This window comes from Camellia sinensis, chromosome 3 (assembly GCF_055761805.1).
Source record: "Camellia sinensis isolate YWXY chromosome 3, ASM5576180v1, whole genome shotgun sequence".
Classification (NCBI taxonomy): Eukaryota; Viridiplantae; Streptophyta; class Magnoliopsida; order Ericales; family Theaceae; genus Camellia; species Camellia sinensis.
The window spans coordinates 145,655,590-145,727,678 of NC_138963.1; the positions used below are offsets into that span (position 1 = coordinate 145,655,590).

The 72,089-nt window shown below is 37.2% G+C and overlaps 1 protein-coding gene and 1 pseudogene across 1 annotated transcript; both read right to left on the minus strand.

The window, feature by feature from the left end:
* Positions 1-23,068: 23,068 nt before the first annotated feature.
* LOC145821896 (wall-associated receptor kinase 4-like) lies at positions 23,069-50,706 on the minus strand (annotated as a pseudogene).
* On the minus strand, positions 49,908-52,562 carry LOC145789278 (wall-associated receptor kinase 2-like). Its single transcript, XM_082921099.1, has 3 exons — positions 51,640-52,562; positions 51,356-51,529; positions 49,908-50,763 (listed from the first exon to the last, which is right to left on the minus strand). The coding sequence occupies exons 1-3, from the start codon at positions 52,523-52,525 to the stop codon at positions 50,702-50,704; spliced, it is 1,122 nt and encodes a 373-aa protein (XP_082777225.1). The 5' UTR covers positions 52,526-52,562; the 3' UTR covers positions 49,908-50,701.
* Positions 52,563-72,089: the final 19,527 nt, after the last annotated feature.

The following is a 72,089-nucleotide window of genomic DNA, read 5'->3' on the forward strand; positions in this document are numbered from 1 at the left end:
AGGCTTGATGTACATGGAGGTAAGCCTCAACAGAAAGTGTACTCGTGCAATGGTGGACACTGAAGCTACCCATAACTTTGTCTCTGTGGAAAAGGAAAGAATGTTGGAATTAAAGACTGGCAAAGAGTCTGAATGGCTGAAGGCCGTCAACTCAGAGGCAAAACCATTGCATGGAGTAGCATATAGGATAGACATCAGCCTTGGTACATAGAAGGGCACGATCAACCTCACAATGGCACCTATGGATGACTTCCAAGTTGTCATAGGCATGGACTTCCTGGGCAAAGTCAAGGCGATACCAATACCATTCCTACGCTCCATGGCAATCTTGGAAGAAAACACACCTTGTGTGGTACAATCAGTGCCAGGAAAAGGGTTCAAGACCCCGCTTCTCTCAGCTATGCAAGTAAAGAAAGGCTTGAAGAAATGAGGGGTGACTTACCTTGCAACCATGGTAAAGGAAAAAGAGGATGTGCCCAAGGGGTCAATACCCAAGGAGATTGAGAAGGTACTTCATAAGTACAAAGAAGTGATGTCGTTCGAGCTACCAAAGAAACTACCACCTAGGAGAGAGGTAGATCACAAGATTGAGTTGAAGCCAGGCACAATACCACCCGCCAAAGTGCCTTATAGGATGGCACCACCCGAGTTGGAGGAATTAAGGAGGCAACTAAAGGACTTGTTGGATGCTGGCTACATTTAATTGTCTAAAGCTCCCTATGGTGCTCCCGTGCTATTCCAAAAGAAAAAGGACGGTTCTCTTTGCCTGTGCATTGACTATTGGGTGCTTAACAAGGTAACCGTCAAGAACAAGTATCTTATCCTTTTGATTGTTGATTTGTTTGATCAGCTTGGTAGAGCTCGATATTTCTCTAAACTAGACGTAAGATCTGGCTGCTAACAAGTAAGGATAGTAGCTGGGGATGAGCCAAAGACTACTTGCACTACTCGATATGGCTCATTTGAGTTCTTAGTGATGCCATTTGGCCTCACCAATACCCTAGCCACATTTTCCACTCTCATGAACAAGATCTTCCATCCTTACTTGGACTGATTCGTAGTGGTCTACTTGGATGACATCGTGGTCTACAACAACACTTTGGAAGACCATGTAGATCATCTATGAACGATGTTTAAAGTGCTAAAAGATAATGAGCTCAATGTGAAAAAGGAGAAGTGCTCTTTTGCAACGAATGAAGTATCATTCTTGGGGCACAAGATCAAGGACAGGATGCTTATGATAGAGGAAGACAAGGTGCGGGCAAGACAAGAATATGAGGCTCCTGCCAAAGTGACAGAGCTAAGGTCATTCCCTGGCCTTGTCAATTATTATTAGCGATTCATAAAGAGATATTCAGCAAGGGCAGCACCACGCACGAACCTTCTAAAGAAAAACAAGGCATGAGAATGGTCAAAGAAATTGCCAAGATGCATTTGAAGACTTGAAGAAAGCAGTGACAGAGGAGCCAGTATTGGGGCTACCGGACCACACCAAGCCTTATGAGGTGCACACAGATGCTTTTGACTTTGCCATTAGAGATGTGCTCATGCAGGATAGACATCCTATTGCCTATGAAAGTCGCAAGCTTAATGACACCAAGCGGAGGTACACAGTGCAAGAGAAGGAAATGACAACTATCATCCATTGCTTGCACACTTGGAGACATTACCTATTGGGCTCCAAGTTTGTAGTCAAGACAGATAATGTTGCCACTAGCTACTTCCAGTCCCAAAAGAAGTTAAGCCAAAACAAGCTAGATGGTAAGACTTCTTGGCAGAATTCGACTACATCCTGGAGTACAAGCCGGGGAAGGCGAACCTTATGGCAGACGCGTTAAGTCGAAAGGTAGAATTATCTGCTATGAGTAGCAGGCCTCAAGGTGAATTAATTGAACTCATCAAATTAGGGTTGTAGTATGATCCTCTTGCCAAGAACCTGAGTGGGTTAGCAAAAGATGGAAAGACTAAACGCTTTTGGGTAGAGGAAGGCCTACTTTACACTAAGGGGAAATGGCTCTATGCTCCAAAGTGGGGAAACTTGCGTAGGAACCTAATCATGGAATGTCATGACACTAAGTGGGCTGGCCACCTGGGACAAAAGCGTACAAGAGTTTTGCTAGAATCAGCTTACTATTGGCCAAGGATGCAGGATGATGTGGAGGCATACGTGAAGACTTGTCTTTTGTGTCAACAAGACAAAGTAGAGCAGCAAGCACCTGGAGGTTTGCTAGAGCCATTGCCTATAGCTGAGAAGCCTTATGAGAGTGTCACCATGGACTTCATTTTAGCCTTGCCCAAGTTGGAAAGGTGCGGCTCTATTATGGTGGTGGTTGACAAGTTTTCGAAGTATGCCACATTCATAACAGCCTCAATAGATTGCACAGCAGAGGAGGCGGCTCGGTTATTCACAAAACATGTGGTAAAGTATTGGGGTGTGCCTAGGTCCAGCATTAATGACCGGGACCCTCGCTTTACAAGACGATTTTGGACCGAGCTATTCAAGATGCTGGGGTCAGACTTACAGTTCTCTACAAGTTTTCACCCGCAAACTGACGGCCAAACTGAACGGGTGAATGCTTTGCTAGAGATCTACTTAAGGCACTTTGTCAGTGCCAATCAACAAGATTGTGCTAAATTACTGGATGTAGCCCAATTCTCTTACAACCTACAGCAAATTGAGTCCACCAATTATAGCCCATTTGAGCTAGCTATTGGGCAGCAGCCACTAACGCCATACACGGTGATATCTGGCTATACGAGAAAGTGTCCTACAGCATTCACGTTTGCTAAAGGATGGCAAGAGTAAGCTAATGTGGCACGGGCCTACTTAGACAAGGTGTCTAAGAAAATGAAGAAATGGGCTGACAAAAAAAGACGAACGGTGGAATTCCAAGTGGGGGACTTGGTGCTCATCAAGCTATTGCCTCAATAGTTCAAGTCTGTAAAAAAAGTGCATAAAGAATTAGTGCGAAAATATGAAGGACCTTTTCTCATCACAAAGAGGGTTGGGAAAGTTTCCTATCAAGTGCAATTACCTCCAAGGCTTAAGATTCATCCAGTCTTCCATGTAAGTAATTTGAAACCTTATCATGCTGATTTGGAAGACCCAAGACGAGGAGAGTCATTGAGAGCGTCAACAGTAGTAACAACCTCTTATGACAAAGAGGTAGAATACAATGTGGCTGACCGAGTCATCCGAAGGCGTGGAGTTCCTTCTAGCACAAAATACTTGGTAAAGTGGAAGGGGCTACCAGAAAGCGAGGCTAGCTGGGAGCCAGCAGAAGCTTTATGGCAGTTCCAAGAGCAAATACAAAAGTTCCGTAGGGAGGATGCGACGAGGTCGTCGCCAACATAGGTGTGGGAGCATGTCACAAGCTGCTAAATTTCCTATGGCAAAAACCTCCTACATGGGAGCCTGGGAGCATAGAGATTAATGGAAGAATCTAGAACTTCTTAGCTCATTCCAACACTTGAAGAGAACATGGAGGATTCTAGAACATCCTTGAATATTCAAGACACTTAACTTGTAAATATCTTGTATAGATATTTCTAAAGTATTCTAGAACATTCTTGTAAGTTGTAAAGAAGGCTTCCATGGGAAGTTTCCACATAACAATTTCTTGAGAAATCTAGAATGCTCCTAGGGAGCCTATAAATAGGAGAGGAGCTCATTTACTCCAATCCATCCAAGAGTTGTAAAACTTTCTTATAATGAATACAAGGCATTCTCTCAAACTCTTTTGTGTTCCTCTTACTTGTCTATCTTCTAAGTTAGTGAGATAGGCTGACTTAGTATCATCAAGTGAAGCTTGAGATTATCTAAGTGCCACACGGATAGCTTGAAAATAACCAAGGTTGTGACACCGACCTGAGATCAATTTTAGAAAAGACCCGTGCTCCCTGTAATTGATCAAACAAATCATCAATCCTCTACAATGGATACTTATTCTTAATGGTTACCTTATTCAGTTCTCGATAATCAATACAAAAATGAAGTGTGCCATCCTTTTTCTTAGCAAATAGAACGGGTACTCCCCAAGGTGAAATGCTTGACCTAATAAAACCCTTATCGAACAACTCCTGTAATTAAACTTTCAACTCTTCAAGCTCGACTAGGGCCATCCTATAGGGTGTTTTGGAGATAGGCTATGCTCCCAGTATAACATCAACAGTAAATTTTATCTCCCTATCCACTAAATGGCCAGGCAAATCATTTGGAAAAATATCAAGAAATTCATTAACAACTGGGATATCATGCAATTCAATATTTCCATTCAGATTACTTAGTACGCTACACAAATAACCTTGACATCCTTTTTGGATCAACTTATAAGCTTTCATGGATGAAATCAGGTAAGGTGGGGATACTACTCCTTTACCCTGAAATGTAACCTCAGCTTGGTACAGGGGTTTTAAAGTGAAACTTTTAGATACACAATTACTGGATGCATGATTCGCTACTAACCAATCCATTCCCAATATAATATCGAAATGAGTTATGTTCAACGGCATCAAATCAACTAATAATTTGTTACGCTCTGAAATAATTACAATATACCCATCTCATAACAACTAATAAATTAAAAAAAATTAAATTGATAAGCTTTCATTAATTAGAGTTTGATATACAAAAGGTGACACATGCGATATAAATTCATAAATAGTATATCATGAATCTACATCATGTGTTACAAGATAGTGAAAACAAATGAAAGCTAAATAGATAATTATATGCCTTAAAGGCTTATATCTTTCCAAGTCAATGCTTGGATACATCAAAAGTGAGTCTTAAGATCAATACAAGTAAAGCCCTAGGCTTTTACAAAATTATATACAAAACAACAACAATGAGCCTTTAGTTTCACAGTCCTCACAAGCTAAGTCCTTGGTAGAGGCATATCATCAGCACTTGAAAATGGTTTTCCCACATAGGGTGAGCCAAAACTCAGTAGAAACACTACAACACAATGTATAAATCTTAACAAAGCCATAAGGTTTTATGCATATACAATGCTCAAGTCAAAACATTTTACGTTTCTTTCCAAAAACAATGTCATGCCCAGTTTATATCACAATTCACAAATTCACGTCCTTTACAATGGAAAACAATGGGGAAATCTCAAACCAGTACAACCTTTCACGGATATTTCATCCGCGGGAAACCGTCAAACGGCACCTATGTAAACGTAGCCTACACAAGTGCTACTATTGTTATTTTATAGATATTTTGTCCGCTGGAATCGGCACCCATGTGTACGTGCGTTTTTCGGGACTTTCACCCTGAACAAACAGGCTAACTTGATTTGGTGATACACACTTCTTTCCCGCATTCACCCCTTTTGCTCAAAATCAAATACATTTTCAATTTATTAAATGAGCAACAAAGTTCAATGCACATGGATGAGAAGTTAGTTTTAGTTCACCTAATTCTCATGCAATTTCTACAACATTCATAGCTATCCTCCACTAATAGTCCAAAACAGATATCTCTAACACAGATAAATAAATTTCGTTAAAGATGCACTTTTCCAAAATCTCAAGACAGGAGTGATAATACATATCTAACTCCGCTATCATCATTAAAATTACTTCAATTTCATAATTCTCAACGTCAATTCCATTTCCTCTTTACAATCTCAAACGTTCAAATTTTAGGGAAAAATCCCTTTCTCTTTGAAAATGAATTTCAATGTAGGAAATACCTCATTTCATCATATAGCAACTCCAATTTCACACCCACAAGTTTTTCCAAAAAACCATTTGAAAATCCCTCTTTTTCATTGTGATTTCAAACCCTAGGTTTTACCAAAAACCCCCAAACCACAATACTCTTTTGAAATAGCAAATAACTAAGGTAAAACTCATACAAGAGTGTAAAGAATCCCTACCTTAAGCTTAGAAGACGAGAGAGAGAGTGTGTGAAGAAACTTCAACAATGCCGAAACCTAACTTTATTCAGATGAAAATAAAGCTCCAAGTGAGCTCTACCTTTTTCTCAAAGGGAGTAGGGTAGAGAAACCAACAGATCTAGGTGTTTTAGAAGAGAGAATGTGAGTTTTAGAGAGAGAGTGAAGATCTAGGGTCTTTAGAAAGTTTAGAGAGAGAGTGAAATGAAAAAGTGATATAAAAAGTGACTTTTACGGACTAATATACGCACAGTCTGCTCGAGCACAAGAAGTGATGCTTGAGCGTAAGACACAAAAGATGTGACCGCTTGAGAACAAGAAGTTATTGCTCGAGTATGAAATACAAACTCTCAGTAGTTTTATAGACACAAGACCAACGCTCGAGCGTAATAAGGGCCGCTCGAGTCAAGCCCACTCGAGCGCAAGACGGTTTGCTCAAGCAGAGAATACCAACTCCCTATAGTTTTGTAGACCTGCAAAAGTACTGAGAGTTCACAAAGACTGCTCGAGCGTAAGAAGTGACGCTTAAGCATAGAAGCAAAATTCTGGGCAACAAGATTTTTGAAAAACAAGGTACCGACCTATTCCAAATGCAACCAACCCAACCCAAAAGCCAAACTCAAAGAGGTATAAGGGAAATAAGACATAAAGGACTATACAAGGCAATGAAACTTGGATCCAAAACATCAAATGGTCAAGTCCAAACCAGAATCGCTATAATCTCCCCCCTTAAGGAATTTCGTCTCCGAAATTAAAACCAAACATTTAAAGCCAAGTTTAAACCAATTACAACAATGATAATCAACTAATCTTATTACCAAGACCTATCCATCAACCATTCAATCATATCAACATGATAAACAAGTTCTCAATTTTGAATATACAATTCACATTTCCAAAACATATACAATGTTTACATTACATTAATACAACAAAACTCTCAAAACATGCTCAAGTACCAACAAATAGGTCTGGATACTTCTCACGGACTTCCAACTCATGTTCCCAAGTTGCCTCCTTAATCTCGTGATGTTTCCATAACACTTTCACCAAGGGAATTGTCTTGCCTTGCAAGACTTGGTCTCGAGTATCCAAGACTCTCACCAGTCTCTCCTTAAATGAAGAATCCTCGTCTACCTATAACTTGGTCCAATCCAACTTGTGCGATGGATCCGGCTCATATTTCTGGAGCATATAGATATGAAACACATCATGAACTCTTGGCAGCTGTGGCGGCAAGGCCAAGCGATAAGTTACCTCTCCAATCTGCTCTAGGATCTCTAAAGTCTAGATAAATCTAGGAGATAACTTCTCACTCTTCCCAAACCTCGTCAAACCCCGTCTAGGTGATATCTTCTAGAAGACATGATCTCCTACCTCAAAGGATAATGGTCTTCTCCTACGGTCGGCATAGCTTTTTTGATGACTCTGAGCTGTGACCAACCTCTTACGGATAAGTGCAACTTTCTCCATCGTTTCTTGGACTAACTCTAGACCCAACATAGGTGCATCACCACCTCGGCCCAACATACAGGAGATCTACATGGTCGGGCATACAAGGCCTCAAATGGTGCCATACCAATACTCGACTAGAAGCTATTGTTATAGGCAAACTCCACTAAGGACAAGTGCCTTTCCCATGACCCCTTAAAGTCAAGAACACAACCCCAAACCACATCCTCTAGAATATGAATGGTGCGCTCTAACTGCCCATCAGTCTGAGGGTGACACACGGTGCTAAAAGTCAATCTCATGCGTAAGGCATTCTGTAGGTTCTGCCACAACCGAGCCGTAAAACACGGATCTCTATCTGAAACAATCGTTATAAGGACCCCGTGCAATCTCACTCTATTCCTAATGTAAAGTTCGACTAAATAATCTATCGAGTCACTCATGCGCATAGGTACAAAGTGCGCTAACTTTGTTAATCGGTCAACTACCACCCCAATGGCATCACTACCTTGTTGAGTCCTTGGAAGACCTATAACTAAATCCATTGTGACATGCTCTCACTTCCACTTGGCTATAGGTAAGGGTTGTAACAAACCCGTTGGCCTTTGATGCTTGGCCTTCACTTGTTGACAAGTAAGGCACCTCGATACAAATATGGCTGCATCTCTCTTTATACCTCTCCACCAAAATTAGCGACTAAGGTCACGATACATCTTTGTGCCTCCCGGGTGCACCGCAAGGCGTGAGTAGTGAAACTCTCGGTGTACTTCTTCTCGGCAAGACTCCGACACAAAAAGACGATCAAGGTATCTAACACTCAAGTCAGAATATATGTTCAAGCATTTTTCTACCTTTCCACTAGAGATCTTCCCCAGGAGGGTTTCTACCTCAAGGTCACCCCTCTATGCTTCTACAACTCGACTCATAAGTGTAGGTTGAGCAACCATGGTAAACAAAGCTGTCAACTCAACGGGCTCGCCAAGATGTAAGTCTAACTTCCCAATAGCGCCCAATATCTCCCATTTCCAAATGGCAATACTAGCTATACTGCCAAAGGATTTCCTACTCTCAAGGTATTAATCACAACATTGGCCTTCCCCTGATGATAATGCAACTGAAAGTCATAATCTTCTATAAACTCCATCCACCTCATCTTCTTTAGATTCAAGTATTTCTGTATAAACAGATATTTTAGACTCTTGTGATCGAAAAATACTTCAAACTTCTTACCATACAAATAATGCTCCAAATTTTCAAGGCAAAGATTACCACTGCTAATTCTAGGTCATGAGTAAGGTAGTTCCTCTTATGTGTTTTCAACTGCCGTAAGCCATAAGCTACTACTTTCCCCTCTTGCATCAATACACAACACAAACCTTCCCGTGAAGCATCACAATACACCGAATAGCCCAAACCCCTCTCCAAAATAATCAATACTGGAGCAGTGGTAAGTCTAACCTTAAGCTCTTGAAATGACTTCACGAACTTAATTCCTTTCCTCATCAGTCTAGTCAATGGTGAAACTAATTTAGAAAAATCTTTCACAACCTGACGATAATACCCGACCAACCCCAAGAAACTACTGATCTCAAAGGCATTCTTGGGTTCTTCCCAATCTTGTACGGCTTTTATCTTGGATGAATCTACGGTCACTCCTTCCCCGGATACCACATGACCTAAGAACTTAACTTCTTTCAACCAGAATTCGCATTTTCCAAACTTAGCATCTAGTTTGTGGGCTCTAAGCAGCTTGAGTACAACTCATAGGTGTTCCTCATGTTCCTCCTTGGAAGGTAAGTAGATCAAGATGTTTTCTACAAAGACAACCATAAAACGGTCTAAGAACTCACAAAAGATTCGATTCATTAAATCCATAAACACAGCTGGTGCATTAGTTAGCCCAAAAGGCATCACTAGGAACTCATAATGGCCATACCACGTACAAAATGTCATCTTCTAGATATCCTCCTCTCTTACCTTTAATTGGTGGTAACCCGACTTTCAAGTCTATCTTAGAGAAGCAGCAAGACCCCTTTAATTGGTCAAACAAGTCATCTATGTGCAGCATTAGGTACTTGTTCTTAATAGTTGCCCGATTCAACTTCCGGTAATCAATACAAAGCTGTAAGGCACCATTATTTTTCTTACCAAAGAGAGTCGGTGTTCCCCAAGGCAATGTACTAAGGCGGATGAAACCCTTGTCTAACAATTCCTACAGTTGAATCTTTAACTCACTCAACTCGGCAGGTGAAAATCTATACGGTGCCATAGAAATCGATATCGTGATAGGCACTAACTCAATAGAGAATTTGATCTCACGATGATATGGAAAACTAGTGAGATCCTTAGAAAAAACATATGGGTATTCACAAACTACCCTCGGCAACTCAACTCGGACTTTGTCACATTCACTAACCCAAGAAGTTTACAAGAAGACAACTAAGCTCACTCCTTTTACGCAGATCATATACCGGTGATAAAACTCTATCGACTCTGTCTCCCATGAAATAAAAACAATCACCGCTCAAGGTACATACAGTAACCCTCTGACGGTAACAATCCATGATGGCCTGATATGATGACAACCAATCCATACCCAAAATAGCATCAAAACTCAACATGTCAATCAACACAAATGCAAAAGGAAGTCAGCGACCGGCAACCTCTATGTCACAACCCCGACACCCCTGTTCCAAAACAATCTCACCACCAATAGGTGACTTTACACTAAGTGGAGATGCTAACCGAGCCAATTGTAATCCCAATGCCGATGCAAATGAATTGCAATAGAATTGCATAATAACAAAGCACCTCTCTCAATTGAAGGTGTTGGCACTAAGTCTGGCATGGTAACAGCACACACACACCCTGAAGGTCTCTACTCCACTTGCTCACCACTCGAAGCATAAGCCTGATGCACTGACTGAGCCGAAGAGGCTCCCTGATCAACCCTCGAGGCTCCCTGATCGACCCTCGAGGCTTATGCTGACTGTGCAGGCTGGTGGCTCTATGTCTGCCTCAAACCAAACGCACCACCCAACTGAGGAAAAAACCTCTTTAAGTGCCCTGCTTGCCTACACTAATAACAATTGAGCGGCTGCCCTCTCCCCTAACTCTAGCTCTGAGAACGAGCCGTAGATGAACAAGACTATTGCCTTCCCCCTCTCTATGGGCAAGCTGGAGACTTGTGGCCCAACTGACCATACTTAATGCAAGTGAAATGTCCCTGACAACCTCTCTTAGAACCCGAACTCGGTACTGGAAAAGTGGACCTCGACTGAGCTCCCTGGGACTGCTGTGGGGTAGAACCCCTCTACCTCTTACTATCCCCCTAAAGAACTTGACTTCTCTTAGAGCCTCTCATTCGCTCCTCCTTTTCCATTTGTATCATGGTCTCAAGATAAGATGTCGACTCTACAAGTTGCCCGTAATATTTAATCATCGAACCGGCTACCATAAAAAAAAGTCCGATCCTTAACCTTTTCTCGAACTCCACATAATGGCGCTCCTCTGTCGCCACTAACTCTGGTGCAAACCTTGATAGACTAGTAAATACGGCCTCAAACTTTGCCACAGGCACGTTGAGCTGCTTGAACTTTGAGAACTGCTCCCTCAACTTCTCCCTAACAGTAAGAGGTAAGAACTTGTCCTAGAAGGTGTCGACGAAAGCCTCCCAAGTTACCCCAATGCACCCACACGCATACTTCCACCATTGACCCGCATCTCCCTTCAATTGGAAAGATGCCAAGGTCACTCTCAAACCACCGTCTTCGATGCTGAGCATCTCAAATGTCTTCACCATTTGTTTGAGCCATTCATCCACTTTCAAAGGCTCTTTAGAATCACCCAAAAACTCGTCCGGGTTAGATCGGAAGAACTCTCTCTTCAGGAACGATGGCCTTGCCTCAGCTACTTGGGCTTAGACTTGATTCTCAACCTTGAGAATGTCCATAGATTCCCGCAAAGCTCGGCCATCTCACGGGCTAAAGCGCCCATAGCCTGTTAACCAACTGGTTCAGCCACATTGGCTTGACCAACCCCTTTCTCTTGCGCCGGAATCTCATCCGGTAAAGGCACCTCATGCCTTCGAGGCCTGCCACGCCTACTACCACCACGACCATGTCCTGACATTCTAATAAAGGTAACAAAAGAGATTAGCACATTTACAAATGTGTCGAAGCTAAGTCACTCGCGTCTTAATGCGGTGGACAATAATAATTCATTCGACATAAGTACATAGTCACATAAACATATACGAATTTCCTTCCTGGATAATGACCACACCGCGGCGTTGCCAAAGTTCCAATTAGAAACATCAGTGATCAGGTGCTTTTCTAATAGGACTTTTAGAAACCCATAGACCCAATCAACATCCTAGAAATTAAATCTCATACCCATATACTCACATAAGCATGTTATCACATAGCATACCATACATACAAATGCCTCTATCAAGCGAGACAAACCCATTGTGGTAATAACCATTTCCCACATACCCAAAGTATTCAAACCCGGTACGCTTTGATACCAAGTTGTAACGCTCCGAAAAAATTACAATATACCCATCTCATAACAACTAATAAATAGAAAAATATTCGAATTGATAAGCTTTCATTGATCAGAATTTTATATGAAAAAGGTGACACATGCGATATACATTCATAAACAGCACATCATGAATCTACAACATGTGTTACAAGATAGTGAAAATAAATGAAAGCTAAACAGATAATCATATGCCTTAAAATCTTATATCTTTCTAAGTCAATGCTTGGATACATCAAAAGTGAGTCTTAAGTTCAATACAGGTAAAGCCCTGGTGACCTTTCACTTTAAAACAAATCATCCAAAAATGTGATTTATATTTACAACAATACCACTATCACAACATTTTTATGATTTTTTTTAATAAATTTTTATATATGAATATAATTTTTCATTTTTATTTCCACCATTATACCTAGATAAAATCAATTTAATCTAGATATATTCAAAAAGTATAAAATTTGTACAAAAAACTTTAAAAAAAAATCTAGTGAATACAAAAAAAATAAGATAATGTATTGAATTTTTGTATTTTTTGTATTTTTTTTTATTTGGGGAATTGAAAAAAAAATTAAAAAATATTATACTTGTTAAGTACGTCTAAATTAGGTGTATCTAAACAATAAAAAAAAAAAAAATTTGCTTAAAATATTTAAAAAGTTTAGTAAAAAAAAACACGAAAAATAAAAATACTCAATTTTTTGTCTGAGTTAAACTAAAGAATATGATTGTTATTTTTCTTGAAATGACATGAACAAATTATCTGTATTATTTTATTATTTTATATGTATAAAGGCTAAGGAGTAAGGTCAAGTTTGGCAACTCTTAAAAAATTTAAAAAGTCAAAAAGTCACTATCCTATTTAAATCACATCATCCTATTTAAATCACATCATCTTATTTAAGTCACATCACCTCTCTAACACATCACTTCAAACCCAACCCAAACCCAACCCATATTTCATAAAAAGTCAAAAAGTACACTTATTTAGTCTTTCCAAACTTGGCCTAAATATCTCATTTTAATCTGACAGGGGGTAAGTATAATTTTTCAAATGTGAGGAAGGGATCTGTATTAAACAGAAATCTCAGAAGGTGTCAGTGTAATTTACCCTAAAAAAAATTTCTATTATGCCTTGATTTACACATTTCAAAAGAAAAGTTAATTAATCCATTTATAAAGTTAAATTTAGAAATTTGAAAAGAAAAGTAAATTAATCAGCTTTTTGTTTTAAAAAAAAATAAAATCTCCTAGCTTTTATTGAATCATTTTAAAAAAAAATATAAGGGTAAATTACACTGACACCCCCTGAGGTTTAAGTTTATTGCAGTTCCCCCTCACCTTTTGGAAATTACATCTCCTCCCAGAGGTTTAAAGTTTCATTACAGATTCCCCCTCTTAGCAATTTAATTTTTTTAAATACTAATTTTGCCCTCATTGGGTAAATTACATTGACACATCTCACATTTTAGAAATTACAATTCCCTCCCTAAGGTTTAAAGTAGTATTACCAATTGCCCTCTCGGTTAGTATTAGTTGGAAAAAAAATTCATTAAAAAAAATTAATTGGAAAAAAAATTATTTGAAAAAAAATTTAATTCGTAACCAAATGATAATAACGTAAATTCAACTGATAATAATAATAATTTTCAATTTAAAAAAAATGATAATTATTATTATTATAATCAGTTGAATTTACAATCAGTTTTAAATTTATTATTATCATTTTCATCAGTTTATTATTATCAACGGGAAAATGATAATAATGAAAATTTTAGGTTAAAATTATTACCAACTGATTTTCATTTTTTTTTTTATTATCATTCTCAGTTGAAAATTATTATTATTTTCATTTTTCCTCAACGTAAACTCATTTTTTTTTATTACCATGATAATTATTATTAAACTGAAAATTTACAATCAGTTGAATGTACCAATTATTATTATTATTATTATTATTATTATTATTATTATTATTATGAAAATGATAATTATTGTTTATTTTTTATTTCTTAACCAAATTAATTTTTAATTTTTTAAAAAGATTTCTAAAAATCAAACCATACATAGGCTAAGAATCTTTTCATAAGTCACTTCTTACGTTGGTAACTTATTTAATTATTTGTTAATTTTACGACATTTTTACCATCTGAAGCTTGTTTGGTAACCATTTCGTTTTCAGTTTTCAATTTATATTTACAAAAATTTTAAAAACTGCCATAAAAACTTATTTGATATTTTTTTTGGTTTATAAATGGTTGTCTCAGTTTGTAAATTTGAGGAAAAAACGTAAATTCAAAAAATGAGCTTACGTTGGTTTTTAAACAGAAATTTAAAAATTTTACTAACAAAATCTTTTTTCAATTAATTTCTTTTTTCAAATAATTTTTTTTCCAATTAATTTTTTTTCAATAAATTTTTTTTCTAACTAATACTAACCGAGGGGGCAATTGGTAATACTACTTTAAACCTTATGGAGTGGACTGTAATTTCTAAAATGTGAGGGGTGTCAATGTTATTTACCCAATGAGGGAAAAATTGGTATTTAAAAAAATTAAATTGCTGAAGGAGGAAATCGGTAATGAAACTTTAAACCTCATGGAGGAGATGTAATTTCCAAAAGGTGAGGGGAGGAACTGTAATAAACCTAAATCTCGGGGGGTGTCAGTGTAATTTACCCAAAAAATAATTATTATGCCTTGATTTACACATTTCAAAAAAAAGTTAATTAATCCACTTAAAAGTTAAAATTTAGAAATTTGAAAATAATCAGTTTTAAAATTTAGATTTTTGTACAATTAAAATTTATGAATCAATTCACATCTTCCACAAATTTTTTTCTCATGATATTTAATTTTTTAAATAATTAAAAAAATCTTTTTTGGGCTAGTTTTTATTTCCTTATAATGTGATTAATAACTCATTTTAAGAATTTGCTCCTCCCATCAAATATTATTTAGGCTTTTTTTATATAATATATATCAATATAATAAAAGATCCAAAACTCCTTTCAAACATTGATGATGTGTTTTCTTCACGATTTTGAGTAGAAATTTTGAAAGGAAAAATGTAGAGTATGTGAAATTAGGTAAAATGTAATTATATTTCATTCATATTTCATCTATATTTTTCATTTTTCTTTCTAAATTTCTACCCAAATCTATGAATCAAACAAAACATAAAGTTGGTACATATTTTTCATACTGAAAATTTTGAATTAATATTATTTTTTAAAATTATGTACTACAAACTCTCTCACACATGCCTCTTCATATGATTGAAATTTATTTTAGTTGCTATTTTAAAGATTAGTTATAGAGTCAAAGAAAACGTGAAGGTCTTAAAATTGTAAAGTACAAATTTTATGTTAGAATTTGTTCAAATGTAATTTTCTTAATATTTATAATTTTTTATTGATTGATAAAAAGCACCGTAAATATTAAGATTATTTTTGAATGATATTGAGTTATTAAAATATAATGTGTTATAAGCTTAAACCAAGAATTGTTTGGAAAAAAAAAATCGACCCCAACTAGATTTTTTAGGGTAATTTTTAATATTTTATCCAATATTGGAATCCCCAAACTAGCTCATACCGGTCACAAATCGATAAAAACAACTTTTAATGATTAAGTGAAGGTCACATTGACGTAAATAGTGAGTCGAGTAACTTCTAGGTCACTTCTAATATTTAGCCCAACACCACAAGTTAATTCTAAAATATTTTTTCGTAAAAGTTATGACATATGACAATTTATAATTTTGACTAGATAAATTTTTAGGCGTTACAAAATAAGAAAAAATTATTATATTAACGAATAAATTATGAAATTTATAAAAAAAATTATTATATTTTTTCGTAAATATAATTTTTGTAATTTATTCTTTAATTTTTACCAATTAAATTATGATATGCAATTTTTTTTATTAAGAATTTAGAACATATAATTAATGACATCAGAATAAATTTTTTTTCTTATGTGTAACTCTAATATAAATAAATAAAATTTAATTAATTATAAATTATTTTTAGTACATATTTTAAATAAATTTTATATTATTATTTTAATTTAAAATTTAATTTTTAATTATTTATTTAGCGCGAATAATATGAAAGTTTTAAAACTAAACCAAAACCAGCCTTACTTTTCAAAATTAATGACATCAGAATAAATTTGTTTTCTTACGTGTAACTCTAATAAAAATAAATAAAATTTAATTAATTATAAATTATTTTTATCACTTATTTTAAATAAATTTCATATTATTATTTTAATTTAAAAATTAATTTTAAATTATTTATTTAGCGCGAATAATATGTTAGTTTTAAAACTAAACCAAAACTAGCCTAACTTTTCAAAATTCATCCTCAAAACAAAACCAAAGGCAGCCCTAATCCCTCACTGAACCTGTTGCCTCGTTATCTCAGACACAAAGAGATGTACTGAAGGACGAAGGTGATACCAAGTCTGGCGGACTCTCACACACACTCTCTCTCTTGTTGTGATTGTAGGCGGGTATGGTGTTTTGGACTCTGATAACAGTTTATTCCTCTTAACTAATGTTTTTTAAAATGTTAATTCAGAAATGGTGATGAGAATTGACTTTTTTTCTATCCAATTTCTTGGAATTCTTGTGCAAGTGTATGTTTGGAAAGTAAAAGCTACTCGTAAAGAAACGCTTATATTCCCATGATCTTTTTGATTCTGTTACAATTAACCTTTCACAATAAGTCTAAAGTGTTATGATTTAGAGAAAGAAATTTTGAATTCAGCTTTTGAATTCAGTTTCGACTTAGTTAGAAGTTTGTTAGTTAGTTGGGTTAGTTGGGTTAGTTAGTTAGTTGGGTTAGTTAGTGGTTAGGAGAAGTTTGTTTGTCAGTTAGTATTGGATGTATATAGCTATGATTGAGAGGGGAAACAGGGGGGAGTTTTTTTGTGGACTGTAATCAGGTTGTATGAGAAGAGAGTGAACAAACTGCAGATTCAGTTTTTTATTTCTCTCTTCTTCTTTTTCAATTACTGCTTTCTTCTTTCATAGCCATATCAATTGGTATCAGAGCCAACTATTCTTGGCCTGCGAGAGGAATTCCACAGAAATGGCAGATGGAACTAGGGCACAAGAATCAAAAAAAATAGATGAAGCAATACGAACGCTTAAAGACAGCAGCAATAGGCAAGCACAGGATATCAGAGAGATAAGAAATTCATTGAAAGATGTGAACGAAATCAAGGAATTGATTTTTGCCATGAATGTCAAGTATGATCAAATGGCAAATGGAGTCTTTGGAAATCATCCAGAAACCATGGAAGCCCAGGTTCATTCGGATTCACCTCAATCATCTTCTTTTTTCAATACCAGATATGCAAGAATTGATTTTCCAAGATTTTTTGGGGAAGATGCCACTTGTTGGTTGTATAAATGTGAGAGATTCTTCGATTATAACTCAGTTGAAAGTGCAAACAAGGTGAAATTAGCTACTCTGCATTTAGAGGATAAGGCCCTACAATGGTATCAATGGTTTGAGAAATGCCATCGCCAGATTAATTGGGATCTGTTCAAACAAGGAATTATTTCTAGATTTGGGCCCAATTCTTATGAAGATGCAATGGGTGATCTGACCAAATTAAAGCAAACAACCACTGTGAAGGAATATCAAGAACAATTTGAAATTCTGGCAAATAGAACCTGCGAGTTACCAGAAGTTTTTTTCATTAGTTGTTTCATCAGTGGGTTAAGAGAAGACATTAAGGCAGGGGTGTTAATGTTTAGGCCTACTACGATAGTTCAGGCCATTGGATTGGCTAAAATGCAGGAGAATAGCATTGAAGCCATAACAAGAAAAGCAAGACAAGGGAATAGAGCAGGAGAATCTATTTTTTCCCATCAAGCCAAACAAAATCCAGTTATGAATCCTGTAAGGAAAGAACTACCAATGGACTGGGAAGAAAAAAAGGCCAAAGGATTATGTTTCAAATGCAATGAGAAGTATACAAGGGGCCATATCTGTAAAAGGAAGCAGTTATATGCTCTGGAGGTTGAACAAGAAGATCAAGAACAGGTGGAAGACGAAGGTGCAGATGTGGAGGAAGACCACGTTCCAGAAGAGGAATTACAAATTTCTATTAATGCCCTGTCTGGCTCTGTTTCCTACAGAACTATGAGGGTAAAAGGAAATGTCAAGAAAAAGCTAGTTATGATTCTAATAGACTCGGGAAGTACTCATAATTTCCTAAGTCCATAAGTAATCAAGAGAGTTGGGATAATGGCCTCAGAGACAGACCCATTACCAGTTTTAGTAGCTGATGGCACCAAACTAATGAGCATAGCAATATGTAAAGGATTTCGGTGGGAAATGCAAGGCACTGAATTTCAAGCTGACATGAGGATTTTGCAACTCAAGGGCTGTGACATGGTTTTGGGAATTCAGTGGTTAGCAACATTGGGTCCAGTGAAGTGGGATTTCAAGAATCTGAGCATGGAGTTTCAGTTGAATGACATGAGGTGTGTGCTAAGAGGAGGAAAGAAAGAAGAATTGACAGTCATTGGGGCTAATAAGATGAAAAAGATAGTTCAGAAACAAGCATAGGGAGTTGTAGCTCAGGTGTACTCTTTTCAGGCTGAATGTGATGAAATGGAGGATACATTACAACCAGACTTGGAACCAGACTTGGAAGCATTACTGGTTGATTATGGAGATATTTTTCAAGAACCTAAGACCCTTCCTCCAACCAGATCTCATGACCATTGCATACCATTGAAAACAGGGGCAGAACCTACCAATATCAGGCCTTACAGGTATCCCTATTTTCAAAAAACTGAGATTGAAAAACAGGTCAGCAAGATGTTAATTTCAAGAATTATTAGAACCAGTGTTAGTCCCTATTCTTCACCGGTGATGTTAGTTAAGAAGAATGATGGGAGTTGGAGAATGTGCATTGATTATCGAGCCTTAAATAAATCTACTGTGAAGGATAAATTTCCTATTCCTGCTATAGATGAACTCCTTGATGAATTGTGTGGTGCTAAGTACTTCTCTAAGCTGGATTTGAGATCTGGTTATTACCAGATAAGGGTAACTCCTACAGACATTTACAAAACTGCATTTAGAACCCATGATGGACATTATGAGTTCATGGTAATGCCATTTGGGTTAACAAATGCCCCATCTACTTTTCAAAGCTTGATGAATGAAGTTTTTAGGCCTCACTTAAGGAAATTCATCTTAGTATTTTTTGATGACATTTTAGTATATAGTAGTACATGGACCAATCATCTGCATCATTTACAAACTACTTTGCAGTTGTTGCGAGTTCACTAACTATTTGCCAAAAGGTCCAAGTGTGTGTTTGGTAAAGAGAAGGTAGAATACTTGGGGCATTTGGTTTCAGGAAAAGGGGTCTCTGCTGAACCAACCAAGATTACAGCTATGACTAGTTGGCCAACACCTGCTACCTTAAAGGAACTAAGAGGATTTCTTGGCCTCACAGGATACTATAGACGGTTTGTTCAGGGCTATGGAAAAATTTGTTCTCCACTAAATCAATTACTCAAAAAGGATTCCTTCCAATGGAACTCAAAAGCGGCAGTGGCATTTGCACAGCTTAAGGCAGTAATGACCACAATACCAGTTCTAGCTTTGCCTAATTATACTAAAGAATTTGTGTTGGAATCAGATGCATCGGGAAAATGCTTAGGGGCGGTGCTAATGCAAGAGGGGCATCCGATAGCTTTTTGGAGTAAAGGCTTATCTGCACGAGATCAACTTTTATCTACCTATGAAAATGAGCTAATGGCAGTGGTCTTGGCTGTACTCAAATGGAGGCATTACCTTTTGGGTAGGAAATTCCTTATCAGAACAGATCATCAAAGCTTAAAGTTCTTATTGGAGCAAAGGGTGAGCACCTCTTTTCAACAGAAGTGGATTACTAAATTGTTGGGTTATGATTTTGAGATCATTTACAGATGTGGAAAAGAGAATATGGCAGCGGATGCTTTGTCTAGGAGGAAGGATACTACAAATAACCCTGCTACTTTGCATGCTATTACTTTTGTGTCTACTAGTTGGTTAGCTGAAATCAAGCAAAGCTGGATATCTGATCCAGCGGTACAACAAGTCATTGCTGATTTGATTCTTGATCATACTTCCCATAGGGGTTATCGTTGGAAGCAAGGGATTCTGACCTATAAAGGCAAATTGGTGGTAGGGAACACGCCTCAGCTCAAGATCCAAATTATGGAGGAATTTCATTGCTCTGCAATAGGTGGGCATTCAGGGATTGATAAAACTACTAAGAGAATTCAGAGAATTTTGTATTGGAAAGGGTTAAAGAATGATGTTTCGAAGTTGGTTTCCGAATGTGACATTTGTCAAAGGTTTAAGAGTGAAAATGTGAAATCCCCTAGATTGTTACAGCCTCTAGCTATTCCCAATCGAGTTTGGTCTGATATTTCTATGGATTTTATTGAGGGCCTTCCCAAATCCCACGGCAGATCTGTTATATTTGTGGTTGTCGATAGGTTAACTAAGTATGGCCATTTCATGGCACTTTCACATCCATACACAGCCAAAGATGTTGCTCAAGTATACAAACTACATGGACTGCCCTCATCTATTGTATCCGATCGAGATGCAGTTTTCACTAGCAATTTCTGGCATGAGCTTTTCACTTTGCAAGGTTGCAAATTGTGTTTAAGTTCAGCCTATCACCCACAAACTGATGGTCAGACAGAGATCTTGAACAAGTGCTTGGAGAATTATTTACGATGCATGTCAGGTGACTGTCCTAGGAACTGGGTTAAGTGGCTTTCTTTAGCTGAATGGTGGTACAACACTTCTTATCATTCAGCCATCAAAACCACTCCATATTACGCTGTTTATGGTCAAGATCCTCCAGACCACACTTTCATTTCTTCCAACCCTTCTGCTGTGGCTGAGGTGGATAATTGGATACGAGAAAGAGCTTCAATTCTCAGAATGTTAAAAGATAATTTTCATCAAGCTCAACACAGGATGAAGCATTATGCTGATATGCATAGATCTGACCGTGAAGTTGAACCACATGACTGGGTTTATTTGCGGCTGCAACCTTATAGGCAGACTACCTTGGCTTTACACAGGAATATGAAGCTTGCTCCTAGATTTTATGGTCCATTTCAGGTTGTGGCAAGAGTTGGAAAGGTTGCTTATCAGCTCTAGCGACCTGCGTCTGCTCATATCCATCCCGTGTTTCATGTTTCTTTGTTAAAGAAAACGTTGGGTCAGCACATCGTCGCACAGCCTACATTGCCACCAGTCGCACCTAATGGTACTTTTCAAATGGAACCTGTGGCAGTGCTGGACAGACGTATGGTTAAGAGGAACAACAGGGCAGTGATTCAACTCCTCGTTCAGTGGTCTCACTCATTTCCAGAGGATGCTACTTGGTTGGACTACCAGGGCATCATCACCAAATATCCCCATTTCCAGCCTTGAGGTCAAGGCTGTTTTTATGGGGTGGGAAATGTTATGATTTAGAGAAAGAAATTTTGAATTCAGCTTTTGAATTCAATTTCGACTTAGTTAGAAGTTTGTTAGTTAGTTGGGTTAGTTAGTGGTTAGGAGAAGTTTGTTTGTTAGTTAGTATTGGATGTATATAGCTATGATTGAGAGGGGAAACAGGAGGGGAGTTTTTTTGTGGACTGTAATCAGGTTGTATGAGAAGAGAGTGAATAAACTGCAGATTCAGTTTTCTATTTCTCTCTTCTTCTTTTTCAATTACTGCTTTCTTCTTTCATAGCCATATCATAAAGACACAAAACTAATCACAAAACTAATCTCATAAACCACAAATAGAATAATCTGATAGTGAAATTCTCTCTTTTATATGAGCTCCGCAATATGATATGTATGGTAAAAATTATTTTATATGATTATATATGTGATGACTCTATGTTAGTAGTGTTGTTGATTTTTTTATTTTATTTTATAGTCACTTACATTTTTTGGAACCAACCATCATTACAAATCCCCCATCATCTTTTTGTATCCTTAGATTTCTTTTTTCCCTTCTTGTTTATATGATATTTTTACACTGTTTTTGGTTGGGAGATTTGGGGAGGTATTTAGAAAGGGAAATGGCAAAGGTGTGTGAAACTAGATGAAATGTAAGTATATTTTATTTACATTTCGCATAACTTTTTCATTTCCCTTTTGAAGTCCCTCTTCAAATCCCCTAACCAAATACGGCATTAAGGTTTTTTGTGTGATTTTGGGGAGTGGGTAGGAGGCTGGTGCAGTGGATAGGGGAGGAGGAAATAGTGATGAAATGTCTTCATCATACATAAAAAAAGGGGGCAAAATAAGAAATGATGTAAAATAATTTGATTACTCAGCCAACTCTATTAGTCTATTTAACTGTCAACTAACTGAAGGGGTAAATTGAAATGTAAAAGTGAACCTAAAGGCAGATTATTGTCATTTTAAAAACCTTCAGGTTCTGTGATTTTACCAACCTCAAGAGACGTTTGTGTAATTTATTCTAGAATTTATAGATTCAAAGTGAAGACTATGCTAAAATAAATAAATAAAATTGTGAAAATTGAAGACTAAATTTGTAGTACCTATTCTAAATTGATAGTTTATTCAATTCATTAATCAGTTTGTGGCGAAGAAATGAAATTGTAAAGAGATATGGACGGTACTTCATATTTAGTACGAGTAGATGTGTTCCAATTAAGAAAATTAATTACTATTCCAATAGATTTTACTATTCATATTTGCATCAAGAACTACCTTTCTAGAAAACATATTGATGCTCAATGTCGCAAAACACAACAAATAAAATCTCAACATAAATAATCAAAGGATTCAAAGCAATTTACAAGGACTATTTGATGAAGCTCACATGGAAACATTACAAAATAACATCAAATAAACACAGACCGTGACAAGAAACACCTTATTGTCCACCAACACCGAAGGGTTTCGCTTAGTGGGAGGAGAAAGAAGCCAAAGAGCTTACCACCTAAGAGATCGCAAGTTTGAATCTTACGAAGGCCAAACATCCTAAACCTTGGGGTCACTAGAGGTTTGCTTGGTCGTTAATTTCAGGGTCACAGACATAGTCGAGGTGCGTGTAAGCTGGCCCGAACACGCAGTTATTAAGAAGAAGAAAAAAAACACCTTAACGTCCACCAGCAGTTGGGGAAATGATATGGTTTGCCATGCTATCATAAGCTTCTGAATTGCTTTTACTATCGCCATCACCATAAGCATCTAAAAGTTGATCTCCGAGCAAGTAGTGAGTCTCTTCTAAGTCTGTGTTCTCATTTACCCATGAATGTTTCTCCATCATTCTTAATCTCTCTAACTCCATTGCCACTTCCTTCATGGCTGGCCATTCGTCACCTTTCACTCTTAGGCAGCTCTTTGCTAAAATAGCAACTTCCTTTAGTTGGTCAACATTTGCTACATTCATCACCTGTTCATCAACAATTTCAAACAAGCGATCTTCTTTCATTGATGATACAAAATGCGTTGCTAAATTTCTCTCTAATTGAGGTCTATTGAAAGAAAGTGCGTTCTTGCCAGTTAGTAACTCCACAAGGACAACCCCAAAGCTATAAACATCACTCTTTTCAGTCAATTGGCTTGTGTGGAAGTACTCAAGGTCCAAGTAACCGAGTGTCCCTTGAACCAATGTGGTTAATTGAGTTTGGTCTATGGGGATCAACCTTGAAGCTCCAAAACCAGATACTTTAGCAACATAATTGTCATCCAAGAGTATGTTAGTGGACTTAACATCTCTATGAATAATAGGAGTACTTGCGGCAGAGTGCAAATATGAAAGGGTTGCTGCAGTTTCGGTTGCTATCCTTAAGCGATTCTCCCAAATTATTGAGGACCTGTTGTGGTCGATATTGTGTATGTGCTCGTAGAGAGTGTCATTTGTAACAAATTCATAGACAAGTAAGGGAATTTGTGTCTCCAAGCAACACCCTAGGAGCACTACAAGAAAATCAAGCTATAGTAGCGTTTTTTATAGCAGCGCCTCAAAAAATGCAGCTATAAAGTGGTTATTGTGACGGTCTTTGACCGCAATTAAAACTTAAGTTTATAGTCGCATTTATTTTCTAAACTACTGCTATACATAATTTTTTAGCTACGTTTACAACTCAACCGCTACAATAGGTTAAACAAATAAGGCGCCAAAAAAAATTCTAATTTAGCGCTCAGAATTTCAGTCCCAAAAAAAAGGGTTCAACTCTAAGTCGATCTATCTATACTTCTTGTGCCCTAGTCTATCTATACTTTCACGAAGTAGCACCAAGAAGTCACAGAGGCTTCCTAATTACACAAGCTACAGCCCACCGGTGTATCGGCTAGTGTATCAACGGTTCATCCTCCATCGGTGTATCGACCGATGCATCAACGGTTCTTGATTTCAGGTCAGTTTGCTCTCTCTCTCTCTCTCTCTCTCTCTCCAGACACTCTCATAATGTACCAACATACCAACCAAATCCATAAATTAATAATCTATATATTTTATCCTCCATCGGTGTTTCTCATGTATGCTTCAAAATAAACCCAACCCAGAATTCCTACAACTTCCAATCTTCCAGGGACCATAAAAACCCTAAATTTTCGCTATGATTTCATGTTAAAATCTTGGTTTTTATTTGGTTTTTGTGTTCTTTTTACCATAATCCATGGCTTCTAAACCAGTTCCAAATATTTTAATCATCTTCATGTTGACCTGTACACTAACAAGCACATATTCTCTTCCTTTTGTTGTCTTTCATGGTAATTTTCTCATCATTCTATATGATCTCCTTGATTATTCATGCCCACAATATGCTCTGTTTACTTTAATTAACAATTCATTATTGAGAATTGGAATGTGAAGATCACAGTGTGATGATTAAGTTTTATTGTTACTAAGTGTAACAAGCCCGCGGGGGACCTCGCTACAGCTCGGACTCGACTTTCGTAGTCACGGTTCTAAGTCTGAACCAAAGAGTCCAAATCCGGCAAATCGTTTTTGAGAAAAACAGATTTTTGAAAGAAGTGCCAAACATGGACTGCTTTGCCAGATACAGAGTCGCCACCTAAATATTTTATTTTGGGAAATTTAGGAAACCCTGACTCGGTGCCAAAAGGCCACGTGTCCGTCATCACCAAAGTTGCCTCGGCTCGGGAACTTGGGTACGATTGGGGAAGGTCACTTCGTGAGCACCCCCGCTCGCCCGGTCATAGACCGGCCTCTACTAACCATGATATCAATTTTTGAAAACATTGTGAGTTCTTATTCCGGTTTATTAGCCTAGGTTACTATGTGATGCGCACAGCATATAAGTATAGACCGAGTCGCCCAAATTGGAACAAAACATTTCATGCTTGCTTTTGAAAAGGGTTTGCTACCCGCAGGTAGGCTTGAAACATTTGATGATTTATTCCAATTCAGATAACCCGACCTCCACCCACAGGCATTCAGGCAGGTATATCACATAAGCAAATAGCCTCATGGTAAGCATGCTATCATGGCAGTCACTCACACGCATGCAAGGATGCTAAAGCATAAAACTCACCGAGTACTCCAAGCCAAAACAAAATTTACATTAGAAATCATGCATGAATCCTAAATATACAGAAATGCCTAATGCCACACATGCAAAATGCAACTATAGCAGGCTCGGCTATTCTAAAATGGCATATGGAATGCTACAGCTAACATGTATTCAATTTGGAATTGAAAGTACAATGCAGTTAGTATGATGCGCCGAGCCCGGTGCATGCAATACAGATGAATGAATGCAAACATGCTGTCATACTGTATGCTAATTTAAATATGCCCTAATCTAACCATCGTAAGCGGATAAATAAAAGGGAGAAAGACGTGGGGTTGGAAGACATACATCACACTCACGCACACTTATTACAGTTGTGCCCTCACTCGGAGGGTCCGAATAAATAATACAGTCCAAATATTACAGTCCCCAAAATAAAAGAATATTACAGTCCAAAATATTACAGAATTCTAATTAATTAATGAATTAACTAGAAAGCAAATAAACTGGCGTGCAAGCCAGGGACTGTCTTACTTCTGGTGGATGATGCATGTCCGGGTTGTCTTGCGCGGAAATCCACCGGAATGCCCCAATTAGCCTCTGTTTACACCTGTTCTTGAAATGCGTGCCAAGCCCCAAAAAGTTGCTGATTCCTGGTTTTTCTGCAACAGAGAACAGGAAAGGGGCATAGCAATGTATTTGCACAGATATATGCATGCCTCGATCCTCGTGCCACCAATCACGCATATCGAGACATGATGGCCGAGGAGTCGAAATGCACAACTCAATATAGGATGAATGCACATGAAACTACAGCTAAAACCTAACTCCATCATGGATAATCCGGAGTGTCGGTGACTGGGGAATTGAAACACATTTCGTCACTCGGAGTACGAAATGTACCTCGCTTCCCGTGCCCGGGCTAACTCCTATCCCGGATACGATGCGATATGCATGATATGCATGAAATGTAACTAAGATACAATTCTAACATACACAATGCTATGGAAATGAAATGCCTCGAAATACGTGCACACGGGCACGCAAACCGAGAAAATGACAGAATGCTGTCTAAGATACAACCTAGTATGCACTATGCTATGAAAATGAGATGCCTCGAAATGCGTGCACACGGGCACGCAAACCGAGATGTCTCAAAATGCGTGCACACAGGCACGCAAACCGAGAAAATACAGAATATGATAAAAATGAGATGCCTCGAAATGCGTGCACGCGGGCACGCAAACCGAGGCGATGATATGTGTCTCGAAATACGTGCACGCGGGCACGCAAACCGAGGCGATGATAGGTGTCTCGAAATGCGTACACGCGGGCACGCACACCGAGGCGATGATAGGTGTCTCGAAATACGTGCACGCGGGCACACAAACCGAGGCGATGATAGGTGCAATGAAAACGAGATGCCTCGAAATGCGTGCACACGGGCACGCAAACCGAGGCAATGGTAAATGCAATGAAAATGAGATGCCTCGAAGTGCGTGCACACGGGCACGCAAACCGAGGCAATGGTAAATGCTATGAAAATAAGGTGCCTCAAAATGCGTGCACACGGGCACGCAAACGGAGACAATGGTAAATGTCTCGAAATGCGTGCACGCGGGTCACGCAAATCGAGGCGATGATATGTGCCTCGAAATGCGAGCACGGGGGCACGCAAACCGAGGCGATGATAAAATGTAGTGAAATGACATGGAAACATGATATAGACTTATACCAATGTGAATGAGCCTCAGCCACACTCACATAAGAAGCTGGTTGATGAAAATGAAGTGCCTCGAAATGTGTGCACACGGGCACGCAAACCGAGGCAATGGCATACGTAATGCAAATGACATGGAAATGACAAATGGGCTTATACCAACATGAGTGAGCCTTAGCCACACTCACATAGGATGCCGGTTGATGAAAATGAAGTGCCTCGAAATGCGTGCACACGGGCACGCAAACCGAGGCAATGGCATACGCAATGCAAATGACATGGAAACATGATATGGGCTTATACCAACATGAGTGAGCCTCAGCGACACTCACATAGGATGCCGATGGAAGAAAATGAAGTGCCTCGAAATGCGTGCACACGGGCACACAAACCGAGGCAATGCATACGCAATGCAAATGACATGGAAAATGAAGTATGGACTTATACTAACACGAGTGATGACATGAAATGGATGGCAATCATTCTAACAGAATTTCAGCAACAAAATATGGGGGAAAACAGTCCCGAAATGAAGCGAAATGACACCAAATGCATGAAATTGTCCCGAAATATGAATTTAGGCACCCGAAATGGCCTATAGCTAGGCCAAACATGCACAATATGGACATGCAATGCAAAGACAGAAGCTAGAAAGTCCCAAAATAAACACTTTTCCAGTTTATAGCATGGCCAAACAGTAAGTATAGATATGGCAAAAATGGCATGCAAGAATACGGTATTTTCAAGGGGTAATGAAGCAAGTGATATAAAAAAAACCCAAACTGAAAAATTTCCTTCTACAACACTGAAGATGGACCAAAAATATGAACATTTACAGTATATGGCAGCCTCAAAATCAGTATACAAATATGCTAAAAATGTGATGCAAAACAAAGCTCAAAAGGTGCTATAACATGAAGTATACAAAATAATCACCAAACAGAAAAAAAGTGTTAATGAAACATGAAGTATAGATCAAAATAAGACTATCGCTAGGCCTGTAAAATGGCCGAAAACAAAAGCATGGTAGGCTAACTAAACATGCAAGAAAACGAACCAAAAGGTAGCCAAAGAGGCAAGTGGTATATGCAATGCTCAAACTGAAAAATTCCCTTCTACAACATTGAAGAGGGACCAAAAATAAGCATATTTACAGAACTGTAAAACGGCCAAAACAGAATACAAACATGCTAGAAATGCAATGCAAAATTAGGCTCAAAAGTGGCTATAACATGAGGTATGCAAAATAATCACCAAATAGCCAAAGACCCTTAATAAAACATGAAGTATAGGTCAAAATAAGACTATCTATAGGCCTGTAAAATGGCCGAAAACAAAAGCATGGTAGGCTAACTAAACATGCAAGAAAACGGTATTTACAAAGGGTATTGAAGCAAGTAGCATATGGAGGGCTCAAACAGGGTTGAGCCCTTAATGAAAAGTGACAATGAGCTCAAAATAGGGCCCTTTTCAGTTAGGGCCGGAGCTTGAAACAAAAAGCATGGATGGCTTAGAGATGGTGCAAGAATGAGCTAGAAAAGAGGGAAATTGGACTTACCTTTGAAGACCAACACTTTTGTTGCTTCTTGGACCAGATTTGGTGACTCTAAGCTGCTGGAATTCTTCCCCTTGCTGCTGGAATGGAAGGGTGGTGGTAGAGCTTGAAGATGATGAAGAAATGGAACCCAAAACTTGAAGGAAATGGGGTGCTATGTATGTATCTCCTCCAAGAAAGCCTTGTAACCCCTTTCTTGAGTTGGGAGGTCAACAAAATTTTAGAGAGAGAGAGAAGAGCCTCTTCAAAAGTCTAGTGAAAAATGAGCCTTTTTCTTCTTTCAAAAGGGGCCCCGGATGTAGATATTTTTTGGGGGAAAACCAAGGCACAGCTGGAATGCACTCAACCTGAAGAAGCAGGCCGGCCAGTTACTTTTTCTGCAGATGGCCGGCCAGCCACTTAACATAGCCGGCCGGCTAGGTCAAAGACAAAAACGGCCGGCCGCCCAGAAAAAATGGCCGGTCACCCCCTAGGATGAAGCCCCAGAAGTTAGCTTTCCAATGGCGCAAACCTTGCATTAAAATTCCTCCTGTAGAAAAAGTTATGCCCTTTTCCGTGAAGCCGCGCAGATTCAGTCCAAGCGGACTTCAACCAACCACATCTCTCCCCCCCGGACTTGGACTTGGGAGATTCTTGAGTGAAAAATGAAGCCCCGGAAGTAAGCTTTCCAATGGTGGTGGCCTCATATCTTAATTCCTCTTGTGCAAAGAGTTACGCCCGTTTCGGTGAAGCCGCGCAGCTTTTTCTCCTTCCCGGATTCATGCTGAAACACTTTTGACCAAAAAGAAGTTGGCTTTTCGGCAAAATTACTAGCCTCCCACCAACTTTTGGTGTCCTCTCATGTGTGTAGATCACATATATGTGGTTTGGGGTTGGCAACAGTGACTCCAGGGTGTTCAACATTGCATTTGAAGAGGAGGGGCAAAAATGGAAAGAAAAATTAATGGCTGGCCATAAACTTTTAGGGTCCTCCCAAGTGTGTACATCACAGATATGTGGTTCAAAGTTCAAGAAAGTGGGCCCAAGGTGTTCAACATTGGCCCGGAAGAGGAGGGGCAAAAATGGAAATAACAATTAATGGCCGGCCATGACTTTTTTGGGTCCTCCAAGGTGTGTAGATCACAGTTATGTGGTTGAAAGTTGGCAACACTACCCCTAGGGTGTTCAACATTAGCCCGGAAGTTGGAAAAACGGGCGTCGGGAGGCTCCGGAGGAGAGATAATTTGTTGCTGCAACAATTACTGGCCTCCCACCCTTCAGTGACCTCCCTGGTGATAAAAAAGAGGTACCTGCCAAAAATGAGCAAAAACCGATGCAAAACGGATGTTCGGGGGCCAAAACACGCAGTTCGGGATCCCGAAAATAGGCTGTTAAGCACCGAAAGTGGCGTTCGGCCACGAAGTGGGTTTCTCAGGCCCCAGTGTCCCTCAAAAGGGAGCAAATAGGAAGTATGCCAAAAACCGGGGCAAACGGAGATGGTTAGGCGGTCCCGAACCGAGGTACATGGCCTGACGGCTCCGAAAACCGGAAACCGGACTCCGAAATGGGAAAAATGGCCTACGGCCACCAAATGTAGCCTACGGACATTGAGAGATGGTCTGCTGGACCTCTCCCTCCCCTCAGGAAAAGAAGCAGAGAAAACCGAGTCTGGTTCGCAAACCGAGACAGGGCACAGAAGAGGGTTCGGAAGTCCGGAGGCAGGGCTCACGGCCGCGACTCCGAGACTTCTGAACGAGCACATCATGCAACATCACCAAGCGCTCAATCGGTGACGTCTGAGTCTTAAGGTCGGTCAAAAATGGGGTGTCTACAGTTGCCCCTCTTTGACAGAACTCGGAAGTCACAAGTGACGGGAGTGAATGTCAAAGCCCAGAGACGACCCATTTTTGACAAGGCCGAAGACTTAGACAAACATACTGGATAAACAGAAATGCGCCCGCAGGCATGCCCGCAGGCAGGGGCAAAATGCAAAATGATACGCAGAAATATTTTGAAGATTGGACTTATACGCTACGCGAAGCCGGTTTGATAATTGGACTTATACGCTACGCGAAGCCAGTTTGATAATTGGACTTATACGCTACGCGAAGCCGGTTTGAAGATTGGACTTATACACTACGCGAAGCCGATTTGAAAGTTGGACTTATACGCTACACGAAGCCGATTTGAAAGTTGAGGATTCATGCAATGCACTGTAACGTAGTGGCTAAAATGCAATGTAATAGCTAAGAGGTAAAGGTACCTTACAGGGGCAATTGGCAATGACTTACCTCATGCTGCTGGGGATCTTTCGCTCCTTCTTGGTTGAACTGCAGGTATTACTTTTCTTCCTGACCAAGGTCGCAGCTTTCCCTATTCTCCAACAGGGTGACAGACTAGGTTGGTTCAGTATCCAGAATTGAGGTGCATACATGCTATTTCAACCTATGGGGCTTCCATACAGATTTCAAGCCGAGGACGCGCCTCAGGGTATTTAAACCAGACTCTAGTCTCGGAAATTCCGAACCTTTGCGTTCTAGGCATAAACCATTCGAACTCTAGTTTCCACCGTCGCAGTTGGTCTCCTAAGAACTCACTGCAAACACAAACAGGTGGCTATACCAGACCATGACGAGTCGTTCGGGCACGACAAACACCAAAGGAATTGCACCTTTAGAGAATTTAAGGTCTCCTAGACCGGAAAGTGCACGAGGCGGCGCGAATAAATGCAAATGCGATGCGCAAAACAGCGCGAATGATGATGCAGGATTTAAGGTCTCCTTAGACCAGAGGATTTAAGGTCTCCTAGACCGGGGAGTGCACAAGACAGTGCGATGCAGAGTGAATGCACAAAACAGTGCTAAACAGATGCACAAAATAGTGCGATGCAGAGTGAATGCACAAAACAGTGCGATACCAATAAGGTGCGCAAGATAGCGCGATACAATGCACTAACAAGTACAGGTGAGATGCGCAAGATAGCGCGATGGAATGCATGCAAAATGCAAGTAAAGTGCACAAAACAGTGCAATGCGCAAGAAAGTGCGAGTGATTTGAAATGCACAGGACAGTGCGATACGCTAAACATCGCGATTGAAATGCACAAGACAGTGCGATACGCTAAACAGCGCGATTGATTTTGAAATGCACAAGATAGTGCGATACGCTAAACAGCGCGATTGAAACGCACAAGACAGTGCGATACGCTAAACAGCGCGATTGAAATGCACAAGATAGTGCGATACGCTAAACAGCGCGATTGAAACGCACAAGACAGTGCGATACGCTAAACAGCGCGATTGAAATGCACAAGATAGTGCGATACGCTAAACAGCGCGATTGAAACGCACAAGACAGTGCGATACGCTAAACAGCGCGATTGAAATGCACAAGATAGTGCGATACGCTAAACAGCGCGATTGAAACGCACAAGACAGTGCGATACGCTAAACAGCGCGATTGAAATGCACAAGATAGTGCGATACGCTAAACAGCGCGATTGAAATGCACAAGATAGTGCGATACGCTAAACAGCGCGATTGATTTGAAATGCACTAGACAGTGCGATACGCTAAACAGCGCGATTGAAACGCACTAAACAGTGCGATTGATTTTGAAATGCACTAGACAGTGCGAGTGAGATACAACCACAAGATGCACAAGACAGTGCTAGTGAGATACAAAGTGTAAGTGCACAAGATAGTGCGAGTGAATGCATGTTCTATGCAAATGAGGTGCATTTTCTATGCAAGTATGGAAGAGTGCATTTTCTATGCAAGAGATACGAGCATTTTCTATGCAAGAAACAGGAGCATATTCTATGCAATATTGAAAGCAAATTCTATGCAGGATCGAAAGCAAGCATATTCTATGCATGAATCATAACGATGTGTGGCACGCATGCAACAATAGTGTATATGAAAATTCACATTCTATGTAGTTGAGGAGTATCAAATATGTACTCTGATGCCTCTGATTTACCTCTTAGAAGACTTTGCAACACACTTAGCTCAAAGGGGCACACCCTGTTCATATTGGCGAGAGGTAACATCTGCTGCTGCTGCTTTAATTGCCATTCTGACTTGAAGCATGCTTAAGCTTGGAGTAGAGGCACGCTCATTCTTCAGGGCACTGGCAAGGCCTGAAGAGGTACATATGGAATGCAATCTCAGAATTTTCCGAAGGTGAAACACACTCAGATGCTCAAAATTTTCCCTATTTTCTTTTGCTTCGCAGTCCGGAACTTATATAGCTTCGGATAGGTCCTTGTTTTGCTGTTCTGACATGACTTGGGCTGAACCCTGCGGTTTTATGAAAGAATGAATCTTGTTTTGCACAGATGTGGAGAACGGCACGGCACTCGGAGCGCAAAACGATTTTATTTTGAAATTGATAAATGAGCTCTTGACCGGGTATCGAGCCTACGACTGAACACAGCAAGACAACTCAACACGGAAATAAAAGGCACACAACCTAGACACATCGGGTAACACTCGAAACGACTCAAAACAAGAATCGAGATAAAACAAAAAGACACGACACTCAAATGTGCACAGGGAGCCTGTTTCACCGGGTAGTGTTTCCCACCCTTTCTTATTTGTGGTTCTCACATCACTCGGCCCTCAAGCTCTGTTTTTTTTTTTCTGAAAAAGCCCCTTTCTCACTTTTTCTCTCATCGTACATCTCTCTATTCTTCAATCTCTCGTTTTTCATCCCTCCCCTGGGTGGTTGATGGATGAACAGGAAGTTGCGGGCTCACGCCCAACATAATCAGCTCGCGGCTTTTTCCTTCGGTGACATCTGTCGATGCGCCGGATGAGGGAATGGAGCATCTTGATCCATTCTGAATTGTGCTTCGCACTCGGCTTGATACCTTGCTGCTTGGAAGATGAGGGAACCTTCAGCCGTTTTGTGATCAGCCTCAGTGGTGCCCTTTTCTGGCGAATATGGTGCCCTTTCGGCAAGTAGAGTTCCCTTTCTGACAAGTAAGTTGACAACAGGAGGAAGACAGGACATCTGACTCAACTGTGCCCCTATTTCATCATTTTGACCATTTTTTAGTTTTAGTTTTCTCCTAAAAAAAATTTGACCAAAATGAGAGTTAGATTAACATACTTGTTCAATTTTCTGATTTAAAATCATGCAAGTTAGGCAGTGAGCACTGAGAGTTTTCCTTTTTTGGGTCCAAGAAATGGTCCAGTTTTGAAAATGGAATACTTTTCGAGAAGATTAGTCAACCTCAGTAAAAATTCTCAAAAACTATTTTCGTAAACGACCACTGCTCTACGAGCATGGGACCTACTCTTGAGATGCGCAACCTCGGATCCATGGCAATGAAAAATTGCCCCTTGTCTGAAGGACACTGCATGGCAACGGAATGTTGCCCCTTGTTTGAAATGGCACCGCGGCGTTCTGAATGGCAACGGAAAGTTGCCCCTTGTTTGGATAGCACCGCAGCGCATTGAATGGCAACGGAAAGTTGCCCCTTGTTTGAATGGCACCGTAGTGTATTGTAGTCAGTCCTCAGAGCGACGAACGCAACCAGACTCTCAGATATAGAGAAGGCAAAGATTATCAGAACCATTACATGGACATGATTGAGTTTGAAGTGTTTTACGGCTGGACTTCAGAATGAAGTTGCCTACGTATCGCAAAGATGGGAATCAAACCTTACGTAGTTCGGGGTTAAGGTACACTCGGGTATTAACCTCTCCTTTTTAGGCTCTAACTTTTGCCAAGGCGCCCGTTGCGGGTTTTCGACCTTGCGAGCTTTGTTCTTCTTTTCTTTTCAATTCTTTTCATTTCTTTTTCCTTTTTTGATTTTTTTCGTTCTTTTCTTTGCATCTTTCTTTTTTGTTCTCTTTTTTTTCTTTTTGCATTTTTTGCTTCTTCTTTTTTTGTATTTTTTTCCTCTTGCTCTAACTTTTGCCTGGGTCGCCCTTCCGGGTTTTCGGCCCAGCGAGCCTCTCAAGGGTAAAAGTATAACAAGTCCGTGCCAAATGGTTTTGAGATCCTGGAGTCATCTGAATCCAGGAGAATGGCTGCTGCTTTGCTTTGCAAGCTTCTTCTGATGAGATCTGATCTTCTTGACCTGACTTTGGTGCCTCTTGTTCGAGGGCTGCTTCAAATCTAGCCACACAGGCCTCACATCGTAGTTGACCGTCGAACCTTCTGATTTCAAGTTCAAGGTTTGGAAGCGAAGGGGTTGAGTCTCAAGGCTGAGAGCGATCCTAGGCTGCACAATCTCAAGAGCGATTCCACACAGGTCTTCGCAAGACCGCGCAAAACATTTTGTTTTTGAAAGTTTTTAAGAAAGCGACAAATCGCTCGCGCTGAAGGTAGTGTGAAACCAGTCTGGATCAAGCCAGGGTCCTTCTCAGTACTCACGCTAACAAGCATGATTTCATTCATTAAGGGCTTAGCATGCCTCTCTTTCTCTCAAATGATCAAAGTTTTGCAAATCCCGAGGAATTCCTTCCTCTTCGTTTTCACCGCAGTGTTCAAAAAGTTTTGAAAAACTTAGGTTAAATGCAATGATTTTGGGGTGCAGAAGAGAGCAGGTGGAATGTTCTGCCATTTCATTCAGATTCCGTCACAACTAGCACACGGCAGAAGCGAACATAGAAGTGCAAAAATTACTGCTGTTTCATTCAAATCTGTTGGTACAACTGGCTCCCTGGCAGAAACAGACTCAAAACAAAACGAAAAGACAAACACAAAACAAAATGGTGACGCCCGAGGTAACACCCCCCGGAATCACCCGACTCCTGTACAACAGGACTGACTCGATACAACAAGACAGATCCAAAATAAAAAGAGACTGACTCAAAACAAAAAGACAGACTCAAAACAAAACAACAAGACTGACCCAATACCCGAGTCGGAAACCGGCATTCGCAAATGCTCAAAACAGCGCATGCCATCCACCATATCTGGAGTAAACTGAGCGCTGCCCGCAGGTGGTTCATCCCTCCAATCGCATCATATTATCCCCTACAAGTTCACTGATCAAGTGCCGATAGACTTTGCAGGACCTGGTGCGGGGATGACCCCATTGTCAAATAGATCCTGTACTTCATGGCGAAGACGGAAGCAGGCGTTGGTAGTATGGCCAGTTTGTTGATGGTACGCGCAGTACTGGGTAGTATCATGTGTAGCCGGAAGAGGGTTCGGGAGAGGCCGAGGCTCAAGGGGTTTGAGATGGCCTTGTCCAACAAGGATTTGGAGAGCTTTGGACAAAGGCATATAGAGGGCATGGAAGACCCTCCGACCTCGGGGTTGGTATTTCAAGGTTTGTGGATTTTTGCTGGACGCACCAGCAGGGGGATTAGCAGGTGCTGGCCTAGTTTGCTGATCTCTTCCGAGTGGAGGATTAGGGCTGAAAGGAACATTCCTCGTACAAAGGCCCTTCTCCTGGCTTGCCCCTTGATTCAGACTGCTCTCATTCTGAGTGGCGAAAGTGTCATCCACAGTTTTTGTAACAACTGCGAGGACTTGCTCTTTGTTCAGTCCCTCAGCTTTCAAAGCCTCAATATCCCACCGAAGGTGTTCATGGGGACCAATGCCTGCCCCTACCTTGCTCTTACCAGTTGCTTCCACTTTGTCAAGAGATTGGCTTTCCTCAAATGCAGCCCATCCCAACATCGGGGAGTCTTTTGACATGAAGTTCCCGGTATGTGGTGTGGTCGATGATGGAGCCAATGTCCCGGAGGCCAGATCTGTCACGGTTTTTTGAAGATCTTTAATCATTCCCATCAACTCAGAAATAGTGGGTTCACGGGTTTGAGATGGTTGAGGTTCAGGTGCATCCATCATGCATAGGTCCATGCTTTCTGGGATAAACACCTCAGGCTTGGGTAGATGGGCCGGGGTGATGTATATGCTGGGGTCAAAGGTGGATGGCAGTATGTGGATGTGATTGAGGTAGGCAGGAGATGTTTGGTCATTGGGGTCTGAAGGTGGAGCTATCGTCCGGTTGTCAATGAGATTTTGGATCTCATGACGAAGGCGGTAGCAACGGTCGGTGCCATGACCGCGCTGCTGATGGTACACACAGTACTTGGCGGGGTTATGTCTGGCTGGGAGTGGGTTGGGAAGAGGTTGAGGATCGAGGGGTTTGAGATGCCCTTTTTCCATCAAGGCTTTTAGTGTGCTAGTCAGGCTCATATAGAGGGGGGTGAAAGTTCTGCCTTGAGTTCGGGCTGGGCTAGCTGTTTGTAGGCTTGGTTTGGCAAAAGGGTCAGCTGTGGCGATCGTATTGATTTCGGTGGGTTTGGGAATAGCGCTACTACTAGCATTGGTACTTCCTGAAATCACTTTCCTTGTCAGTTCCCTTGTCCTGGGAATGATCCCGCTGTTGAACGCATTCTCGACTTGAACCCCCAGTTCATGCAAACTTTTGAAAGTGAATAGTGGAGCAACTATCAACTTTTGCAACATATCATGCTCGAGGTTTCGGATCATCATCTGCACTTGATCCTTCTCAGAAGGGCGATGATCTATCATTTGTGCTGCCTTGGCTCTCCACCTTGCAATGAATTCCACAAAAGGCTCTGTTGGGTTTTGGCGAGTTGCTTCAAGCTCTTGGATGGTCATTTCAACTTGGGTATTGTAGGAATACTGATCGACAAAGGTCTCAGCCAGTTCTTCCCAGTTTTGCTTCACTGTATCCTCCAATTTGGTATACCAAGTAGCTGCCACACCCGACAGGGTTCTTCCATACAAAGAGAGTTTCTGTGGCTTAGTCAGACCCATCGGCTTCAGGACATCTAAGAAGAGTCGGATATGTACCATTGGATCTCCAGACCCGTCGAAACGGTCGATATATGGCATTTTGAATCTGTCTGGGAGCCGGATGGCAGCCTCGGTGTGCCCATCCTCAATGCCAGGAATGGAATTAAGGCCCTGTGCCTTTTTGAATTGCTTCTCAAGGTTTGCAATTTTCACTGCAGTCGGATTGAACTCATCAACATGAAAGGGTTGAGTTCTCTCATTAGGCTGCACCAGGGGTCTGAGCACCTGAGCTTGAGTCGACCCTTCTCGAGGATTCAGACACTGCAAATTTTCAACTGGCGGAATTGGGTCAAAGTTCGGCTGGGGTCCCAAAGCTGGATGTGAGGCAGATGCCCCAGATGGGCGCTGCGTTTCAATACTGGTCTCAGCCTGCATGGCAGTTCCCTGACTTAGCGCTGCTGTCATAGCCGCAAACTCCTCCGAACCTTGTGCCATCATGGCCTGTTGAGTCTGAACAAAGGTGATGTGACTGGTGACTGGCGACTGACGGATTAGATGAACATATGAGCCCTGACCGGCTTTTCTTTACCTTGCCTCAGCGAAAGAACACTGATTACCCTTGAACTGAATCTCTGACCTGACAAAGTCTATAAGCACAAGTTCGATGAACCTCGGGGGATATCGGAGCCTTCTGAAGCGACAGTTCCAAGACTACCTAGCAAAAGAGAAAACAGACAGCACCACAGCCTGATTTCACCTGAACAGATACGAGCATAGTTGAATGAGTGTGCCCTCTACTGAATTCTGCCCAAAATTCGGCCTCAAAATCTGAGTCTGAAACCCACGGGTAAAGCTGACTCCCAAACACTGATAGTAATGCCCGCAGGCCTGATGCCAAAATTCGCAAACTGGTGCCCGCAGGCCTGATGCCCAAACTCATATACTGATACATGCATTCCTGTAGAGACGCACTCTAAAGCACATAACAGATAAGTGAGAGCCAAAACACCCCTATGTTGGGGTAGGGTTTCCCTGTCCTATTTTGTCAGGAGCTAGGGTTTCATTACGCACACAGCGGCTTCAAACAACCTATAAACGGGTAAGCAACCTGTCCTAATTTGGAATGGTCACTATGGATCCGAATATGCACTAGGTCGAATGGTCAAAGAGGGTGCCCCGGTAAAACCGGGGTTTGTGTTCCCATACTGGCAGAGCCCACAACCGGTCAGCCTTATGGTCATGCCTTGACAAGACAAGCCTCTGGCAAACCGTTCAGGAATAGCAGATGGCAAACACGGTGTCCTAGGCGCACCAATGCAAATGCAATGCAAAGAAACACACAAGTGTAGTCAAAAACAGATATCAAGAGTTCGAGTCAAGTTCTCTAAATCCCCAGCAGAGTCGCCAGAAACTGTAACAAGCCCGCGGGGGACCTCGCTACAGCTCGGACTCGACTTTCGTAGTCACGGTTCTAAGTCTGAACCAAAGAGTCCAAATCCGGCAAATCGTTTTTGAGAAAAACAGATTTTTGAAAGAAGTGCCAAACATGGACTGCTTTGCCAGATACAGAGTCGCCACCTAAATATTTTATTTTGGGAAATTTAGGAAACCCTGACTCGTTGCCAAAAGGCCACGTGTCCGTCATCACCAAAGTTGCCTCGGCTCGGGAACTTGGGTACGATTGGGGAAGGTCACTTCGTGAGCACCCCCGCTCGCCCGGTCATAGACCGGCCTCTACTAACCATGATATCAATTTTTGAAAACATTGTGAGTTCTTATTCCGGTTTATTAGCCTAGGTTACTATGTGATGCGCACAGCATATAAGTATAGACCGAGTCGCCCAAATTGGAACAAAACATTTCATGCTTGCTTTTGAAAAGGGTTTGCTACCCGCAGGTAGGCTTGAAACATTTGATGATTTATTCCAATTCAGATAACCCGACCTCCACCCACAGGCATTCAGGCAGGTATATCACATAAGCAAATAGCCTCATGGTAAGCATGCTATCATGGCAGTCACTCACACGCATGCAAGGATGCTAAAGCATAAAACTCACCGAGTACTCCAAGCCAAAACAAAATTTACATTAGAAATCATGCATGAATCCTAAATATACAGAAATGCCTAATGCCACACATGCAAAATGCAACTATAGCAGGCTCGGCTATTCTAAAATGGCATATGGAATGCTACAGCTAACATGTATTCAATTTGGAATTGAAAGTACAATGCAGTTAGTATGATGCGCCGAGCCCGGTGCATGCAATACAGATGAATGAATGCAAACATGCTGTCATACTGTATGCTAATTTAAATATGCCCTAATCTAACCATCGTAAGCGGATAAATAAAAGGGAGAAAGACGTGGGGTTGGAAGACATACATCACACTCACGCACACTTATTACAGTTGTGCCCTCACTCGGAGGGTCCGAATAAATAATACAGTCCAAATATTACAGTCCCCAAAATAAAAGAATATTACAGTCCAAAATATTACAGAATTCTAATTAATTAATGAATTAACTAGAAAGCAAATAAACTGGCGTGCAAGCCAGGGACTGTCTTGCTTCTGGTGGATGATGCATGTCCGGGTTGTCTTGCGCGGAAATCCACCGGAATGCCCCAATTAGCCTCTGTTTACACCTGTTCTTGAAATGCGTGCCAAGCCCCAAAAAGTTGCTGATTCCTGGTTTTTCTGCAACAGAGAGCAGGAAAGGGGCATAGCAATGTATTTGCACAGATATATGCATGTCTCGATCCTCGTGCCACCAATCACGTATATCGAGACATGATGGCCGAGGAGTCGAAATGCACAACTCAATATAGGATGAATGCACATGAAACTACAGCTAAAACCTAACTCCATCATGGATAATCCGGAGTGTCGGTGACTGGGGAATTGAAACACATTTCATCACTCGGAGTACGAAATGTACCTCGCTTCCCGTGCCCGAGCTAACTCCTATCCCGGATACGAAGCGATATGCATGATATGCATGAAATGTAACTAAGATACAATCCTAACATACACAATGCTATGGAAATGAAATGCCTCGAAATACGTGCACACGGGCAAGCAAACCGAGAAAATGACAGAATGCTGTCTAAGATACAACCTAGTATGCACTATGCTATGAAAATGAGATGCCTCGAAATGTGTGCACACGGGCACGCAAACCGAGATGTCTCAAAATGCGTGCACACAGGCACGTAAACCGAGAAAATGCAGAATATGATGAAAATGAGATGCCTCGAAATGCGTGCACACGGGCACGCAAACCGAGAAAATGACATGTCTCGAAATACATGCACGCGGGCACGCAAACCGAGGCGATGATATGTGTCTCGAAATACATGCACGCGGGCACGCAAACCGAGGCGATGATATGTGTCTCGAAATACGTGCACGCGGGCACGCAAACCGAGGCGATGATAGGTGTCTCGAAATGCGTGCACACGGGCACGCAAGCCGAGGCGATGATAGGTGTCTCGCGGGCACACAAACCGAGGCAATGATAGGTGCAATGAAAACGAGATGCCTCGAAATGCGTGCACACGGGCACGCAAACCGAGGCAATGGTAAATGCAATGAAAATGAGATGCCTCGAAGTGCGTGCACACGGGCACGCAAACCGAGGCAATGGTAAATGCTATAAAAATGAGGTGCCTCAAAATGCGTGCACACGGGCACGCAAACCGAGACAATGGTAAATATCTCGAAATGCGTGCACGCAGGTCACGCAAATCGAGGCAATGATATGTGTCTCGAAATGCGAGCACGGGGGCACGTAAACCGAGGCGATGATAAAATGTAGTGAAATGACATGGAAACATGATATAGACTTATACCAATGTGAGTGAGCCTCAGCCACACTCACATAAGAAGCTGGTTGATGGAAATGAAGTGCCTCGAAATGTGTGCACACAGGCACGCAAACCGAGGCAATGGCATACGTAATGCAAATGACATGGAAATGACAAATGGGCTTATACCAACATGAGTGAGCCTTAGCCACACTCACATAGGATGCCGGTTGATGAAAATGAAGTGCCTCGAAATGCGTGCACACGGGCACGCAAACCGAGGCAATGGCATACGCAATGCAAATGACATGGAAACATGATATGGGCTTATACCAACATGAGTGAGCCTCAGCCACGCTCACATAGGATGCCGATGGCAGAAAATGAAGTGCCTCGAAATGCGTGCACACGGGCACACAAACCGAGGCAATGCATACGCAATGCAAATGACATGGAAAATGAAGTATGGACTTATACTAACACGAGTGAGCCTCAACCACACTCACATCGGATGCCGATGGCAGAAAATGAAGTGCCTCGAAATGCGTGCACACGGGCACACAAACCGAGGCAATGCATACGCAATGCAAATGACATGGAAAATGAAGTATGGACTTATACTAACACGAGTGAGCCTCAGCCACACTCACATCGGATGCCGATGGCAGAAAATGAAGTGCCTCGAAATGCGTGCACACGGGCACACAAACCGAGGCAATGCATACGCAATGCAAATGACATGGAAAATGAAGTATGGACTTATACTAACACGAGTGAGCCTCAGCCACACTCACATCGGATGCCGATGGCAGAAAATGAAGTGCCTCGAAATGCGTGCATACGGGCACACAAACCGAGGCAATGCATACGCAATGCAAATGACATGGAAAATGAAGTATGGACTTATACTAACACAAGTGAGCCTCAGCCACACTCACATCGGATGCCGACGGATAAACATGAGGTGCCTCGAAATGCGTGCACACGGGCACGCAAACCGAGGCGATGGCAGAATGCGATGTAATGACATGAAATGGATGGCAATCATTCTAACAGAATTTCAGCAACAAAATATGGGGGAAAACAGTCCCGAAATGAAGCGAAATGACACCAAATGCATGAAATTGTCCCGAAATATGAATTTAGGCACCCGAAATGGCCTATAGCTAGGCCAAACATGCACAATATGGACATGCAATGCAAAGACAGAAGCTAGAAAGTCCCAAAATAAACACTTTTCCAGTTTATAGCATGGCCAAACAGTAAGTATAGATATGGCAAAAATGGCATGCAAGAATACGGTATTTTCAAGGGGTAATGAAGCAAGTGATATAAAAAAAACCCAAACTGAAAATTTTCCTTCTACAACACTGAAGATGGACCAAAAATATGAACATTTACAGTATATGGAAGCCTCAAAATCAGTATACAAATATGCTAAAAATGTGATGCAAAACAAAGCTCAAAAGGTGCTATAACATGAAGTATACAAAATAATCACCAAACAGAAAAAAAGTGTTAATGAAACATGAAGTATAGATCAAAATAAGACTATCTCTAGGCCTGTAAAATGGCCGAAAACAAAAGCATGGTAGGCTAACTAAACATGCAAGAAAACGAACCAAAAGGTAGCCAAAGAGGCAAGTGGTATATGCAATGCTCAAACTGAAAAATTTCCTTCTACAACATTGAAGAGGGACCAAAAATAATCATATTTCCAGAACTATAAAACAGCCAAAACAGAATACAAACATGCTAGAAATGCAATGCAAAATTAGGCTCAAAAGTGGCTATAACATGAGGTATGCAAAATAATCACCAAATAGCCAAAGACCCTTAATAAAACATGAAGTATAGGTCAAAATAAGACTATCTCTAGGCCTGTAAAATGGCCGAAAACAAAATCATGGTAGGCTAACTAAACATGCAAGAAAACGGTATTTACAAAGGGTATTGAAGCAAGTAGCATATGGAGGGCTCAAACAGGGTTGAGCCCTTAATGAAAAGTGACAATGAGCTCAAAATAGGGCCCTTTTCAGTTAGGGCCGGAGCTTGAAACAAAAAGCATGGATGGCTTAGAGATGGTGCAAGAATGAGCTAGAAAAGAGGGAAATTGGACTTACCTTTGAAGACCAACACTTTTGTTGCTTCTTGGACCAGATTTGGTGACTCTAAGCTGCTGGAATTCTTCCCCTTGCTGCTGGAATGGAAGGGTGGTGGTAGAGCTTGAAGATGATGAAGAAATGGAACCCAAAACTTGAAGGAAATGGGGTGCTATGTATGTATCTCCTCCAAGAAAGCCTTGTAACCCCTTTCTTGAGTTGGGAGGTCAACAAAATTTTAGAGAGAGAGAGAAGAGCCTCTTCAAAAGTCTAGTGAAAAATGAGCCTTTTTCTTCTTTCAAAAGGGGCCCCGGATGTAGATATTTTTTGGGGGAAAACCAAGGCACAGCTGGAATGCACTCAACCTGAAGAAGCAGGCCGTTACTTTTTCTGCAGATGGCCGGCCAGCCACTTAACATAGCCAGCCGGCTAGGTCAAAGAAAAAAACGGCCGGCCGCCCAGAAAAAATGACCGGTCAACCCCTAGGATGAAGCCCCAGAAGTTAGCTTTCCAATGGCGCAAACCTTGCATTAAAATTCCTCCTGTAGAAAAAGTTATGCCCTTTTCCGTGAAGCCGCGCAGATTCAGTCCAAGCGGACTTCAACCAACCACATCTCTCCCCCCCGGAATTGGACTTGGGAGATTCTTGAGTGCAAAATGAAGCCCCGGAAGTAAGCTTTCCAATGGTGGTGGCCTCATATCTTAATTCCTCTTGTGCAAAGAGTTACGCCCGTTTCGGTGAAGCCGCGCAGCTTTTTCTCCTTCCCGGATTCATGCTGAAACACTTTTGACCAAAAAGAAGTTGGCTTTTCGGCAAAATTACTAGCCTCCCACCAACTTTTGGTGTCCTCTCATGTGTGTAGATCACATATATGTGGTTTGGGGTTGGCAACAGTGACTCCAGGGTGTTCAACATTGCATTTGAAGAGGAGGGGCAAAAATGGAAAGAAAAATTAATGGCTGGCCATAAACTTTTAGGGTCCTCCCAAGTGTGTACATCACAGATATGTGGTTCAAAGTTCAAGAAAGTGGGCCCAAGGTGTTCAACATTGGCCCGGAAGAGGAGGGGCAAAAATGGAAATAACAATTAATGGCCGGCCATGACTTTTTTGGGTCCTCCAAGGTGTGTAGATCACAGTTATGTGGTTGAAAGTTGGCAACACTACCCCTAGGGTGTTCAACATTAGCCCGGAAGTTGGAAAAACGGGCGTCGGGAGGCTCCGGAGGAGAGATAATTGGTTGCTGCAACAATTACTGGCCTCCCACCCTTCAGTGACCTCCCTGGTGATAAAACAGAGGTACCTGCCAAAAATGAGCAAAAACCGATGCAAAACGGATGTTCGGGGGCCAAAACACGCAGTTCGGGATCCCGAAAATAGGCTGTTAAGCACCGAAAGTGGCGTTCGGCCACGAAGTGGGTTTCTCAGGCCCCAGTGTCCCTCAAAAGGGAGCAAATAGGAAGTATACCAAAAACCGGGGCAAACGGAGATGGTTAGGCGGTCCCGAACCGAGGCACATGGCCTGACGGCTCCGAAAACCGGAAACCGGACTCCGAAATGGGAAAAATGGCCTACGGCCACCAAATGTAGCCTACGGACATTGAGAGATGGTCTGCTGGACCTCTCCCTCCCCTCAGGAAAAGAAGCAGAGAAAACCGAGTCTGGTTCGCAAACCGAGACAGGGCACAGAAGAGGGTTCGGAAGTCCGGAGGCAGGGCTCACGGCCGCGACTCCGAGACTTCTGAACGAGCACATCATGCAACATCACCAAGCGCTCAATCGGTGACGTCTGAGTCTTAAGGTCGGTCAAAAATGGGGTGTCTACACTAAGTTGGTGTTGGAATGTTACAATTAGGTTGGTTTAGATGTGGGTTTGTTGGATTTTGTATATTAGTTGTTAAAACTCCCTTTTTAGGATCATTAGCATTAATACAAACACAGAATTGCTTTCAAGCCACTATTATGATTTATATGGTTGTGTTTCGTGTTTTGTGTGGTGATTTCTGTTACTATAATTAACAATTCAGTATTGGGAATTGGAATGTGAAGATCATGGTGTGATGATTAAGTGTTATTGTTACTAAGTTGCTATTGGAATGTTACAATTTGGTTGGTTTAAATGTGGGTTTTTGAATTTTTGTATTTTTGTTGTTGATGCTACACACATTCATGTGTCCTGTATGTGTTTGATAAAATGCCACAACAAGCTTTTTCTTTATTGTTATATTTCATTTTGTTTTGGTTTTTTATTTATTTATTTATTTTTGAGAAAATTGATGTCCATTATTTTAATGCATGTACACATGTATAGTTTTCTTGGCCTAATAATGTGATTAGAGAAAATTCAACACTGAATTATGCCCCCTTTTTTGTTGAATCCAAATACTCAACTAACGAAGAACTTTGAAACATTCCACATTTTTTACTAGTTTAGCAACCATCATACAAACCCAAAATGACTTTACTTTCATTGGTTAGATGCACAATAAAGTGGTTCTAGGTAGCCAGATAACGTAGTTAAGGTCACACTTGTCTTAGGGAAGATCCAGCAAAAATAACTTTAATTTCATTGGTTAGATGCAAAAAAGGCCAGCTTAACCTCCAATTGGATTTCATTCTAAGCCTTTTGTTTTCCATAGAGAGAGGTGAGTTTTAGACCTTTTTTCCTCCCATTATATACAGCTTCTAGAAAAAAAAATTGCATGCTCTGTGAAGTCTCACTCTATTCTATGGCTGAGTTTTTAAACTAGGAAGTACTAAAAAAACGTATTAATTTATTTGATCATTACTTCTCATGTTCTGGTTGCAACCAAAAAACAAGCTGCTGCCCCAAAACCCAACAGCAGCCACCAAAAAACAGGAAAATAAAATAGAGCTACCACCATCATAGGTCAATTGGAGATCAGGCTGCAGCCCCAAAATCCAGAGTAGAACACACTCAAAGCTCCACATTTCCACCTAAACACCTTCTGATCTGGCTAAGGAGGAGAAGATGAAGGGAAGAAACAAAGAGGTGGTGACTAGGGAGTACACCATCAACCTCCACAAGCACTTGCACAGCTGTTACTAACCTATCTATCTATGTATGCATTATAGCTTATTGATTCTATCAATTAATATATGAAGTTTGGCTCTTGGTAGTGTTGAATCAATTGTTAATGTGAAATTACAACATTATCAACTTGAGTTTATGTGAAATTATTAATGCTGTCTCATAGGGAACACTGCCATTTTGGAATTTGGATCTTTTTGACTTTGCAAAGATCAAGTGGAACCCTTGTTGGTCTAGTTTACCCAACAATTTCCATACTCTCACACAAAGATATATATATATATATATATATATATATAGAGAGAGAGAGAGAGAGAGAGGCATGAATTTGATTGCTCCACATTGCAGTTTGCATTGGATTTCACATTTTAGAAGTTAAATCTATCCAATGTACAAACTTTTAGGTTACAGTCAAGTTCATCTAACTTTACTGAAATAAGAAAAAAGAAAAAAAGGGATAACAGAAGGGCCCAAAAATGAGCTAATTAATCTTTTATTAAAGCACTGATTTTCTATCAATATTTTCTGAATATAGGAAACCTTACAACAAAGGTGGAAGTTATTAAGTTATAAACAACAAACAGGCTTATGAGCAATGCCATGTGTAATTCTTCATTGCATAGATATTTTAATATTCTTTCATCCTTTCGCAGGAAGTTCTCTAAGAAAAAAAACTATTCCTGTAATTGCATAGAATTTTTGTTTTTTGTTGTTTTAACATACGTACTTGAACAAATGACAAGTGTTTAGTTTTTTTGTTCTTGGCAAGTGGACCAACTATTTCTTGAAATTTGTTGATAAAGAACTCTTTTTTCTTTTTTTTTTTTTTTTTTTTTTGATTTGTAGTCACCTACAAGGCATTAGTATCTAGTGTTTCCAACTGTTTCTGGAATCGTTTCTAGCAAGAGTTTCCTGGTTAGCAACTAATTACAAATGATTGAGAATTTTGAAGTGACTGATAGTATTTGGTTTTAGAACGTGAGTCCTTTTCATAATATGGCGATATTGGGGAATGAGATGAACATAGACACTGGTATTGATCATTTATATTGCTTTTAACTTGTAGAAAACTGTCTTTTTTGGAAGTATGTCGAAAATATCATGTGGATCTAGTAATTATTTTATTGCTTTAATATTTAATTGTGACACACGTGGGTTGGATCAGAGCTGAGAGCAACCACTGTGTGAGATTCGCTTGACATTTGGTCTCATTTCTGGTTCCAAGGTTCAACTTTGTTTCACATTTGGTCTCTATGGGGTTTTGTTTGATCTCCTCGGCTCAAATTTCTTGTGGATACACCAATCATGCTGATGGTAAGAGTGGGTTGGATCATTTCTGATTTTCTTGTGCCAGTTGGGTGATTACAAAATAGGGAAAAAAACTAAAAGGAGTTTATTGTGCTGGATCATTTTCAGTTTAATTGTTATTATTATCCTATATTTTCTAACCCGTTGAGCAGAGCAATTTCTCCCATCACTCATGTACCTTATGAATGATATAAAAAAAATGATTTAGGCTTTAGAAATCTTTGCAAGATTACAGTATAGTTTCTTAAATAGATTGACCAACATTTGTAAGCCAGTTATGTTCTTTGGTTTGGATAAATTAGATGCTTATCTTTTCTTATAATTCCTTCTTGTTTGTTATTTGTGGCAGCCGGTAGCGGTTCACAAAACGTCGCAAAATTGATCAATTGCAAACTCAAGGTATTCAGTTGTAAGCTCAAGATGCTATAATAAGCTCTTTAAAAGAGCAAGTAGCATTTTTGATGAGACAAAGACAGTGTTCTAGTGGTTTGCAGGTATAACTACATATAACATATTTATCTAAATGATGTATTTATCATATGTTATCCTTTTTCTAAATTTATGCATACTCATGTAAACTTTGTTGTATAAATTAGGCGACAAATGGATCTAGTGGCATTCCGGACCAGGCTTCTCCAAAAACACATCAGAGATCCTCTTTTGGGAGTCATGAAATGCAACCTTTTAATAGGGGTAAGTCATCATTACAATACACATATATTGACAAAAATTTAGAACCAATGTTAATGACTTCTCTACAAATAAAATATTAGTTGGTTTGGACAAAATTGGGATTTGATAGGTTGACTTTCTGCTTTGCTTCCTTTACTGACAACTGCAAAAATACCAAACAAACCAGTGAAATAGAGAATTGGGCATTCGAACAAATTTGAATATCAACAATGGATCAAATTGTAATATACAATTGAAAAATAGACCCTTGGATGTTGTTATTGGTTGCTTGATTTACTAGTTGTTACTAATGTTTTGCTTTATTGGCTGATTCAGTCCAAATGCCAACCTGTTGGCATCTTATATTTTATTTGGATATGTTTAACATCCGAGCTTTGGAGTCTGCCCTCAGGATATATAAGGAAGGAAAGTCTTATGTTGAAGGGCACATTAAAAAATAGAGAGTATTACATATAGCATGAGTAATAACTTCTTTTCATCTACAAAAAAAAGAACATCTGTTTGTCAGAGTCTTTCAATTGTAATGTTTATGTTTATAGTATATGAATAAAAGTCCATTTTCAAAACCATTGTTCTTTCATAATATAATCCTCTTCTTGAGTGATACGCTGACTATGAGAGATTGAGAGTAAGGTGAGGCAAGGAGGCTATTAGTGATTACCTATAGGCGAGAGACCACTTGGCAAAACAGAAGCTGAAAGCAAGATCCAAACTTAAAAGGCCTTGTGGAATGTGTTCTTCATTAGAGTTCTATACTTAGGAGTAATAGCAGAGGCGAAGTAGGCACATATTTAGATATAATTTCCTAGACATTAATAATTGTTAGTTGCTTGCTTACATGTTCTAAGCCCTTTAGATGTCTAATCTTAGAAATTAATTTGCAGTGCTTAAAGAACAAGAAGAATTAACTGCACAAATTAAGAACAATTTGTTTCTTAAATCTTTAGCCACCTTACACTTCTGCATTACTGTATTTTTTTTTTTTCCATTTGCTGTTGTATCTTTATTTTTTGATACGTAAACCACATACTTACCAAAAAAATAAGACTTGTCGAGAATTATTTATAGCCTAAATTTTCTTCATAGATTTTGAAATTGAAAATGATACTTATGCTCATTTAATCATTTTTATTGCAGGAAATAAGCCAATATGAAAGCATCAAACAATGGACGTCATTTCTCAATTTGATCATTTTTTATGGAGGTCTTTATAAAATGGCGTCATGAGTAATACATTTGAGTACTATTGTCATGTAACAAGTTTATTTGTACCTTTTAGATTATGGTGTGGGCTATTAGTTTGCTAGAAGTATTGGATCTATTTTGTATTATATGCTTACGTAATGAACCCTTTAATTAAGGTGTTTTGGATATTTTGGGATTAAGAAAATGCACTTTTTTACTTTTTACAATTATTGAGTATTGAGCCATTAGAATAAAATAGTGTTTTTATGGATATATAATGTGAGCAAGGATAAGTGAGAAACAACCATTAATGGTTAGCAAATCATTAAAAATTTCAAGCTATATATTATTGGTAATTGAATAATAAAAATAGCCTATAACTGCGGTTAATAACCGTCGCTGTAAATAAAATTCAAAAAGAATTCTATGGCTATAGCGACAGTGTAAAACTGATGGAATAGAGTCAAAATATAGTAGCAGTTCACAAAATGTCACAAAAGTGACGGATATAGCAACAATCAACCCGTCGCTATAAAGTTAGCAAGTAATGGGTAAATTTAAGATATAGCGAAATTTGCAACTGTCACTACATTGACCGTCGCAATGAAAATAACTATACTAGCACTTGAGGAAAACGTCACTATAAGGATATGCCGACGGGCCTATTGCGGCGGTTTGGCCGTCGCTATTTCAACAGCGGGTAAAGGTCTTCTAGTTTTTAGTGACACTTTTTTCTGATTTTAGCGGTAGTTTTGGCCACTGCTAAATCTTGATTTTTTTGTAGTGAGCTTCACAACATTCCTGTGGTTGACTTGGGGGAGAATTATGACTTCATTAATGAATTGCTCTGTCTGGGACTAGCTCTGATCAATTACATTGGACTTCTTAACGGCAACTATGGTGTTATCTGGTAATATTCCTTTGTAGACTGTTCGTTGGCCTCCTTGGCCCAAGACTCTACTTTCATCGTAGTTGTTTGTTGCCTTCTTGAGGTCATCTGACGTAAAGATGTTAGCTAATTGAACTGATCCTTCATTTTTGGAAAGTTGTTGTTTTAACATGAAGCCACCATTTTGTTGAAAGAACTTCTCTCTAAGATTGAAGATCTTCCTCTGCCTAAATACCCAAATATAGCCAGGAGCCACCAAAAAGTAGCCCTGAGATGCTTATGCTGATGCCTAGAAAGATTCAAACGGAAAATATCAATACCCATAATTCAAGTTTCAACTTCATTATGATGAAACAGAAAAGCTATAAACCCAAAAAATGAAATGTATGGTATAGATTCAAATTTACGGTGGTGCAGGATGCATCGAGAATAATAAATTTCATTTTCTAGGTATTTTCTATGCATTATTTTTTTTTTTTTTTTTTTTTTTTTTTTGGTGCAGGCATTGATGTTGATCTAAACTTTGGTCACACTCTGATGACAATTTTTTTTTTTTCTTTTTTTGTGGTTATTCCATTCTTCTTTGAATTACCAAACACAACCTATACATGAAAATGAAAAATAAGATGAGAGAATTGGTTGTTTATAAAAACTTAGATGTCTATATAAATCTTAGGTTGCTGAAACAACAATATAAGGTAATTGGAGATATGGCATCTTCGAATTGTTTCAGATTGTGCATCAATAATTGAGGGTTGTAAACTCTTTAACTGGAGATAGAATCAAAATCACAAGCAATGATCTGTTTGAATATTGATGAAAATTTAATCTGTATACAAATTTATGATTAGTAAGCATGTGTGGGGTGTATGTGAACCTACCTAATGCAATGTTAATCACGGGAAGCCCATGGTTCGGAACAGGAACCAGACTGCAACCTGATCCATTTTTTCTGCCATCACCTTCATAGCCCTGTGGACAAGAACAATTGTATGTGCCTGGTAAATTCTGGCATGTCATGTTGCAGGGGCTTGAAATAATGCACTCATTAATATCTGAGAACAAGCAAGTTTGATTTTTGATGTCATATTCAATAGCTACAACATATAAATCATGGCATCAATGTTAAGAAGAAACTGAAAGCTTTCAACACAGTTGTGGTTACCTTTACAACCATTGGGAAGATAAGGGTTCCCTTCATATCCCTGGGAGCAATTGCAGCGATACCCGGGACCATTGTCAAAGTCATGACAGTCACTATTAGCCTTGCAAGCAAAACTTGATAGATTGTTTTTGGCTTCAGCACATGTTTGGTCCCCTACAGACCAATCAAGCACCACGGGCAACATTGTTCTGTTCTGTAAGTTTGCAAGATCTAAAGAAGAGAAGTTGTAAGCAGCTTCCTCAGCTACGAAAGCGTAGCTGCACGGATTAAAGTTCCATACAAGGGTATGGTTGTCATAGCTTCTGACACTGATGTTGAAACTCCTCACTCCCTTCGGGATACTCATCTGACAGCAGCCAATGCCAGAGCACGAGCCGTTGATCACATTGTTGATGTTGTCGCACAGTGACAAGCACCCCGTGTCATACTTTTGTCCCTGGGAGCCTGAGATTACTGCATAGGAGTCGCACCCAACAGCTGTGAACTTGTTTCGGGTATTTGAGATGGGGAATTTGGCAAATCTGGTCCATTGGTCAGAATAGTCTTCCAGAACACCCCCTTCATTGAAGCAATCATACGCTACCTTGGATGATATGCGCAACTGACCAGAAAGATGTATGTCTGTGATCTCTATGTTACTTGTTGTTAGAAACAACTTGGGAGGGTCGTAGTGGGTGTCGTTACAAGTAACCAGAAAATCTTCTTCTACGTAGCATTCTTTACTAGTGCCAAATGGGTATGGGATACTGATGTTACCACAATAATCTAGGCAACTAGGCATGAATTGAGCAGCAGCAAAAGATGCTACTAGAAGAACCCATCCCAAGTTAAGTTGCAGAAAAATCAAAGGTAAATTATACATGGTTAGAGCCAGGTTTTCAGGCATTAGATAGCTTTGTGGTTGTACTTCATTTTAAGTTCCTTATTTATAAGGCAAAAATAAATAAATAAATAAATCACAATTAATGAAATATAGATGATGAAATGAAACGCGTATAATATGTTGTCGAAGACCAAACACATTAATTGCTGAAGCGCAGTTTAGAGTATCAATTTAGACTAGTCATTGTTATAAAAATAGAAAAATGGTAGAGAATTATTATACAAAATGACTAGTGTGATTGTTTAAAAACACAAAGCTAATGTTTTGATCATAGTTTATAAATATGTAACTGTCATATGAAATATTATAAACTCAGCAATACTATTTGGATGTGGGGGAAAAAAAAAAACCCACATATTTTTAAATATAGTTCTCTGTTTTAGGAGCAAAAATAAATTAACAAAATTTTTTAAGGATGTATACCATATGCATCTTACCACAAATTGACACAACTTTATTACAAAATTTCATAACATTAACCACAAAACATATTTAAAAAGTAATAATGAAATTTATAACTTTTGATCTTACCAAACAACATGCACAAATGCTGTTTTATTTTAATTTTTATAGTTTAAAAGTAAAGTTTGATATTTCAAAATTCAAACAGCTTGAACCTTAAAGAGAAAAAAAAAAAAAAAAAAAAAAAAAATTGGAAGAAATTTTTTTGAAAGTATCATGTTGATGATTTATTTAATCATCTAACGCATTAGCAATTAAAAAAATTTAAAAACAAAATAAATAAATAAAAAACTTTTTAAAAAAAGGACAATAATATTCACACTTGTAAAAGGAAAATAAGTGATTTAAAATGAAGTATAAATATCATTTTTTTAAAAAAAAAAATTTAAGATAAACATATTTTAAGCTAAAAATCATGCCTACCTCTTTTTCTTTTTTCTTTTTTGATATAAAAGAAATTCTGTGCATAGGACAGGTATACTACTAGTTCAATTAAAAATTTTAATCAAAAACATTAATAGTATAAGTTCAAACTAGAAGATTAGGTTCAAAGCATAACAATCTACCCCAACCCCCACGGCATGTCTCGTATGTGTGGCTATCAAAATAACACTTAGAGCCATTGCTTTATCTTTTTTTTTTTGCAATGAATTTGTTTATTCAAAATTTTTTAGAACTCATAAAAACATATTTTCAATTGTGATAATATATTTAATTTAATTTCTTACTTTATTTTTCTATTTTTATTTTTTGGCATAAAACATTAGAATTCACATATAAATGCACGTAAAAGTTACTCACTTATATTTAGAAAATGTAAAAATATAATAAAAGATTGAATGAATTACACTAACAGTCTCTATAGTTTGGGCTTGTGGCACTTTCATCTTTGACTTTTCAATTATGATATATTTGAACTTAAATTTTGAATTTTGTTCCAGATTAGGACTATCAAAGATGTTTTATTTGTAAATGGTCCATTTGAAGAGCAAATTCGTCATACAACTTATTTTATGTTGGTTGATTTATATGTTGTTTAAAATGTAATGACCTTTTTATTTAATGAATAACGCTGAAATTTTTTTGGTTATAAAATTCTGTTTGATTTGATTTTTAGAATCTATATTTAGAAGAAAAAAAAATTGAGAAATTAAAATTAAATTTGGTAAAAAAAATTAAAAACACATCATTTTTATATAATTTTATCTTTTGAGAGACTAGAAATAATTTTATAAAATAATTTTTTTGATATTTATTTTTGTTAAATTAGTTTCAATTTTTTCAAAAGTCAAACATGACAACAACTTTGATATCATTATTAAACTAATTCATTAAATCAAAAAATCTAAAACAAAAACATTTCATATATAAAACATATCAATTACACATTAAAATCTTAATAACCATCCATTACATAATAACCATAAATATATATATATATATATATATAGATATATGTTTACAACAAATATAGTCATCTATTATATTATAAATATCTAAAAATATTAACAAAAACAATCACTCATTACACTATCATCATCCAAATAGATATTAAAAATTAATTTGATAAAAAAATAAAAATATTAAAAATGTAAAAGATTTATTATCTTTGGTGGGTAGAAAATTTAAAAATATTTTTTGATATTTATTTTTATTAAATTAGTTTATATTTTTTTAAATTGGTGACTTTGTCTTTGAAATAGAGTAACAGTATTTTTAATTATCTTTATTTAACACGGAACTAAAAATTAAAAATTAAATACATCATAATTAAAAAATTAAAAATCAAGATAATACAAATATCAAATTACAAGAATAGTTTCATATTATCATTCGGATCTCTTTAATTGTTTATTTTAAATTAAAAGCGAGGTTGTGAGGTTAAAGGTCCAAAATAAATGGTGTGTTTGGTTTGTATTTGTAGAGTAGTTTTTGAAATAAAAAGTATGAACATTTGTTTGGTTTGCTTTTTTTTTAGAAATGATTTTGAAAAATTATTTTGGGGAAAGAGTTTTAAAAAAATGTGATTGATTTGATGTGTACGAGAGAGAGTGAGTGATTTTAGAAAATAGGTAACCAAACAAAATTTTGAGATTTTTTTTAAAAAAATTTATTTAATTTAATTACTTTTAAAAATTTATTTGTAGAAAAAAATTTTCAAAAATTTTTCTCAAAAACAAGCCAAACAAGGCAGTCTTCCATGCGGGTGGCAGAAGGCGAATGTTACAAAGGAGTCCTATTTCATCAGTGGGCTCCATCACAGCCCATCTTGTTCGGGATGCATGTGGAGATAATGCTGATTGTTGGGAGGAATTTAACCTCTTTCTTTTTTTCTTTTCTTTTTTTTTTTAACTTATAAATTATTATTTTTATTTATTTTAAAAAGATATATAAAAAAATAAAAAATAATGTGATAATCTCAAAAAATGTAACTATCACATAATTGTGGGCTAATATTAAAAGAAATCATGCTAGGAGTGTTTTTCACCCCTTAAAATCGAGTCAGGAGCCTCTCCTTGTAAGCTTGTGCTTGCGTCCGTCCTTGCAGACCTTCGGGTCTACTTTTAGGCCCAATTTTGATAATCCGAACCGTTTATATTTTATGGTTTATTCAGTATATCATACCTGTAAAAAATCAAGTTGATCGGATATCAGAAAGTATGTGTTTGAAAAATTGAACTAAACACTATTTTTTAAAGAATTTAATAAACAGTTTTCCGAACATATGCTTTCTGATATCTGATCAACTTGATTTTTTACAGGTATGATATACTGAATAAATCATAAAATATGAACGGTTCGAATTATCAAAATTGGGCCTAAAAATAGACCCGAAGGCCTGCAAGGACGGACGCAAGTATGGAAGCTGCAAGGAGAGGATCCTCACTCCTTAAAATCACCCATCATTAGATTTTCTTCTTAATTTTTTTTATGAGAAATATTATGGTATGCATGTCTTTGTTAAATAATTTTCACTGTATTTAAAGAAATAAATTTTGTTTGTATACTAAATAATAAATGGAATACAAAAGAAAAATAGAAAAAAAAGAGAGATTGTTTGATTACAAAAATCAAACCTAATAAAAATAAATAAATAAATAAAAACAGATTTTTATTTTGTTACAAAAAAAAAATCAAAATCTGATTTAAATAAATAATAAACTAGAAAATAAATTAACAACTTACTAGATTAATTTCTTGAATAATATTCTGATCAAGTCCAGTGTTAGATATTGTGTCCTTAAGAGAGATTCGTCCTCTCTACGGTGCTTTCAGAATATGGACGTCTATCTTCCATGATAAAATGATCAATCAACCAATAAATTCAACACTACAATTTATTCGCACAACGAACACACTAAGTATTTACACTATTTCTCAAAAGGAAAATAATGCAGCAAAAATGCAGAGAAGGCAGACAATATTTTAGACGAAATTTTTTGTGCAAAACCAAATTAGAGACTTGTCTATATATAGGTGTAAAGGTGACTCTTTATTTTGAATTAAACAGGTAATAAACCTGTTTGAACAGGTAGCAGACCTGTTTGGTTTGAATGGCACTGTTTGGGTTTGAATTCAAACAGATATGAATCTATTTGGGTTTGAATTTTGAACAAAACCTGTTCTGGGTTTGTAACAGATTCGGATCTGTTGGACAGAGGTGTAAACTGTTTTGAAATTTCCAAAATTGAAATTAACCTAGACAAAAATTTGGAATTAAATTCGAATTCTTAGACAGATTTTATTTCAAAAAATAAAATTATATCCAAATGTTTTTTGCCCAAAAAGATTAGTATTTGGCCAGACAAGCCCAACCCAACCACACACTACGCACCTGAGCCCAAGCCCATGCCCAGCCCGCCTGACCACACAGACGGCGACAGCGGCGACGCGCGCGTGTGGTGATTTTTGGGTCCAATGGGTCTACCCCATTTTGCCCATAACCTCCCTCTCTACAAAGCTTGGGTGCCCCTTGGGGCCTACCCCAAGTTCCAATCTTTTGCCTTATAAACTCACTCAAAACTTCCCATCAAATCAATGTGAGACAAGCCATTATACAAACCTTAAGGAATTTCCACCAAAACTCCATTTTCATGGAGCTCACTTTGGCTTCAATTTCCCATTCACCCGATAATGGTTTTGAGCAACTAAATATACCACGTGAATCACAATGCGGCATAGAACGCGTTACCACTTTGACTCGCAAAATTAGGCTCATAGGTCCTACCTAAAAATTAAACCAAAGTTAAGAAAAATTCTGTTTTTCAGATTTTTTTCCAAACCCATTTTTAACAATCTCCCACATTAATGGAATTTGAAGACAACGGAAATGCAACAATATGCAGAATTTGTTGAAAGTGTATAACTCGAAAATATCTTGCATCAAGATAAGTAGCTTTCGGCTTTGAGCTTTCCCTAGTGATAACCTATCGGACTTACTAGCCAACCAATGGACGCGATGCCTTGAATTGTTCAGCCGTTTGTGTAAGCCAAGATAATAGATTTCACACAAAATATCTTCTAACACATCGTGGTTTTCACTGTTGTGTTCATTTTGGCCTTGAACGCTCCTGATTTTCATGAGTGTTTCTAGAGAATTTAGCCTCTTCATTCTCATAGAACCAGTCCCAGTTCGACACTCATATAGGTGATTCTTATTGTGAGTATCTCTTATACTCGTCTTGATTTATGCCTAAATCAAGATATAAGTAATCATTAAAAACTAAGCTTATCCTTAGACCCCTACATACAACATATATCGCAGATATCACTTTCACCATAGGAATGGGTAGGGAATTTTTATCCCTTGGTGATTTCTGGCGAGCCACACATAACTTAGTTGTCCTTTTGAACTTAGTTCTTGGGATCTCCAGTCATATAAGTAGGGTTACCATTACGATGACTCTTATGTAATAGGCCTTAAACCCTTCTCCTTTGATAAACTATACACTTGCTCTTTTGTCAAACCTTTTGTTAACGGATCCGCAATATTCTCTTTAGATTTTATATAATCTATTGAGATTATTCGATTTGACAGCAATTGTCTTACGATATTATATCGACAACGAATATGTCGTGACTTACCGTTATACATATGATTTTGTGCCTTGCCTATTGCAAATTGACTATCACAATGAATGCAAATAGCTGGCATAGGTTTTGGCCACATTAGAATGTTTTCTAAGAAGTAACGAAGCCATTCTGCTTCTTCTCTTGCTTTGTCTAAAGCAATGAACTTAAATTCCATTGTAGATCGTGCGATGCATGTTTGTTTCATGGATTTCCAAGAAACAACAGTGCCTCCCAGAGTAAAGATATATCCACTAGTGGATTTTGAATCTTTAGTATCCGATATCCAATTGGCATCACAATAACTTTCGAGTACTACTGGATATCGAGCAAAGTTCAAACCATGATCACAGGTAAATTTTAGATATCTAAGAGCCCGAATGATCGCTTTCCAATGGACTTTTCTGGGATTACTAGTGTACCTACTCAATTTACTGACTGCATAAGCAATGTCAAGACGAGTACAATTCATTAGGTACATTAGGCTTCCAATGATCTTAGAATATTTTAACTGAGATACTACATTACCTTTATTTTTAGATAAATAAAGGCTGATGTCTACAGGTGTTCTAGCTACATTCATATCATCCTTGATAAATTTACCAAGTATTTTCTCAATATAATGTGATTGAGGTAATGCATATCCGTCAGATGTTTTGGTAATTTTCATTCTTAATATAACATCTGCGACCCCCATATCTTTCATATCAAATCTTCTATTAAGCATTTGCTTAGCTGATTTGATCATACTTTGACTACTTCCAATGATAAGCATGTCATCCACATAAAGACAAACAATAACATATCCTTGGTCAGTGTTTTTAACATAGATGCACTTGTCATATTCGTTTATTTTAGACCCATTAGTAAACATAGCATGATCAAATTTTTCATGCCATTGCTTAGGTGCTTGTTTTAATCCATAAAGATATTTTGCAAGCCAACAAACTTTCTTTTCTTGTCCCGGCACTACAAACTCTTCAGGTTGCTCCATATAGATCTCTTCATTTAGATCACTGTTTAAGAAAGCTGTCTTAACATTCATTTGATATATTTCTAAATTATACAACGCTGCTATGGCAATAAACATGCGGATGGATGTTATTCTTGTCATAGGAGAATATGTGTCAAAATAGTCCAGACATTCCTTCTGTCTGTAACCTTTTACTACAGGTCTTGCTTTATACTTGTCTATTGAACCATCTGCTTTCATTTTTCTCTTGAATATCCACTTATATCCAAAAGGTTTAGAACCAGGTGGAAGATCCACCAATTTCCAAGTATGATTTTGCATAATAGATTCAATTTCATTATTAACAGCCTCTTTTCACAAAGGTGCTTTAGGACCTGTCATTGCTTCCTTAAAGCTTTGAGGTTCATTTTCTAACAGGTATGTCAGAAAATCTGGACCAAAGGATTTTGATGTTCTCGTTCTCTTATTTCGTCTTGGTTCATCATTAGTTAAATCCTATTGGTTGAGACCATTACTAGTCTCTTGTGTTTGATTGTCATTAATCTCTTGACTTTGTGTACAATCATAAGTTCTTTTCTGTGAACTTTATTCATGCCCTTTCTTGTAAGGAAAGGCATGTTCAGGAAACACAGCATTCCTTGACTTTATAATAATGTTCACATTTATATCAGGTATTTCTGATTTATAAGTCAAAAACTGATATGCATTACTATTTTGAGCATAACTAATGAACACACAATCCACTGTTTTTTGTCCAATCTTAGTCTTTTTAAGAACATGAATTTCAACTTTTGCCAAACACCCCCACACTTTTAAGTATTTGTAGGAAGGCGGTCGACCGTTCCACAATTCATAATGAGTGTTATTAGTTTTTTTGTAGAGTATTCTGTTAACAACATAATTAGCAGACAATATTTCTTCCCCCCACAAGTTCTGTGGTAAGACCAAACTTAGTAACATTGTATTCATCATTTCTTTTAGTGTTCTATTCTTTCTTTCAGCAATTCCATTTTACTATAGAAAATAGGGTGCTGTAGTTTGATGAATAATGTCATGTTATGCACAAAATTCATTTAATGGTGCATCATATTCACTACCCTATCACTTCTAACCATTTTAATGGTTTTTCCAAATTGATTTTCAATTTCTATTTTGTAGAGTTTAAACATTTCTAAGATTTCATCTTTACTTCTAAGTAAATAAACATAACAATATCTTGTGCAATCATCGATAAATGTTATGAAATACTTTTTGCTTCCTCTAGTTAGAACAAATTTAAGATCACATACATCTGTATGAATTAATTCTAGAGGTTCGATTTTTCTTTTAACCGATTTAAATGGAGCCTTAGTTAGTTTCGCTTCTACACAAATCTCACATTTGTGATTAGGATCAATTTCAAACTTTAGTATATAATCTAAACCAATTAATCTACGCAAAACATCAAAATTTACATGTCCTAATCTACCATGCCATATTTGACTTAAGAATATAAGCAAAAGATGTGTTATTCTTATTAATAGCAACTTTTGGTACAACCGTCATTACATTCAATTTGAAAAGACCATCACTTATGTATCCCTTATCAACATACATACCACTCTTTGTTAATACAAATTTATCAGACTCAAAGACAAGTCTAAAGCCATTTTTACTTAACAAAGAACCAGAAACCAAATTCTTCTGGATGTCAAGTACATGCAGTACGTTGTTGAGGGTCAGTTCTTTCCATGTTGTCATCTTCAAGATCACCTTTCCTTGTCCAACCACAGTAGAAGTAGAAGAAGAAGAATTTTTCATGAAAAGTTGTTCACCATTTGTAGTATCATTGTAGGTAGTGAACATCTTCTTGTCCGCACATATGTGACGAGTTGCCCCAGTGTCAACCCACCACTCCTTGGGATTTCCAACCAAATTAGCCTCAAACACCACAGCAGAGAGGTTGATGTCATTCACCCCGTCAGAGATGTAATCTAATTCTGTCACATTGGCCCGATTGGTGGTCTTTTTGCTTGTACTTCTGCGATCCTTCTTAGAACGCCGACAGTCAGAAGCTCGATGTCCGGTCTTGTCACAGTTATAGCATTTTACTTTGAACTTCTTGTTGCCATTGTTGTTGCCTTGTTTAGGATCATCTCCAGTAAACTTCCTCTTTTTTTTGTTATTTGGTTTGTGAACTTATTCAACCACATTAGCCTTAAACTCAATGGGATTTTTCTCATTCCTCTTTTCAGCCTTTCGGTTATCTTCCTCAATTCTCAATCTTACAATCAACTCATCAATGGTCATATCCTTGTATTTATGTTTTAAATAATTTTTGAAATTTTTTCAAGCCGGTGGTAACTTTTCCACTAACAGCAACTTGGAAAGACTCGCTAAGAGACATACCTTTAGAATGAATATCATGCAAAATTATTTGAAAATTTTGAACTTGAGAAATTACCGTTTGAGAGTCTACCATAATGAAGTCTAGAAATTTACCGACAACAAATTTCTTTGTGCCGGCATCCTCTATCTTGTATTTTTTCTCCAAAGAATCTCATAATTCTTTTGTTGTTTTCAGATGACTGTAAACATTATACAGCATATTGTCAAGGCCATTGAGGATGTAGTTTATGCACAGGAAATCTGAATGTTTCCAAGCATCTACAGCGACAACAACTTGCCAATCACTTTTATCCTCTCTCAGTACTGGAGCCTCTTCACGGAGAAATCGGGCCAAGTTTAAAGTTGTAAGAAAAAATAGCATTTTTTGCTGCCATCTTTTAAACTCAGTACCGTTAAATTTTTTCGATTTTTCTCCATGATTTATTGGAATTTGAATATGGTTCTGGATAGGGACCAGAGTTGGTGTAACAATTGGAGTACCACTTCCAGTTGCAGTAGCCATCATATCTGGTTACAAAAATCAGAAAAAACCACAATACAAATTAATTTTCTAGTTATTAAAACCAGAAAATAAATTATAACATAAAATAATTTTATTTTCCTTGTTACTAAAACTAGAAAATAAAATACCACAATAATTTTCTGTAACACAAATTAATATTTTGTAATTGTTAATAACACCAGTATATTACTACTAGTTGTCAAAGAAAATAAACAGTATATTACTACTATCCGTCAAACAGTATATTACTACTATTTGTCTTCCAACCAGAATATCACTTTTGTGAAAACACATAAAATTAAATACAATGAAGACACTAAAAATTGATATGTCTTAAGGTTGTTGGACAATCTTCACTGTAGTTAAAGAAATAAATTCTGTTTGTGTACTAAACAACAAACAAAATACAAAAGAAAAATAGGAAAGGAAAGAGATTGTTTGATAACAAAAATCAAACCTAATAAAAACAAATAAATAAATAAAAATAGATTTTTATTTTGTTACAAAAACAAAATCAAAATCTGATTTAAATAATTAATAAAATAGAACATAAATTAAGAACTTACTAGATTAATTTCTTGAACAATATTCTGATCAAGTCTAGTGTTAGACACTGTGTCCTTAAGACAGATTCATCCTCTCCACAGTGCTTTCAGAATATGAACGTCTATCTCCCAAGATAAAATGATCAATTAACAAATAAATGCAGCATTATAATTTATTCGCACAACGAACACACTAAGTATTTACACTCTTTCTCAGAAGGAAAATAATGCAGCAAAGATGCAGAGAAGACAGATAATATTTTGGATGAAATTTTTGGTGCAAAACTAAGTGAGAGACTTGTCTATATATCGGTGTAAAGGTGACTCTTCATTTTGAATTAAATAGGTAATAAACCTATTTGAACAAGTAGCAGACCTGTTTGGTTTGAATGGCACTGTTTGCATTTGAATTCAAACAGATATGAATCTATTTGGGTTCGAATTTTGAACAAAACTTATTATGGGTTTGTAACAGATTCAAATCTGTTGGATAGAGGTGCAAACTGTTTTGAAATTTCAAAATTTGAAATTAACCTGGATAGAAATTCGGAATTAAATTTGAATTCTTGGACAGATTTTATTTCAAAAAATAAAATTAAATCCAAATGTTTTTTGCCAGACAAACCCAACCCAACCATATACCACGCACCCGCGCTTGCGCCCAAGCCTGCTCGACCGACGACGGCGCGCGTGTTGTAATTTTTGGGTCCAATGGTTCTACCTCATTTTGCCCATAACCTCACTCTCTACAAAACTTGGGTGTCCCTTGGAGCCTACCCCAAGTTCCAATCCCATGCCTTATAAACTCACTCAAAACTTCCCACCAAATCAATGTGGGACAAATCATTATACAAACCTTAAGGAATTTTTACCAAAACTCCATTTCTATAGAGTTCACTTTGGCTTCAATTTTTCATTCACCCGATAATGGTTTTGAGCAACTAAATATACCACATGAATCACAACGTGGCATAGAACGCGTTACCACTTTGACCCGCGAAATTCGGCACATGGGTTCCGCCTAAAAATTAGACTAAAGTTAAGAAAAATTCTATTTTTCAGATTTTTTCCAAAACCCATTTCTAACAGTCTTTAGTAGGTGCTTATTATATGTATCATACCACAAAATTATATATTTTATTATAAAATTTTGTAATATCAACTATAAAAATATAATCTTATTATAAACTGACGTAACAAAAAATACCATAATTAGCTACAAACTTTTGCAACATCAATAAAAAAAATTGTAACTTAATTACAATGTTTTTGTTACATTAATTTGTGGCACGATTATACCTTTTATGATAGGATGGGATGCATATAGTATGCACATCTAAAGGGATGCACACCATAGCATTTCCCTTTTTTTTATTAGGGTTATATTCACTACAATATATATATATATATATATATAGAATAAATAATCCCGTCATTAGAATTTTTATTTAAATTCATAATTCAAATACAATTTAAGTGTGACACAAAAGCATAATAATTAAATTTTAATATAATTTTCTTGTTTTTAAAACACCATTACACATTTTTATATACATTTTATATTATATTTACACATAATTAAGTTGACATTAAAGATTCATTTTATATGAAGTCAATTAACATTTTCTATTGAATGTTAGAAATTTTAAATAAATTATTAAATATTTTACATAATATTTATATGTGTATGAGATTCACACCACATCATCAGACCTATATAGATCCCACACTTATATCAATATTTAATAAAATATTTAAATTTTTTAACATTTTTATTTTGGGACACTTTTTCATAAATTCTTTTTTACCCACTTATGTTTCATTTAGTCCACATTATTTTCTTATATTTTAATAAGTCCTGTGAGTGACATAGTTACCAAAATACTCCTAATAATATTCACATTTATAGTGTGAATGTTCACACAGTCAATGTGAATATTCACATTGTAAAATATGAATGTTCACATTACCAAATTGCTAACTGTTTAAAAAATATTTGTAAGTATAGAAATGTCCATAAAATACTTTAATTATGAGAATTAGAATTTGATAGATCAAATATTCAAATAATAAGACTTATTAAAAAATAAAAATATCTTATGAACTAATTAAAATATAAACACTTGAAAACAAATTTTTTAATAAATCACCCCTTTTATTTTCTTTTTTATTAAGGAAATAAGAGCCAAAAAAAACAGTTGTCTATGGTGGTGACAACATGCCACAAATGTTACGAAACACTACTCTCCCGTCAATGGGTGTCAATGGGTCTCATATCAAATCCTGCGGCCATTCATTTCTTATATTTTATTTTAATTTTTATAGATGGTGGATTCCCTCCCCAAGATTGGAGGGTGTTATTTGAGTCCGTAAAATTTATTAAGGTTAAGTTTGGCATCAATTAAATAATACAAAAAGTCATTATCCTATTTAAGTCACATCATCTTATTTAAATCACATCACTTCTCTAACACATCACAAATCTAATCCAAACCCAATCCATATAAGTCAATAAGTCAAAAAGTACACTTTTTTAGAATATCCCAAACCATCCCTAAGTGTTTGATTTTGCTAATCTGAAAAGTTTATTTTGTTAGATAAATCATGTATTTCGTTCACAAAAATAATTTTTAAATTGATTTTTGAGTTATGTGGTGGTTACAATTTAAATATAGAGTTATGTGTTTAGTTATAAGTTTTGAAAATAATTTTTGAGTTAAGTTTTGAGTTATGTGTTTGGATATGATTTGAGTGTGAAGTTTTGAAAATAGTGTGAAGTTTCGAATTATGTGTTTTTTTATAAGTTTTGATAATAATTTTTTAATTGAGTTTTGAGTTATGTATTTGATTACGATTTGAGTGTAGAGTTGTGTTTTAAATTTAAAATATTAAAAGTAAAAAAATTAAAATATTTATAAGATAAAATAAAATATTTGAAATAATTTTTTTTAAATATATTTAAATAAAAATCATATATTTAAAATAAAAACATAAAAAATTTCAATTTTTTTTTAATATTTAAAAAAAATAAATTTCAAAAATTTTAAAATACAACTCAAAATTCAAAAACTAAAAACTCAAAATACAATTCAAAACTCCTTAAAAAAAAAAAAAAAATTCTTTTCAAAATACTTTGTAAAACTCATAACTAAATAAATTTTCTCTTTTTAAAACTTAAATAAGAATTTTACACTTAAATCACAATTTTAAAACTGAACCAAACGGAGTTTGTTTCTTAACATCTATAAAAAAAATAATTTATTTATAATATAATGAATGATAATTTTATTTGAATATTATAATAAAATAATTATTTTATTTAATTCCACTCCTACCTAATTAATTAACAAAGGAGATTATCTCAAGTTCAAAATTTGAACTTGACTGTCATGTTAGGTATATGAGATTCATGTGCTCTATTTTAATAATTTAAAACTTTTATTTTATAAGTTTTATTGAATATATTGTCTATAAAAAAAATTTAAATAAATTTAAAGATTATAATATTTTTATTTCATAGGTCTATTTTTGGAATGAATAAGAAGTCTTCAGAGTGTGTCAGTGCGGTGTTCACACGATGCCTCCCGTGTCACACGGGTCAACCAACCTTAGGCATCTACAATGATGTATTAAAATTATTTGTTAAAGTGTGTTATATGATAAAAAATAATAAAAGTAGGGTTTAAAAATATATGTTAAGGCGTATTAAGAGTTTGTTAAATTTAAAGAGTGAGTGGTGGTACAATAAGGGTGTATTTGATTGGACGGACTGGATAAGGGGGGGTTAGAATCCATCAAACTTGAGTCCAGGAACTGTGAATCCCCCGAACTATTTGGTTGGATTGGATATGTATCCTGTATTTATTTTTTCATGGGATTAGATGTCTGGAAATGACTATTTTTAGTGAATCCAACGTTTGATTGGACGGACTGGATAAGATAAATGAACAAAAAACTATTTTACCCTTTTTCAATTGCTTACTAAGTAATAGCAATATTAAACATATCTTTAATATTTTAATTATTTTTGGTTAGATTAAATAAAAATTTATTTTATTTTATTTTTTACACAATTAAATAAATTTATTTTTTAAAAAAATAAATAAATAAAATATCAATAAAAATATATATTATTTTTTTAATTAAAATTTTAAATAAATTTGTTTTTAAAAATAATAATAATCAAACAATGAAATTAAATAAAATATAAACAAAATTTTAAAATAAAACATCAATAAAATCTATAAAAAATTATTTTAAAAAATTAAATAAATAAAACATCAATAAAAAGTTAAATAAAATTATTTTATTTTTAAATTGAGACATTTAAATTTTATTAAATATAATATATAATTAAATAGTAGAGGGTCAAAATGGTCATTTTGACCACCTAATCCCAACAGTGGATAGTCCCCCAAAAACTATCCCATACCCCCCCTAGGACACAATAGTCCTCCATATGGGGGATAAGGAGTCCGACCGGACATGGAGTTCAAGTGATAAGTTAATCTCAAATTCTCAAAATTAAATTTTCTAATTAAAATTGAATAATTAGTTACTCAACTTGACTTGGCTCAACTTGCCAATTTAGGAACACAATTAAAAGCCAAAAGTAAGTTTTTAATCCATTTTAAGTCATATCACTTTTCATATTTTTTTTTACACATTTTTTAAAATAAGTTTAAAAAAAGGCTAAAAAATCAATTTTTAATCATTTTTTCAAAACATATAGGATTTCAAATTTTATATCATCTTAGGTGACTGGATAAATGGCTGAAATTAAAAATAATGTAAGAGTGTTTGAGTTAGGACAAGAAGCTTAGAGTCTTTGGATCTGTTTGTTTTCAGAGGTAAAATAGAAGTGATTGATAGTGAAGGGATTAATACTGAGAGGATTGTTAGTGATGAGGGGATTGATAGTGAGAAATCAGTAAAATTATATTTGTTTTGATCATAGTTGTTAGTATAGAAATTTTTAAATTATTTTTATATAAAATTAATATAAAATAAAAAAATTAAATTATGATTTTTACTTAATAAAAAAATACAAAAACATTAAACAAACATGTTCAAAAAAAATGTCCAAAAAAATAATTTGCAATTGATTGGTTGATTGACAAGACGTTTGGTTAGAAGGTAACACTTTAAGTCGAACGGACTATTTTCTAATATTATCTCCTCGCCCATACTAATAATACTCTCGTCAAAGCCTATCATAATCCGAAAGAGACTACAAATCTGAAACTCCAAAATCAAAAAACAAAAAAAAAAATTCTCATTGTTTGTCATTTACAGTCCAAAATGGACTGTGATTAAGTGGTATTTTGGAAAGTTAATAAAAACTGATTTTTAACTTTTTTTTAATTAAAAAAATTAACTTTTTAAATAGTGACTTGGATAAAAAAAATTAGAATTTTTGATTAAAAATATCAAAAACTAACTTTTTGCTAGTTTAGCACAGCAAGTCAGAAAAAAACAAACGGGGTCAGAAAGGAGTAACAAGTGATCGTGTCCCACTTTGAGACTGACCTGGAGGTTCATGGAACTGTGGGAACGTGGACATCCGTGTTGAAAAGTTCTTCATAGTGCGTAAACATTACTGTCAACATCACAACAGCTAATAGTGGGTCAATATTCCACACGCTTCGGACATTGGCAAGATTGCAGTATGAGGTTAAAATTATTAATTTGTAAGTTCTATAATTTTGTATTTATTTTGAAATTTTATTTTAAAATTATTAATTTAATAGATAATTAATTTAACAAATTTATAAAATTATTACTAATGAGATAGGGTCAAATTATATATTCTAAGTTGGAAAATAAAATAAAAAACTCTTTTACCTTTAATTAAAAATTAAAACACTTATTATTTTTATATAATTTTATATTTTAAAAGGTTAAAAATAATTTTATAAAATTTAAAAATATTTTTTGATATTTATTTTATCAAATAAGTTTATATTTAAAAAAAATTAAAAAACAAACCAAACATGACCTTTATATTTTGTATTTTTATTTTGCTTTTTTTTATTTATTTATAAATTTTTTTCAAAACTACGTTTATGAAATTTTTTTGATAAAGTAAAAATTGTGAAGAAACATTGATGGATGGTAAGATTGGAAAAGAAGATAAATATAGTTGTAGTCCTACATTTATATATTTTCTTATCTAATACAAATTAAACAATGGATAAGAAGATAATTTATCTTACTAATCCAATTGGATAATGAATACCACATTAATTTGATGAGATTATTAATACATTCACTATTAGTTTTGTGAATTAAACATGGCCTTTATGAATTGCACTGCCCTCTTCATAGTAAATTATTATTACTTTTTTTAAGATTTGTCTTTAAAAAATAGATAAATTATACTAATCTTTTTAAGTTTAAAAAAATTAAATAAATTTCACAATTTTAACATAATTACACTAACTTAAATAGATCAAAATCAATTAAGATGGTGTGAAAATATAAAGATAAACAATATAATATATATATTTTCGTGTAAAAGAGATGACACCATTTTTTCATCCAAATAACTAACAAATTATTAATGAAAAAGGAAGTTAAGTGTTATGTAAATTAAATAAAACAATAAAAAAATTAGAGAAAATTAATGAAAAGTCCATCCTAATGAGTGTATAAGGCATTAGATCTAAGAAAAAAAAAATCTTATTTGGAGATAAGAACACTCCAAAAAAAGTGGTCGGAAAATTTAGCTAGCACCAAAAAAAGACACCGAAAAATTGGCTGGAAAAGTCACCAGAAAAGTTGTCGTTGGCGGTGGCGGCGACGGCGACAACGACAACAGGTGGTGGTGGTGAGGTAGAGAAATGTGTAATATTCAATAGATATGGTATTGAATGAATAACACATGTCACATTTCAATACATATTGTTAGTAATGGGCGCCCATGTGGCATGACCATTTGAATTTGAATTTGAACCTTATCCAAGTAGGTTTTGAAATTGAATTCAAACCTATTTAGGATAACTACTCAAGATACAGATATTATCAGTTTAAACTGATATGGATAGATATAATAACGTTTTATATATCTGATATATGGTTATGGGTAATTAAGAGAGAAACAACGTATGATCTGTTTCTACTCATATACTGACTCTCTCCCACAAAACAACGATCAAGTCTTTTGCACTGTGATTTGTGTAGGTGATATTCAATCTGTGATATCACTCCACTGCTGGGTTGGTTTATCAGTTTTCTGGAAACACGTGATTTATCCACGAGGTTCTATCATCGAAAGGTATGATCTGATTATTTTATCCGCTGCATGTTTTGTGTTTTTAATTTACATTGGTATCAGAGCCATGTTAATGGATATTTTCGTGTTTCCTTTAATCATGTGTATACTTTTATATGTATATGTATACATTATACACATGAATATTTGTAGAGGAGAAAAAAATTTTTTTATCAGATTAGGAGCATAAATATTTTTTTTATGTTCATTAATGTCTTTTTTCATACCATAAATAGTTTTATTTTGAAAAAAGGAGTCCGGCAGTACAAAAATCGGACCAGAAAACACCCTGGAAGGCGGCGCGTGGTCTGCACGCGCCACCTGACGCCGTGAGCCGTTCCCACGCGCCTCCACGCGCTCCCACGCGCCAGATGCTCTACTGACGCACCTGCACGCGCCCTCACGCGCGCGTCAGCGGCGCTGTCCACGCGCGCCCTCCGCGCCACGCACGCGCGCCGTGCGCTGAGCCGCGCGCCGAGCCGTGGGCTGAGTCGCACGCCGAGCCGTGATCTGGGCCGCGCGCCGAGCCGCGTGCTGAGCCGCGCCGTTTTCCTCTGCCGGCTCGGCTGGCTTGGCTGCTGGCGTATTAGGCACTGTTTGTTTTGTTTTTAATTCTGAATCGCGTTAAATGGTCATAATTAATTCATTACATATTTGTTTTATGCGTGCCTTGTACTGTTAGACTCAGAATTAATTTTTCTACATTCTGTAAAATTTTGAAAATTTTTAGAAAATATAAAATATTTTTTCTGTGTTAATAATTCATGTTTTATGCTTTAAAATGCTTCTGGTATTGCATAAATAATTTTCTGGGGTTGAAATATTTATTGTAGACTTCTGAAAGGTTTTATTATTTACTGGTAATATTGTCTCATTTTATCAGTTTTTGGATTTTTTTTATTTCTAATTTTATGAGTATTTATTAGTCATTTAAAATTCCAGAATATTTCAGAAAAATTTCAGAATATTTCAAAATGTTGTACATTTTAATTATGGCATAATCTGAATATTGTTTCTATTTATCAGTTTCTGAATTTTTTATTTCTAATTTTAAGTGTGTTTATTAGTTATTTAAAATTCTAGAAAATTTTAGAGAATTCTAGAAAATTTCAAAAATGATGTACACTTTAATTATGGCATAATCTGAATATTGAATACAACATATTTTTTTTGGATTTTTAATATGTTTCAATTAAAGAAGCATGATTATTTATTTATTTATTTATTTGAATTCCATCATTAAATAAATATAGCATGAGTTGTTTGTAAATTTATATTGAGATGCTATTGTATGGAATTTATCATGCTTTGTATATGCCATAAGTAGTGGGAGATTGTTTGATTTTTTTTTTTTGCGCATGGAATGAAATTAAATTTTGATAATTATTACTAGAGGCGCAAGAGATGATTACGAGCATAGCAAATTTTCGATCTTGAGACATGTGTAAAATTATCATTATTTAATTTAGATTCTTTTTTGCTGCAAAATATTTTGTTTTTGTGTTGCTATCATTAATATCCCCTGTGCATTTATTTACTCTGTATGTAGAAATAGCTGCTAAGACAGTGGTGGCAGACTTAACTAAGGGAGAGAAATTGGATGGCGACAATTATGATATATGGCGCCGTAAGATCCAATACCTCCTCAATGAGCAAGAAGTGTTGACCACACTTGAACAAGTGATGGTTGACCCAGAGCAGGGCAATACAGCTCAACATCGTCGTGATCTTGAAGCCTTTCAGACTTGGCGTAACAAAGATCGGTGTGCGCGCTTTACTATGTTGAGCAGCATGCACAACGACTTGATTAGTGAGTTTGAGCATTGCCCGACTGCATTTGAGATGTGGGAAGCTCTTAAGCAAAAGTTTGGTATTACCTCTTTGGCAAAGCTACGTGGGCTGACTATGAAGTTTGACTCATATCAGAAAAGGGTGCATCACTCGATGAAGCAGCATTTGAGAGTCATGTCAGCCATGATACGTGAGCTTGCGGCTGCTGGGCATAATTTGACTCAAGAGCAGCAAGTACAGGCTGTGATACGCTCTCTGCCAAATTCTTGGGAGCAGATGAAGCAGAACATGATGCATAATGAGAGTGTGAAAACATTCGAAGACATATCGCGTCATTTGGAGCTAGAGGCTGAGCGCCTTGAGGCGGCTAAGTCTGATGGTTCTGCTATGGTGGTTGAGTCAAGCTCACGTAGAACTTCTCAGTTCAAACGTGGAAAAGCAAAAGGTGCCCCTAAGAAGCAAGCAGCGGCTGCGCTTAAGCCCAATAGCGCTAGAAATTTCAAGCGTAGGGGTAAGAGAAGTGGTAAGAAGGCAAAGGCTAAATTGACATGCTTTAACTGTAA

What these genes read in the sequence shown, in the direction of transcription:
- LOC145789278 (XM_082921099.1), bottom strand. Translation starts at nt 52,525, where the DNA reads ATGCCTGAAAACCTGGCTCTAACCATGTATAATTTACCTTTGATTTTT. An exon ending in TCTTCCCAATGGTTGTAAAG is followed by an intron (nt 51,530 to 51,639) that starts GTAACCACAACT and finishes GCTTGTTCTCAG; the next exon opens with ATATTAATGAGTGCATTATT. An exon ending in CGTGATTAACATTGCATTAG is followed by an intron (nt 50,764 to 51,355) that starts GTAGGTTCACAT and finishes GAATCTTTCTAG; the next exon opens with GCATCAGCATAAGCATCTCA.